Source organism: Cibotium barometz, chromosome 44, assembly GCF_041138505.1.
Source record: "Cibotium barometz isolate CiBa-2024 chromosome 44, ASM4113850v1, whole genome shotgun sequence".
NCBI classification, from domain to species: Eukaryota; Viridiplantae; Streptophyta; class Polypodiopsida; order Cyatheales; family Cibotiaceae; genus Cibotium; species Cibotium barometz.
Genome location: NC_141089.1, coordinates 17,232,433 through 17,304,521, shown reverse-complemented (window position 1 = coordinate 17,304,521; position 72,089 = coordinate 17,232,433). Strand labels below are relative to the sequence as shown.

The following is a 72,089-nucleotide window of genomic DNA, read 5'->3' as shown; positions in this document are numbered from 1 at the left end:
GCGCTCGTTATATATACTAGTGGGCAACCCATGCTTTGCACGTCTTTTAAGACTCCAAATTCAAATTCTACCCAAACCTCCTCCTCTCCTTCCCGAACCTCCAAATTCTTGCCTCGTGGCAACTTTGTGAAACTCTTCCTTAAGATAATATAGAGATATATAATATATATCACCACCAATGCTCAAATTTAAAAAAAAAGGTTCAAAAAGGCAAGTTCTAAGCCTAAAATTTTTCAATTTTTAAAAAAGTTTTCTTGAATTGATGGGAGAAGGAAAAAGAGCTACGATATCACACAATGTTAGGAAAAAAACATCCATTAGTGTAATTTTCACGGCTTAATTGAACAGCTGCTACTAGCCTTGAATTTAAAGATTCATTTATTTGAAAATTTAGTTATAAAACTATGTTATACAATCCACAGTGACTCCTTAATAACTTAATGCTTAAAGTCTAGGTATGTTGTGCCTACCTTGATGTTGGGAATATCCCACCAATGCAAGAGATTTCTTATGAGGTTAGGCACGTTATGTTTACATCAATGTAGACATAAACCACCTATTTTTGGGTGGTTTAAGTCTATGCCAATGCAAATATAAATAGCCTAGGTTTATGCATTCAAAATGGTTCAGTGCTTTCTCACTTTGGACGTGTTATTTATATCCTACAACATTCCAAGAGGGAAGCTCCTCAAGCAAGCATGCTACACTGCACTTGCCAATACATGTCCACAAGAGCACTGACCAACACAATCTCAGATATACATAGCATGGTTCTGGCATGCCCTAAGCGAGAGAGAGAGAGAGAGAGAGAGAGAGAGAGAGAGAGAGAGAGAGAGAGAGAGAGAGAGAGAGAGAGAGAGAGAGAGAGAGAGAGAGAGAGAGAGAGACCTAAAATTAGCTATTGCAGTAATTTTTTAATGCCTGTAATGCCAAAGATTTTTTTAAATGGTATTTAATAAATGCAAGAGTTTATGCAAGCAATAGAAGCAAAAGAACATAGCTTAAAAGGTATGATGAAGCTAATCCATTATACTTATGAGATAAATGCAAAAGGGTATTTAATAAATGCAAGAGTTTATGCAAGCAATAGAAGCAAAAGAACATAGTTTAAAAGGTATGATGAAGCTAATCCATTATACTTATGATGTTATGTATTTTTCCTTACAATGTTAGGGTGTCAAAATGTGTTGATGGCATCACCACCCTTCATTATACTAAGAGGATAGAAAAGGAGTTAACATATAGAATGTCACCTAAAACGATCTTGAACAACTAAGATCAAATAGTTGGGATGTTAATATCGGTAACACTTAGAGAAAAGTGTCTAGATATTACTACTAAGGTTCACACCACTTGGACTATTTGCTTTGATTGTTTTGTTTAATATCTTGTTATTGTGCACTACATTAATGATCCTTTTGCCTTATGTGGCAAGGGAAATGATCATTTGGGTGAACTAGTACTATCATATATCACATCTAGAGATTTGGCACTCGATTTTTATCAAGGTCTATTTGCTCAATTTTGTGTTGTGAAGGCCACACCATTAGAAAATATTTGCACTACGTATGGCTCTCTCTTGCTCAGTATCACAATCAATATTTATGTGGCCTTGTTTCAACGTATTTATGATGTTGAAGTGCAACAATGTGCTCTCTTTTTTTCTATTACTCCATCTGGCTCTATCTCTCACTCATTATTGATATGATCCATTATCAATCTAATTCTCTATAAGAGGCCTTTTTCCATGCATCGCTTGATTTTTTGGTTTGCTTAAAAAAAATTTGCCCAAATTATGGTAGAACTTGCTATTAGTCATTTATGTAGATTACTTGATTATCACTGGTGTGATAGTGACGCCAACATACATGCTATCAAGAGGCTTTTAAAGAAGAATTTTGGGATGAAGGATTTTGTTGAGCTATGGTATTTCTTGGGCATAGAGGTGGTGAGATCACCTCATGGAATTTGGTTATTTATAGAGTTAGTATGGCTTAGACATGTTATCCAAGTATGGCCTATTTCAGTGCCATTGGAGTTAGATGATTGGCCATAAGTTACACAAATAGATTAGGCATCCAATAGCTTGGTAATAAGTGGTTATGTCGAATGGTTCATTGGCATCCTCCTATAGACTAAGCTTTACACCAAGTTCCATTGGTGTAGAGACAGGTCTATAACTTTACATATTGAACCTTTTGAGAAGTGCCTTGATGTACTTTGACTGCTTAATGGCTATACCATCATCTTACTGTATAAACTGTAAACCCAAGTAGTAGTACAAAAGATCAAGATTTGACATCTCAAAATTTGAGACAAAGTCAACTTTTTGAATGCTATGATAAAATTATCATTGGTGCATGGTCACTAGCATGTCATTCCACATAGAGAACAAGAAAATTATGCTTGTCTTTTTTCACATATAAGGTGCATTTCATAGGACTGTTTTGAAATCCCTTTCCAATCGAATATGTATAAATCTTCTAGTACCAATCTTTGGGAGATTGTTTCAAACCATATAATTTAGCTTTATTATGCCTACATACCTGATGTTCTTGATTAGGTTAGGTAAATCCAGCTAGCTGACTCACATAAACTTCTTATTGCAAGTCACCATTCAAGAATGCTATTTGAATGTCCAATTATTGGTACACTTTCCATCCATGATGGGCTACAAAGTAATAACAAATAGGATAGTGGTCATGCATTTGCTAAGAAGAAGTGGTTTGAGTAGCGGATCTAGTTCTACTCTACAAAGGAGCATTTAATTTTCTATCCAACAAGGTGTTTCTAACCATTCTAGGCATAATGCTAAATTCATTGATTTGATGATCTTCTTTCAGCATTTATTGCATCTTCTAGCTGATCTAAAGTTGGTGCATAAATTCCTTGAGTATTCCCTAATTGTAATAAACAAGGATCAATAGGACAAAATATGCTTGAGAATTAGCAAAAATTGGCACACATAATAGCCCATCAAACATGTCTAGAGAATTGCCATAGACATGCTTATTGAATTCCATTATTGGATAGATAAAATCCTCTGCCAAAATGACATTTCTATTAATAATAATCTTCTTTCTAAGAGGATTGTAGAGATGATAACCTTTGCTTTTAGCACCATAACTAATAAAGATGCATTTCACTGCCTTATCAAGCTTAGTTTGGCATTGTGGCACATGTGCATATGCTAAACAATAAAAAACACACGTGTTCCTTGGGCTTTTTTATTAAACCAAGCCTCATAAGGAGTGATAGTCTTCAAAGCTTTAGTGGGGAAATAGTTTAGTACATAGGTTGCATATAGAACTATTTCCATCCAAAGCTGGTGTGGAAGTTGTTGACCTTTAATGATACATCTAACCATGAGTCATGTTTTGTCTCTCAGTAACACCATTTTGATGTGGTGTATAAGGTGTTATACTGATGCTTAATGCCTTTTTGTGCCAAAAAATTTGTTGAATGCATTAGTTATATATTCCCCCCCTCTGTAAATGGTGGAGAGTTTTAAATTTTAAGCTAGTTTCATTTTCAACCATACTAACAAAGTGTTAAAAATGAGAAAATACCATTTTCGACAAAGTGTTTAACTAAACTTCTTTGAGAAGTTATGTATTCAGAAGCACCACTATCAAGAAACCAAATGTCAGAGATAGTCACATTCAAAAATGCATCCTAATCAAGATTATAACTATAAAAAGTCTTGATAAACAATGATATTAGTAAAGTCCTTTTTCTTAGAACTCTGATTATCTAAGGCAAAATTGTTGAAACCCTTGTTAGATTCCTTTTTCTTCATTTTTTTATTTTGAATTTTGAAGCAAATTTTAATTGCATGGTCGGGCTTTTTGCAATACCCGACAAGTCACCTTCTTTAGCTATTCAAAATTACTCTTAGCCTTAGAAAATTTATTGGAATTAGTCTTCTGCTGAAATTGCTTACCCTTATCCTTGGCTGTTAGAGCTTGATCACTGTTAGAACTCTCGAAAAACATTCCTTCTCTAGACTGTTCCTACTACAAGTAAGCTAACAAGCTCTTAATAGGTAAGAGGGGTTACATTACCTCTGAAAGAAAGACGTAGGGAAGTATTGAAGCCCTAATAAGATTGAAGTAAGGAGTTAAGAGTGATGGTTATCATATCCTTTTCATGAATGACCATCAATATTGAGAAGTTTCTCTCTCAAGTCCTATAATTTTATTAAATGTTCATTCATATGGACCCCTTTTCTTGCATATTTTCATTATCAAGATGCCTTCTGAGAAACGCAACTTGTGCATCATTGTTAGCTTGGTGGATAATTTCTAGAGTGTTCCAAGTAAGCATGGATGTTTTACAAGATGCCTTCTGAGAAACGCAACTTGTGCATCATTGTTAGCTTGGTGGATAATTTCTAGAGTGTTCCAAGTAAGCATGGATGTTTTACAAGAGTGAATGTGTCAAAGAACAATAGACCTTTTAATTGATAAGGTAATCAATGCCAAAGCTTAAGCATCATGTGAATCCAATCTTCTTTGGTTAGTGATGATAATTTGAGAAGCTTAATGTTGGATTTGTTGCCCCTGACCACTTTGACGAGGAGCAGGAGAAATTGTGCCAAGGCGGGCCTAACATAACTTCATAAGCCCTTTGCAACAAAGGCATTTCTAACCATAAAACTTCATAGGCAATAATTTGACCCATTTAATTTATCCTCTTTGGAAAGAATACCAAACAATCATTTGACAAAGAAAGCTTGGACAAATGTCAGTAGTAGTAGCTCCTGCTGTGAAATTTGCCAAGTTGTGGAAGCTACTAGAAATTATCAGTTGGATCACTAATTGGAGTCTCCGATTGGATGCTAAGAGGTTTGAGAGATAAAGACTCTAGGATTGGACTCTTGGATCACCAAGTAGAGAAGGTGAAATCAAACAATTATAGAAATGGACGATTGGAGAAGTACAAATCATTGATGAGACGATTGGAAAACAATGATTGAATGATTAGAAAATATTGATTGGGTTATTGGAAAACACTAATTAGATGATTGTAAATCCATCAATCGAGCAATTAGAAAACATCAATTGGACGATTATAAAGACACTAATCAAGCTATTGGAAAACTACATTGGAAATCCACAATCGTGTGATTGAAAATGTGAAATCCATTGATTAAAAAAATGTACAATTAGGTGATTGGACAATTGGGCAATTGGGCAATTGGGCAATTGGATCTATCGATAATAAATGTGCAATTTGGCAATTGGTCTTGACAACTAGAAAAGTTCAATTGATCAATTACATGTGAGAGTGATTAGACTATCCCAACAATTGCACTATCCAAACAATATAAAAAACTATCGATTGAAGACAAGATCGGATTGCACCAGAAGCATAAAATTTTCAAAAGCTGCCTAGCATGATTAGATAAACTAGATAGTTGCTGTTTGTGACAATGTGCACACGATTGGAGAGACTGGAATGATTACTCAGTATAGCAATTGGAGAGACTGGAATGATTAAACCAATTATTATACCACCTGTAAGAATCTACTAGTTGTGTGTGAAGCTCTTAAGCCTTTGATCATATGACTGTGTTGGTAAGCTAGCACCTGCACTCGATTTGATGGATTGTAGTTGGCTATAGTGAAAGCTCCATACATAGAGGACCACCTGTATGAAGAGCTCTAGAAGGCACCCACATTGATTGAAACCAGCCTACTACAATGTGACCTATTTGCACACAAGGTGCTCCACATAGTAATTAAAAACTTCAAGCAAAAAATTGAATGAAAGCATGTGATCTCTACACTATCTCTATAGAAATTTATAAGAGATCAACAAACTACGGAAAGTATCTAGACCTGAATTTTGCAACCACTTTTTAATTTGTGTAAAGTGTTCAATCCTCTTCCCATACAACATAAAAATCATCAAAGAATGCCTTCACAAAGTGACCAATAAAAGCCTTAAAAACCATGTTTATGAACCATTGAAATGTAGCAAGAGCATTACATAAACCAAAAGGCATAAAAACCATCAAGGAATGCCTTCACAAAGTGACCAATAAAAGGCTAAAAAGCCATGTTTATGAAACATTGAAATGTAGCAGGAGCATTACATAAACCAAAAGGCATCACACAACAATGTAGTAAAGGTTATCTTTAGCTGATCTTTCTATATAATGTGTATTTGATTATTCCCACTATACCTATCTCTAAGAATTTGATCACTGAAAGGAATAGGGTAATGATGCTTCTTAGTAACAAGATTCAACTTTTTAAAATCCACACATACCCTCAACTTCCATTCTTCTTTATTGATATTACAATAGGAGAAACTCAATCAGACTCTTCACATGAAAAACAAACCCAGCTTGAAGAAGCTTACCAATTTCTTGCTTTACCACAAGTGAGAAGTTAGGGTTCATGCGGTATGGTTGTTGCCATACTGGTTGTTCCCCATCCATTAGATCCACTTGTTGGTGTTCCACCATTGTGACTTGTTTGAGATGCTTGTAGTAGTCAACTACAAGCATTGTGACTTGTTTGAGATGCTTGTAGTAATCAACTACAAAAAGATGAGTATAATGATGAAAAAGAGAGAAGAAATTTTCCCTTTCATGATCATGTCTCCTACCCGAATGAGTCAAAGTCATTCTTGGATCTCTACATCCAATAGACAAAGGCCCCACCTTTGAAATCACCTCAAGTGCATGCAAGTCCATCTTCATGTCTTCATCCATCTCCATGTCCAAGTCACTTCCACTTATATAGTCTCAAGTGCCCCACCTTTGGAATCACAAGTGCATGCAAGTCCACTTTGTGAAACAACACTAATAGGTAAGATAAATATTTTTTCCCTATGGAAATTCTTACCAATGGTCATGTATGCTTCACTCCAATATTCCCTTGTATGAACCTTTTCAATCAAGTCCTTTTAAAGAAGTTGATATTCCCATGATATAAATCACCACATTATTCATAGCACCTTTAGGTTTCACACTTTCCTTGCTTGCCATCCCTAAGTTAACATTAGATTTATGAGTATTTTAAAGCCCCAATGTTTCTATTTAACCTTCAGAAATGGCATTAACTACAAAACCACTATCAACAAGAACATTCTCTACATATAAACCATTACATACCACATTAACCTATCCATTTTTGTCTCCACTAGCTGAGCTAGTACATCCCTCTTTCTTCTTCTAGCATTGATGCCACTTCTCAACTCCCTCCTCAAAGAAGGAGGCAATGTAATAAGTTGTCCATAAGCGATGTTTTCTTTTTTGCAACCCCATATCTTCCATAATGGAATGAGGCCCTTGACCCTTGTGGAAGATATGGGATTGCTTTCTTCCACAATGGAATAAGGTCCTTGACCCTTGGAGAGACTAAATTTAGAAACTACTAATTGCCTTCTTCTTCTTCAAACTTTGCTGCTTTGACCCTTTTCCTTCATGTGCCGCTTTCAAGAGGCTTTTTCTATTCTACATCCTTATCCTTCCTGGGTCTCTTTGCTTGAGAACACACATCAACAATATCTTTACCCTTATCTTCAACAACATAGTCTTCCTTAGTGGCATCATTTAAATTTATAGGATTGGAGGAAGAAGAAACTCTCTTAGAACAATATCTTGATAGTGGCCTTTCTCTTAGTACCCATAGCATGTAATGCATGAAAGATCAAGAGGCCCATGATTTCTTACCATGTTTCTTGCATTTTCTTATCCTAGGGGAGGCCTTCTTTCATGAGCTTATAAAAGGTTAATCCATTCTTTCTATGAGTTGAGACCCCACTGCATCAAGTGGATTGGAATTAGCCCTGCTTTGTTGTTGTTTATTAAAGGTGACTACTTTAAGAGCATTAGAATAAGGTGTAACCGGGGATGGTCACCGAGGGAGATTTTCTTGGCTGTCCTCTCTCTCTACTTGAACAATCTCTATTTAACTATTGCCACCACCATCTCTGCCCACCACCCTCCCACCCTCTTCCCTGCCCCTCTCTCTCTTCCCTCCCCTTTCACTCTCCCACCCTTCCTCTCTCACTCTCTCTATCCTTGTCTCTCTTTGTTGCTAACACTCTCTCTCTCTCTCTTCTATTGCCACCATCCATTTCTCTCCCTCCCTTTCACTCTCCCACCCTCCTTCTCTATCCTTCTCTTACCTCCTATCCTCCTTCCCTCTCTCGCTCTCTATATCCTCCTCTCCCTCTCTATCCTTCTCTTACCTCTTATGCCCCTTCCCTCTCTCGCTCTCTATATCCCCCCCCCCTCTCTCTCTCTATCCATCTCTTGGACAAGAGGTAAGCAACACTAACCATAGAGGTTGCCATTGAGCATCACTTTTGGTTACAAAAAATCATCTTATATCCCTTCCAATCTGCGTTGTACATCGCACATTTACCAGGGTGTCTAAGGAGAAGGCAAAGCACTCGGCACATGAGCTATAAAGGTTGCCACTTGATACATAGTACTGATGACAATAATAGAGCCATTGTCATCTAAGATGGTCTCACAAATCTGAAGTAATGCATGCTCCTCTCCATCTACGTGGCATTAGAATGACATACATAAAAAACATAAGCATGACATACATGCAACATATGCACAACAACACATAAGGTCTTAATGAAGGGAAAATCATCTCATCACTCACATGTGCAAAGATTCCATGGTGGTACAATGTCATCAGGGTAGCCACAAACAGAACCTCTGTGGGCAACCTCAATACAATCACACATTGTGCTTATATTGACACCTTTAATAGTAAAGGTCATGTCTCCCACGTTGGCCTTCTACAACATATCAAAGACATGTTTTAGCTCCGGTGGACATTGCTAGTTTAGAAGTGCATGGCCTATCTACAAAGGATCCCTAACACATGCCATCATCTTTGTGATGTCCTACCGCCACACCATGTTAGGTAGAGTTATACATCAATTGTCATTACAGGATATAAAAGACACACCTTTACAATCTTTTCACATGTGGTCACAATTGATTATTACACCTGTTAATGCCAAGGCTTCTATAGCTGTAGAGGAACTAGCACTTTGATGCTCACTCAAAGCACCGAGGATTACTGTCATGGTACGACGAGACCCTCCTACAAAGCGTACATTTTGTAAGTGCATGCTCACCACATAAATACTTTACATTATCATTACCAATGAGTAAAATCATACCTGGCAAATTCATTTGGATTGGAATCAGGTCACCCAGGCTAGGTGGATTAATTGGTCGCAATGGTGCATTTGGCGCTTTATCTCTTGCCAAGCTTATTTGAATCTTAATCTATGTTAGTATCTAAACAATATAACAATAATACCAATGAACGGCAAGTAAAAGAGTGCCCTACTTGTGTTGTTGCATGACCAACTTCTTTGACTTTTGGGGTTTCCTCGATCTTGTGAGTGCTATCATCAGAATCACTTTCGTCATATTTTGATGGAAAGGTATCAAAGTCGTCCTCTTCCTATAGTGACTTTCCTTTTCCCTTTCCCTTCATTGCATCCTTTTTGGTACTTTTTTCCCTTCATCATCATCATCCTCTTCATCTTCATCATCCCCTTCATCTTTCATAAGACCTTTGCCCTTACTTCTCTTGAACATGTGATTTGTCATGTAGACTTCTAGGCTTCACAATAGAATTCACGATTTGAAAAGATATAAGAAACAATATTTAAAATAAAGTGAAATATCTAATTGTATAGTTCATACCATGGTTGATTGCTTCGCTTTACAAGCTCGAGTATACATCTCCTTCTCGTTCTTGGGAAATTTTCCACCCGAAAAGTCAAGGAACAATGGGCATCTCTTGTATATCCCTACATCCCAAAGGTCTCGAAGTTTCTGCTGCGTATACATAATGCTCTCATATTTTAGATTACGCCAATCTTTTAAGATTGCAGGCACATCTGCAATAGATCTCTCCACATGGCACTTACAAATCCATCTACACATGATTATTTTCGTTCAATTTACAAATATAAGAGTACAACTAAGTAGTAAGTACGCTTTGTAGAATGTTACGCACCTGAATATAGTACGCTTGGTAGCTTTGACGACAACAAGGTTTGAAGCTAACACACCTTGTTTCTTTAGGGATTCCACCATTTCCTCGAACAACTTCCCAAAATACAAACTCTTAAGATCGGCGAGGTCCTCAGGAACTCTTACCTTGTTCTTTTCTGATATTTCTGCAAGGATGGCTACACCCTACACTCCAATCTCATGCCACGTGACTTTTCTTTGAAGCCAATCCCAAAATAAACTTGCATTTGTTGTGTTGCCCCCATTAAAATTGTTATTCAAACAAAATAGAGTACTTTGTAAATATCAAGAAGATAGGGAAAGCAATTATTACATACTTTTAGGGATTTGTGAATCCTTCAGTCTCTGCAAATCGCCATCAATCAAAATATCCAAAATCTGTGCTTTGTGGTCATTTAGCAACAAGCTAGCTGCCTATCCTCTATTAAACAATCTGGTTTCTCATCCCAATTAACTTGCACGTCGTCTTTGCAACACAACACCAAAATTAAACCGCAACATTAAAACCATAAAATGTTGTTGCCTACTAAATAGATAGAGGAAAGAGTGTAGGATTTCTTACTCAAAGAAACCTTTCCCATGTGTAGGGTTTGCAATCACCGCTAGCCGCCTTGTAGAATGCCTCCACTTTCTTTCATCTTTATAAAATGCCATTCTCAATTTCTCTTCAAACTCATGTGCAAGTAAACTATCTACTAGAGGGGGTCAATATCTTGGGTGGCTGCGAGGTACTCATCCTATTATTCATGAATTACAAATTGTGAATAATATACAAATGTTAATCATATATTGCAAGTGTCTAAAGATTGAAGGTTTACCTGGAATACTATTTTTAGGAAAGTTCTGAAAGCTTGTAGTTATACCAAGATGGGCGGCCCTTGTTTTCTGTGTCGAGGCATGCTTGTCCATCCATGCCTTGTCATCTCTCTAGTGTACTTCATAATTGTTTCTTTATTTTCCAACCCAAGTGCCCTAATGAGGCACACTTTGTCCACAAGGGAAGAAGAAACATAGCCCACTTCATTCATCCTATGACAACAAAATTTAAGGTTATGATGAAAGATTAAAACATAGTACGGTGAATATTCCTAATTCAAAGAGGCTTAAAATATATATTCTCTTACCTATTTAAGCGAGCTATCACTGTGAGAACCTTCCCCTCGCTATCCTCATTGATGAAAGATTAAAACATAGTACGGTGAATATTCCTAATTCAAAGAGTCTTAAAATATATATTCTCTTACCTATTTAAGCGAGCTATCACTGTGAGAACCTTCCCCTCGCTATCCTCATTGATGAAAGATTAAAACATAGTACGGTGAATATTCCTAATTCAAAGAGTCTTAAAATATATATTCTCTTACCTATTTAAGCGAGCTATCACTGTGAGAACCTTCCCCTCTCTATCCTCATTGAATTCAATAAGGATAGCATCAACACAAGGATGTCTTAATGCGACATTCTTGAATGCTACAATTGGATAATGCAAATCTAATTAGTCCCAAAACCATTTTATAAAACAAAAGACCGCATTCAAAAAAGTAGGCAATTTAAGTGTTGCAAAAGGAACAATGTTAGGAAGCAAATGATGTAGGACAATGGTCAACAAGGTATAGAAGTGGCATATCAGATATAGTAGCCAAGAGAATAGATTCGGCAATTTCAACCACAGCTATGGTCTTTGAGCACTTGGTCATTAAGGTTAGGCAGATGGAAGTGTTTGTCTATGGAAAAGAATCCATCATGCACGTGTTTCGATTTTCAAATCAGGGTAAGTATTGGATGACCATATTGTGTATGAAAGCACCTTTATTTTGTATATTTATGTTTCTTTGAGTTAGATGCGAACCATAATATATTTATACATCAATCCACTCTAAAAACAGAGGACCTAATGAGAATGTTCAGCAGCAGTAGGAGAACAATGTGAAAAGGACTTAGTATTGTTAATGACATTGTACTATAGTTTTGAAAAGATCCTTTATGTTACAATAATAAAATGTCCTTTTTCTCAATTCTCTACGATTTACTTTTCATTTTTTTGATGTTTTAGCAAGACAATTAATATGATTATATGTTAATGGCTTGAATATGTTCATTCCATTCATCTACTTTTTTAAATAAAGGGGATAGCCATGCATCTACTTTTCTAAATTTAGGAAAAAGTCATGCATCTACTTTTCTAAATTTAGTGGATAATCATGCAAAGTAACTTTTTACTTTTTTCTTTATGTATCTATAGACCCCTACCTCTTACTCTAATCATAACTTCCAAATCTTGTTGCCTCCCTCTCTCTCTCTTGTTGCCTCTCTCTCCCTCTCATGATTTGGAAGGCAACAAGAGGTAGAGGGAGGAAACAACCCTCACCACCATCAACTAACCTTTATTCATCTCTAATGGCTTCTTCTAATGGCCCTAACTATACACTGAAGGAAACCCTAGAAAGGGTTACAAAGATTTATGCAACAAAATGGGCGGAGATGCGATAGAACATCTCAGAATCACAGGAGAAGCCTGCAATCTTTGGACGAAAATGCTAGCCCATGAACCTATTGATTCTGGAGCTTTGTATGTGTGGAACATGAAGATTGGAAGCGCTATCGGCACTTGGCGAAGTTACGGGTATATTGCCGAAGAGACAGAGGAGCCCCTACGGGAGAAGTTAAAGAATAGAGTAGCCCAAAAAATTGTATAGGTGTAGAATCCATAGGTAGTTATGGTATATTATCAATTTTAAACAATGTTAGATTGCAGTAGCCCTTATGAGTATGTAGTTGCAAACGTAATAACCTTTTTTGGAATAAAGTGGTCTCACTTTTAGATCGCCTTGTCTTTTGTATTAATTCCTTGGCAAATTTTTGGTTTGTTGTTGTTTTAATTAATTATGTCAAATTCTTGATTTATTGTATGTTTTGAATAACAGTTATGATAGAAGAGTTGTATTTAGAAGGTGTATTAGAAGGTGTATAAGAATGAACTTGGTTTTATCTGTAATTAAAAGCAGTATTTTCGATCCTAAGGATGTAATGTTGTCATGTTCTTATCTCTCTCACTCCCTCTTCCTTTTAAATAATTAGGACATGATCTCAATCATAATAAAAAAATTATTGACCTTAATAAATTTACATTCTTCACTGCTTCTTACGCATTCTTACGCAAGGCATAGTAGATCTCTTGCCTAGAATGAAATTATATTGTATGTATAATTCTTTAAATTGTTCGCCTTGTTAATTGTACTCACATGCAATTATATGCCATCATATGCCATCATATGTAAAGGCTTCAAATGATATAAAAGCACATGCAAAGGCATGCAATGACATATAACACTATGCCAATGACATGCAACACTATGCAAAGGGCATGGAGTACCATGCAATGACATGCACATGTGATAACATCCATATTGCCATGAAATTCAATGTAATGGCACATACAAGCATTGAAATTTAATAAAGGCATGCAATGACATGCAACACTATGCAAATGACATGCAACGTATGCAAAGGGCATGGAGTACCATGCAATGACATGCAACGTATGCAAAGGGCATGGAGTACCATGCAATGACATGCACATGTAATAACATCCAAATGCAATGCCATGCTATGCAATGCAATATATTGTAATGGCACATACCTGCATTGACATGCAATTGGATAATAAAGAGCATTGACATGCAATTGGATAATAAAGAGCAGCCCATGTCATGCAAACACAAAAATACAAATGTAGAAAATAAACTCACATGCAATGCTATGCAAATGCATGTGAAGATGAGGGAGATAGAGAGAAATGAGGTGGAAGAAGAGATTATGTACAGGGAGTGTGGGACAAGGAGAGAGAGGGAGAGAGGGAGGGTGAGAGAGTGAAAGGAAGGGAGGGAGAGGGAAATGAAGGAGAGAGAGAGGGGGGGAGGATAGAGAGAGCTACCAAAGAGAGCAACGGATAGAGAGAGTTAGGAAAGATAAGGATAGAGAGAGTGAGATAGGGAGGATATAGAGAATGAGAAAAGAGAAGGTTAGAGAGAGCGACAAGGGGAGGATATAGAGAATGAGAAAAGAGAAGGTTAGAGAGAGCGACAAGGGGAGGATAGAGAGAGTTAGCAAAGAGAGAAGGATAGAGAGAGTTTGCAAAGAGAGACAAGGATAGAGAGAGTGAGAGAGGCAGGGTGGGAGAGTGAAAGGAAGGGAAGAGAGAGGGAGAGGGAAGAGGGTGGGAGAAGGAGAGAGAGAGGGTGGTGTGGGTTGGGCGGTGGTGGGACAAGGAGAGAGAGAGAGGGAATAGAGTGGAGAGGAGAGGGAGGGTGGGAGAAGGAGAGGGAGGGAGGGTGGGAGAGTGAAATGGAGAGAAGAGAGAGGGGGAGGAAAGAGGGTGGGAGAAGGAGAGAGAGGGTGATATGGGCTGGGTGGTGGTGGGACAAGGAGAGAGAGAGAGAGAGAGAGAGGGTGGAGAGGAGAGAGAGGGAGGGTGGTAGAGTGAAAGGGAGGGAGAGAAAGGATAGGGAGAGAGGGTGGGAGAAGGAGAGAGAGGGAGTGTGAGAGTGAGAGGGAGGGAGGGAGAGAGTGAAAGGGAGGGAGGGAGAAGAGAGGGAGGGTGAGTGGGAGAAGAGAGGGAGGGTGAGTGGGAGAAGAATTTGGTGGCCACTCTTGCTTCAAACATCTTGCTTCAAACATCTTGCTTCAAACAAGAGTAGAACCCTCAATACCTCAAGCCAAAGGAAAGCTTACAAGCTCCATGTAAGCTAAATTTCTTACTTTTGAATTTTAAATCTATGGTTTTCTTAATTTTTATGATTTGCAAAATGTTTGAATTAAATTCTAATGCTATGCCTTTAATGAAAAGGCCACCCCTTCTCTTCTTTACATTCCAGCCTTTCTTAATCCTAGAAAGATTGATTAAAAGATTAATTAAGCTCTTTTTATTGTTTACTCTCTTAATTTTTGAAAATGGTAATTGAAGGAGAGAGAGAGGGGGGGGGGAGGATACAAAGAGATACCAAAGAGAGCAAAGGATAGAGAGAGTTAGGAAAGAGAACAATAGATAAGATTTTTTTATTTCCTATAAGATTCATATACAAGGCAGGGGAGGGTTAGAGGTTGAATGGGAATATTTGGATGAAACATTGAGACATGAAATGGGTTTTATCTCCTCTTCGAATAAGATTGAGAGTAATATTAGTTGCTATGATTTAGCCTTTGTAGGTCTGTTAAATCTCCCATACCAATTTGGAAGAAGTTCGCTTCAATTAGTGATAATAATGAAGAATCCACAATCAATGACTTTGAGGTTAAGATCTTCTCCTTATCCCTTGAATTTGATGAGGTCTCAGCAAATGAAACTAAAATATGTACACTCTCACCAATCTAAATGTTAGGGCTCCTCATGACCTTGTTGGGTGCACAATTCTTGAAGTACAATGAGAAGAGAGGAACAAGACTCAATTAGGCACATGCTAGAAGAGGTAATGAGGATACATAATAAGAAAGCACAAACATAAGCATGAATTCCTTCAGATATATATGTAGACAAGCTTGCTAAATTAGTATATCACCTTTAAGACCCAAGAAGACTAGAACACACATCAAGTAGGAAAATAAGCTACAAGAGTGAGGGTAGCTCTAACATCTAGGGAAACTCTATGCCTTAATAACTCTAATTTTCTACAAGTGAGAAAGAGGCCTCCTTATATAGGAGATTTCTCATTCTCTTCTCAAGGATTAGATTAAGAGATAGAAGAAGCATTTAACTTTGGATTGCCTAACCACAGATATCACTATCACTTTTCCTTCTTAGCTACTTTTGACATGTATCTTCTTGATTTCTTAATACATAGATTTGTTGACTTGGAAGATAAGCTCAACCCCACCTTGATCCCACATAAAGTCCCCTCTATCACCCATAGCAATGTATTTATAAATAGTATTTACAATAAATAATCCACTCATTCTCACACCCAATACAAACTCCCAATAAAAAATATTACATAGAAACCCTTCACACAAAATGTTACATAAGAACTCTTGGAATCCTTCATGTGAAACCAACTAGTTGGAGAGTTGAATCATCTTAAAGCCATTAAAGATGAGCCACTAAGCTATCCCAAGCCACTAGCTTCTTGTACAAACTTCCCAAGTTGCCTTCCCAAGTTGCCATCAAAACGCTGCAAGAAGGTATTCACATAAGCTTAGCTTCTTATGTAAACCCCTTCTGGGTTAAGCATTATTTATTGGCATACCAAATGCCAGGTCCCACATTGATAGTCACCACACACACATTATAATAACAAAGAAGCCTCAACAAAAGGAAAATTTGGACACGATTGCCCACAAGGTTCTCTAGGCCAGACTATGGTGGCCTACACTCTTTGAAAAGGTAGCTAACTTTGTCAAATGTTGTGATGAATGCCAAAGGTTTTCCATGGTCCAAGAGAAGGATCGTGTGTCCCAATTTGGAGCAACCATTTAAAAAATAAGTATAGACTTTGTGGGTCTTATTAGCTCAGTCTCACTAAGAGAACCCATGCATGCTTCATAATAAGGTATAGACTTTGTGGGTCATATTAGCTCAGTTTCACTATGGGAACCCATGCCTACTTCATAATAGCTACAACCTTTATGAAATGAGTTGAGGCCAAAGCCATGCATGTTGACGTGAGATCTATCACCAAGTTCCTCTACGAGAATGTGATTACTCATTCTGGTTGCCCACTAGAAATAGTGAGCAATCACAGTACACATTTAATAAACAAAGTAATGGATTTCTTAAAGAGTTCCTTGTGGTCCATACAAAGTCGATACGTTACTATTCACAAGTGAAAGATAAGCCAAAAGCACAAACAAGACATTGTGCAATATCAAAGACGAGGTAGTGGCATCCAAGATTTCATCATGGATGGGCAAAAGATTCTCTGCCTTCACTCATTGCACCTACATGATAGGTTATAAACATTAAACCTATGTTGTATATACGTAACATAATACCCCCACTCAAGTGTACACTCACTTCTAAAATATGCATGCACGTAAAGAACCTCTTCCCGGTTAAAACTTTGTCACCCTTAATATCCTCTGCCCCCTCCCCCCTTTTTTTAATGCCCCCTTTAAAAAATCACCTCCCCGTATTTTTTAATGCCCCCAAGAAAAAAGAACCTCCCCATATTTTTTATTTTGTAAGTTAACCAAAAACAATAATAATATTTTTTTTAAAGAGAGGGTTGTGTAGCCACATGGTTGGCATTGCCTGTGCCATGCCCTAGCCACACAAAGGCTTTTCCATGGCCACAACAAAGGCAATATGGCCCACCTCAGGCTGCCCGTCCTCCTCTTCGATGACACACCATGTTTTGGTCGCTATAATTATTTTGCCCGCCCATCCACCAACACATATGTCACCCGCTCCACAGTGCAGGCCCATATCACCAGACTTTTCAAGTGGAAACATTTAAACTAGGCTCACGTGGGCAGCTGTGAAAGACTCTAAATCCCTTCATAGTCCACACCCATCCTCTCTTAACCTAACCCACCCACCCATTCTGAGGTACGCTTAATGCGCAAGGCCATTCCAACCTCACATATATGACCGGCACTAACCCAGCACCCACTACCCACATTGTGACCATTCTTCTTAGGTAGCCCCAACCATTCATTGAGTTTTGTTTTCTGCCGCATAAGCAATGATTGATGAAGCTACATCCACATCATCCCCAGTGTGTAAAGAACCTAGAAAGTGGCCTTCGAATCTTCCTTATCCATTCACCAAAATGGTAGTCACCATTATGGACCATTATGGGCAATTCTCGACCCTGAGATGCTTCACGCCCAAGTCAAAACCCCACTCAAAAATCACTTTAGGATCGCCTATCCATCAGCCATAGGGTCATGCCGTTTTCCAACTATCCAAAGTAGCCACTTACCTCAACAAGAAGGTCGACCTCATGACCTTTCGGAGCCAAGCATCATGGGGCTCAGATCTCCCTCCACCCTGCACTTCATTAAGTCCTACCACAACATGAACAATTCATAGGAGGTGGAGATTCCAGATAAGTCACATCGCCACATCCCTCTCATTATTAAGAACCTCACTAACAGAGTCCTACATCTCTCACTCACCTCATTAAAATTCCATAGCAAGAGGGGAGCCATGGCTGAGGTTGATTAACACACCTAATCACCAAACATGTGGTCTCAATTCCACTGGGGCTGAATTTGAAGACATCATAGTCCCCGAATCGGTGCCCCTAGTCTGTGTGCTCACTTTCCTCACTCACTAGAAAGCTAGAGACCATTATAACAGGGTGTCTCTCACCATCCCAACCAAGCTGCTTTCAGGTCAGTGACAACAACATTGCAAATGAGGCACATAGGACAAATCATGTGCAAATTGGGCCAAGTCTTGCAAATGTGGCCAATACATCAAATCATTTGGGGGGAGTAAATGCGCAAGCAATGCCCGCTATATGACAAATGATATGTCACAAATGATGATGATGATGAGAAGCATGATGGAAAGCATGATGCAACCTCTTATGGAAAGCATGATGCAACCACTTGTGCAAGAGATTAAGGGCATGTGTGATGAGATGAAGATAAAGAATGAAAACAAGGGTGGGCCATCTCACAAAGTTCGACAAGCTCATGTTGAAGACAAAGAGAATTATCACCCAAGTTTTCATTCTACTCATGGTGCTATGTGCAACCCAATGTTTCCATGCACACCCAATGAAGCCAAAGGCTAAGTTCATGCATCTCCAAATGAAGGTTCAAGATCCCAAGGAGTGATGGTCACGTTCCATTCAAAGAGAATACTCATCGAGGCGGTGCTTCAAGACCTCATGTTGAGGAAGATTTCTTTGGTGAGTTTAGGATTATAATCATTATGTGGATGGACCTATGTGTAGGCGTGGTGACAATCATGGGAATGGACATGAATTCAAGGGTGTAAAGGATAAGATTGTCCTCTCAAAGTTTAGTGGTGAAGGCACTAATAGTGATGTCTTTGAGGAGTGGGTTAACAAATTGGATCTCTATTTTGAGATGAACCCTCGAAGTGAGAAAGCTATGGTTTACTTTGCCACTTTACACTTGGAAGTATATACTCATACATGGTGGAGGTATCCCCAATCATAAGGTTATGAGGCCACAAGTTGGGATGCCTTCAAAGAAGATATGAGAGACACATTCACTTCCAAGATGCACAAGGACAAAATGGTTTGTGAATGAGACGATCTACAACAAAGATACTTGAGTGTGAAGGAGTATACACGTAAGTTTCTCAAACTTATGCCTCATGTTGAAGGGTTTAGTGAGGAGTTCAAAATAGTCAAGTTTATCAAGGGCTTAAAGAATGCGATTAGAACATATGTGAAGGCACAAAGACCAACAACTCTCAAAGATGCAATGATCTTGGCTGAGGTATATGAAGAAAAGTATACAAACACATGGGTGGATTGGCAAATGCTTTCACAAAGCCACCTCTTACCACTCCCAGTGTATCCAAATTTCCTACCGTCTATGGTAGTGGAGTGCTTTCAAAAGTGGGAATACTTCTCAAAAGCCTTCACAAGCGGGTACAAAGCCAACTAATGATGGGGTCACCAAGACCAAATTTGTGAAGGAGGACCACATTAATGAGATGAGGGACAAAAACCTATGCTACAAATGTGGTGGGAAGTATAGCAAGGAACATTGGAAGGAGTGCAAAGCCTGCCATGTCAAGATTAATATGGTTTATTCAAAAGCGGTGGATGACACTAATGACAAAGAATTGGATCCATTTGAGGAGCCATGCAAGTTTGTGGATGTCGACTATTCTTTAGAACTCGATAGGGAGTTTCATTTTGACCCCAGTGGTTCTCTTGGTGATCTTCATGACTGTGTTGATGACTTACCTCATACTTTGGGTGCTACAAATACATATGAACACAATGCTTCTCTTTGTTCCATATATCCAATGAATCTTATTCCGGTTGCAAAGGGGCACATACATTGAGATTCAAGGCTACATCGAGATTCAAGGCTAAGGTCAAGGGAAGAGATGCATTTGTATTGGTGGTGGATAACGGTATCACACATAGTTTTGTGAACTACAAATCATTGGGAAATCTGAAATTATATCCGGATGCATTGGCAAATGAAGAGAAAAGTTGAAGTAGCAAACGGGGATAGCATGGATTGCATAATGATTTGTAGAAATGTGGAATTGATGCTCTCAAAAGAGTACATTGCAAAGATGAATTGGTGCTCGATATGGGGCCGATTGATATGGTTTTGGGGTGTGATTGGATATCAATTCTTGGAACCTCCATGAATTTTCAAAACAAGGCTTTCAGAGGTTTATGCATGGAAGGAGACCATTACATTGCGTGGTTTTGGCATCTCAAAGTTAACCTTGATCAATAGCACACAACTCAAGAGGGAATTGAAGAAGAGTGGCTATATGTATGTTTTACAGCTTTGTAAGGATGAGGAAAATGAAAAAGAGAGAAAAGTTACACATGAGGGCATGAAGAAGTTACTTAAAGAGTATGAAGATGTGTTTCATATTCCCAAGTGCTTGCCACCAATGAGGGAGGTTGATTATGCCATTGAGTTCGAGCCAAATGCAAGGCCGGTCTCAACAAACCTCCATATAGGTTGTCAAAAGTGGAGAAAGATGAAGTGGCAAAGCATGTTAAAGAGTTCATTGATATTGGTTGGGTGGAATCGAGTCAATCACCATTTTCATCACCTGTTTTATTTGTAAAGAAGAAGGATGGGACTTTTTAGAATGTGCATAGATTATCGGGATGTTATCAAAATCACCATCAAGAATAGGTACCCAAGAATTGATGATCTTTTGGATAAATTGAAGGGTGCCAAGTTCTTCACCAAGATTGACTTACGGTCTGGTTACCACCAAATAAGAATAAAAAGTGGGGATGAGCACAAGAAGGCATTTCATACCAAAATAGGTCTCTATCATTTCATGGTGATGCCGTTTGGCTTATGTAATACACTAGCCACTTTTCAAGCATTAATTAGCAAAGTGCTATAGCCATTCCTCTTCAATTTTGTATTGGTGTTTGTCGATGACATATTGGTGTATAGCAAGAGTGAAGAGGAGCACTTGGTTCATGTGAAGAAGGTATTTGATGCATTGAGAGCCAACCAATTGTGTGCTAAAGAAACCAAGTGTACATTCATGGCAAAAGAGGTGGAATACCTTGGTCACATTGTGAGCATTGATGGCATAAAGGTGGACCCCAAGAAGGTGGAATGTGTGAAGAATTGGCCTACTCCCACCAATCTAACTCAAGTGAGGGGATTCTTAGGTCTCTCATCATTCTATCATTGGCTCATTGAGAAGTATGCACATATAGTGGCTCCTGACGGATAAGTTGAAGAAAGAGGCTTTTTTTGGGATGTAAAGCCACAAAAGAGTTTTGATGAGCTGAAAAGAATTCTTACTTTGGCACCTATCTTGGTATGCACGGATTTCTCCAAGCCTTTCACTATTAGAGCAGATGCATATGGAAGAGGCATTGGTGTGGTGTTGTATAAAGACCATGGGGTCATTGCTTATGAAAGCCGCAAACTTGATGACAAAGAGATGGAGATGCATGTGTATGACCAAGAGATGATTGCTATTTTGCATGAAATCAAGAAATGGCGTCAATGTCTTTATGGAAGTAAGTTTTATGTGTGAAGTGACCATAGGGTTCTTTAATTCTTCCTATCATACCAGTGCTAAGACGCTGCTCCTTCTTCTTTGCTTCTTCCTCTTCGGCATCTCTTCCTTAGCCTCCGTTGAGAAATGGAAATCCCTCTTAATAGAGAGACTCTGGCGAGCAAGTCGCTTAGAAAGGGACACCAGACTAAGAACACCTGCTTTCTCCTATTCATCTGCCTCCACATCCTGGTCTTCTAAATGGGTTTCCTCATCACTATGATCGTTTACAAAGTAAAGGAGGTAACTTGATTCTCCCAGCTCTACACTTGGAAACCCTTGATCTTCTCTCTGTCCTCTCACAAGTTGTGGCTCATCTATCCTTGCCATAACCTCTGCAGGGTCGTCAATAGTGAAGTCAATAGATCTTTTCTTTGTGCTCATCAACAGCTTTGCAGACTTCATCTGCATGTCCGCCTATCGACAACACTAAACTCAGGACCCAGAGAGAGAGAGAGAGAGAGAGAGAGAGAGAGAGAGAGAGAGAGAGAGATGGAAAGCTCAATCCCTCTACTTCGATGCCAGTGAGTGAGAGCATGAGGGAGAAGGGAAGAGTAGGGGAGAGGAAGAAGAGAACATGCATCAACATCATCACTAAGCATGTATGCAACGATAAAGAAGAAGAGGAAGTATACAAGAAACTTCAATCACAAGAGCAAGAAAACTCAAACTCAATTGTGATAATGGGATTATGTCTTTTCTCATTAGTCAAATTGTCTTATATACAAGACTCATATGTATAATGCTCGATTGCCCAAGTAATGTCTGGGGCCCTAATAAGCTAGTCTAGGCTAATTCCGCTAATTCTCTAGTCTAAATATACATTACCGACGTGTTTCGACTATCTTCCAGCATTACACAAGTTGTAAGCTCGGAGATTTTCCACAATCATTTTACATGAAGCACATTGTGTGGTACAAAAAATATGGCTCGAAGGTATTACCGCAATGTGGTTAACAAATGCTATCACACATGATTGAAGTTTGAGATGTGACAGAAAAAGTGCAACAGAGGAAGTTGGAGCTAAGTTGAGCTCCTCTCAACCTCTACTATAGTGCTATTCCTCTCTCTTGAGTAAGAAGGGAAGAGGAAGAAGGATATAAGAGGAAGGAGAACATACACACTCTCAAGAGGCTAACACATCCCACTCACATACATAAAAGCAAGTAAGCTTGCTAAACAACAAAACACAGAGAGCGGAGACTCGTACAATGGGGGTTTCTTATTCCTCATTATTGCCAAATATCTTATATACATGGCCTTGGTTTTTACATTTTGTAGGATGTTGAGGATACCATTTTTCAATCAAGACTATTTAAATATGATTTTGCCAGCTTTCCTTACATAAACTTATTAAGCACGACTTCTTATTGCTACATTATCATGAAGCACACTTGCATAGGAACAAAAATAGAATTGTAGAGGCATCTCGTGGGTCTTATTAACCAAAAGGGTTGGGTAAATTTAAATATTAAATTATTATTGGTGATAACTTGAGTATCAAAAAATACTAAGATTTATAAAATTATAATGTTCAAAAGATTTGGAAAATATTAAAAAATAGATAATATATTGTTATTACCCAACTTAAATTAAAGAAAATGCAATAAAAAATAGACAATATATTGTTACTACCCAACTAAATTAAAGAAAATACAACGATAACATTACTGCAAGGGAAAATCACAACATAATAAAATTCACAAAATTACAACGTTAAATAAATTAAGAGAATGCTAAAAAATTAGACAAATGTACATACAAAAATTATTTACTGCCAAAATTCATAACAGACAAAAACGTAGATGACATAAAGTTTTTTTTGTATTGAAACAGTTGGTATAGGGGATTTTTTCTGTGGAGTTTTAAGCATGACGACAGAGAAGGGCATTGCGATTCTAACTACGGTTTTTTTTTTTGGTGCACTCCCTTTTGTGCTACACAGCAATGCTGAGAGTCTCATGAATAGAAAAAGGTATCTCTACTGGGTTCAATCTTTGATGGCAAAGGAGGCGTGGGCGTAGAGGGTGTTGGGGCCGTAGAGCAGGGCCCCAGTCTCGGAAGGATGGCGCCACAATCAGCCCCATTAATGCAGCTACGCCTGCACTCTCGAACCTAAAACTGGTAGTGCTGTGTGCTCCTCTTGAACCTCCTCCGCCGCCTCCTTTATACGTGTAGATATGGCATCGAACCTCGTCAAATGTGGCTTCCATGCAGTCGTTCGCGTGGCAAAGTGTGGATCGTAAGTGGATTTGCCAAGATTTGTTTCTAAAACAAAAATAGGCCTTCCAAACTTTGATAACTTTTCAAAGGTCGATTTTCGATTTTCGATTTTCGTAAGGTTAAACAAACCAATGTTTTCGTAAAGTTAAACAAAGCAACATTTTTCTCATTTTTCTCAGGATTCATTCTTGCCCAAGCTAAGACATTCCAATAACCTTTTTTTTCGGTTTGGTTCAGTTGTTAATTTTTGATAAAAAAAGTTGTGGGTGCTTATTACAGATATTATCAAAACATAATATATATTTTAAATAAAATAAACATTGATTGTGTGTTAATTTGTAAATTTTTATGGTAATGTTATAATTATATAAAAATATACACAAATATAAAATTTAATACTACTATTATTAATTTACGCACATACTATATGGAAAAGAAGAGAAAAGACTTGTAATCTTACAGGCATGGGGGGAAGGGAGAAGCATGGGCCGTCACCTCTCTCATCAACTGTTTCACTCCATTCTTCTCTTCCCAAGACTGTGCTGCGTGCAGCGGAGCTTTACTTGCCTGAGGTATCTGTTTGAAGAATCTCAAAACGCACACACACACGTATCTGTTTGTTTTGAACCATTTCAACACACACACACACACACACACACACACATACACACACGTAATAGTTCGTTTTGAACCATCTCGTAACACACACACACACACACACACACACACACGCCTCCCCTCCTCCTTCGTATCTCTCTCTATGTCTGATCAAAAGGCTCAACGTGACCCTTCAAAAAAATTGTTTTACAAAGGCCATTGCATTTGTTAAGGTAAAAATAAAGAACTTTGCTCAAAGCAGGTTAGAAGGGCAATATCAGCACACCATATTTTTTTCTGTTCTAATTTCTTCTCAATCTGATGCCGTGTATGCATTCACCGTATATGTATGTATGCATGCATGCATACAGATATAAATACACACAAACATACTGCGGCATTGCCGCAAGGAGGTAAACCTACAGTTTTGATCAAGGACAAACTAGGGCCAGCAAGAGAGATAATGACAACCTAGAATTATACTTCCTAAATTTTGTTTTTGTGTTCAGAGAAAATTGCCTTGAGCTGGAAACCCTTTCCCGTTAATCAGATGGTAGACGTACAGCGTGCGGATAATCCTTGATGAGGTATCCCAATTGCGCATAACTTCACTGGTCACGATGATAGAAGCATAAGACGTATGGTACCATTGAATGGTAAAAGAAAAAAAGGTTTACTAATTAACCATAATGAGAAGCAATTAGTAGACATTCCTTGGTAGTGTAATCATGACTCTCAAATTAATGACTCATGTGCAGTGGGGCGGGTCGTTCTCTTGTTGACCTGCCTAAAGTGTAGATTCTATCCACAGCAGTTAACTTACCGCTAACCATTGTAAATCTGTCACACATATGTGGAGAAGCGGTAGATGGTACTAGAGGAGAGGTCCATTAGGCTGGGTGAGAAAAGGCCATGAGATTTTTGGATTGGGAAGAGAATGGCCTTGGCCAAGGAGGATCAGATTTAGTTGCCGTTGAGGGGGAGGAAAATGCCTATGAACACATCTCCCCAACCCCACCACCATTCCTTACTCCCCAACCTTTTGTACTTTTTATTCTCATATCCGATCAAGTAAGTATACTCCCCTTGCTGGGGGGGGGGGGGGGGGGGGGGGGGGGGGGGGGAACCTAGTGCTGTGTTGCTTGACTGAAAGGAAGCCCGAGCATCCTCAAAACTCTAGGCGGTGGACTCAAGATCAGGAGGATGAATTTGTTGTAGAATTACAAGACTAGGAGAATCGGGACTCGAAAGCGCATTCTGTGCTTGTGCGGACCATCACTGAGGAGGTCTAACCGGCAGTGCAAACTCTCACCAGTGCTCATCAAGTATGGTCAAAATTGGAAGATCTCTTTGCACGAGATTCATCGATGAGGGTAGTTACCTTGCAGGGAAAGCTCTACGGCTTGTTATTTCCTGAAAATAATTCCATGCAGTCTTTTCTCATGAAGCCCCAGGTTATCCATGACCAATTATTGGCTATGGGTGCTGCATTGTCCTCTTCTTAGTTGGCTGCTCTTATCCTCACCAAGCTTTCTCCGGACTATGATGTGATTTCTCAATCTTTGCGGTGCCAGGTCACATCCACTCAGTTGGATTTTGATGATCTTAGCTCCCTGCTTTTGGAGGAGGAGTTTGTTCTCATCTCACAGGATAAATTGAAGGTGCCAGTCAATAGTTTTGACCAGGCACTTTCCTCAGTTCAGAAGAAAGGTCGGAGTCGCTACTTTACTTGTGGAAAAAGAGGCCATTTGTCCAAAGATTGTTTGTCCAAGAAGAAGAACAAGACCAAGGGTAAGGCTTCATCTCAGAGAAAAGGCAAAGACACGACACAAGATAGTGATACAGATTCTAGTACCACTTCTAGGGCTCCCAGGGCGCTTTCGGCTCAAAAGACCCCAGATGGTGTGCTTCTCTAGTACACATGCAGTTTCCTCTCATGTGCTTCTAACCAGAAGAGGCTTGTGGGCGGGAGAGGGGGCTGATTACAGCTCCACCTACTGGTGCATGGGGACCGTAATTCGGAGTTCCAAGCATTAGACATTTGGTAGGACATGGTTATCTTTGGTACAGCAGAGATTATAAACTGGATCTGTTCCAAGTTCATTGTTCGAGGCTTTTGGGACGTGACTTGTTCCGTTCACTGTTGGGGATTATGGGCGTGGCGTGTCTAGTAGCTTATCATCTATTTTTTGAGTTCAGTGCACACTTGTGTAGAAATTCGTGGCCAAGCAAAGTTCCTTGTTGTTCGTGGTGGTATCTTGTTTCGAGGAAACAGGTTGGTGGATGCTCTCTCCGAGGTGATTCTAGTATTCGCGGTGCTAGAGGGTCCATGGTTGCATGTTCATCGAATTATCTTTTTCCGACTCTTGCACACTATGAGCTGCGGAGGGGGTGTTAGAATTTGTGCCTCTCAGTGTTTTGGGGATCTATCATTTATTTGGTATTTTATCTATTTTCTCCTATTTATTTTGTCCAGCACCAGTTGGCCAGCCCTAGAGGCAGTCGGCCAGGTCCCTACTGCACTATATAAGGAGTTCCCAATTATTCACTCATTCATCCATTTCCCTTGCACATAGTTCAACACTCAGTTGCTAGCCATTGCCATTGTAAAGCTTTACTGCTGTCATAAAAGGTGATCTTGTCCAACTCTCTCAATCTCCTTTGCACTCTCTCATATGTTTAGTGTTTATGCTTTCGCATGTGCTATCTCCTTCAGATCTCTCTTGGTTACTCCATTCAGAGGTTTAAAATCAAAACCCTGCTTTCAACAATTTATCCGCTTCCTCTCTCAACACTTGTTGTACAATCTCCAATCTTCTCAACCTTTGTACAATTGGCTTAGCCTCTGGCTTCAGCTGGATCTAATGCTACACTGCAGACACTCCCCTAACCTGTGTATAAGAGGAAATGAAAAGGTATGGAAATTTATGCAACATACTTATATACTCCTTTCTCTTAGCCTTAGTTAGATCCTTAGCCATCATCTTTTGTAACATTTTCTCTCCACCTGGCTGTACTTCAACTTCAGGCTTCAACTTCTCCCCTTCCTCTGTATATAACTGTACAGACGTACACATAAGGTCAGAATCAGGCTCCAGCAACTGGACCTCTTCCCCATCATCCTCTAAATTGACCTCCTTTGTTTCTAAATCCTCTGTAGAGCTGGTCTCTTCATCTTCTTCTCCTAATGTACTACTCTCTAAAATTAACTCCCTTCCTTTAGCCATATTATATCAGACTTGTCTTCTCATAGGTTGGTCCAACCCCAAAATTAGGTGTCCTCTCCACTAGTCCTACCCTGCCCTCATGGCAATCAGCCATGGCCTTCCAAGAATCAATGGATATGCTTCAGACTTTGCTGGCATCACATGCACATCTAATTTTGCTTCCAATCCCAAAACATTTACTTGCAGCTTCTTTACAATTCCCAAACATCTGACTTTTGCACCATTTGCCATTCTGACTCTAAATTCTGATGAAGCTCCAACCTTCAGTCTTAAAGCGTCTATTGTTTGCTTGGTCATTACCTAGACTTGTGCACCACCATCAATATATACTTTGGGGATTTCTGTGCTTGTTTACCCAAGCATCCATATCTGGCAAATAATCCTTGTCTCCCTTCACCTGCACTTTATTAATCTGACCTTCCTTCTTCTCTTTTTTGGGGTGTCTTGTGTTGACTAACTTGCTCCATGTCCTTTTGAGTTTGGGGCACAATTGCAATAGCTGGGGCCATGTCAGATTAGGACCCTTCTGCTGAAGGTCCTTCATCAAATCATACTCTTCGATCTAGGGCGATGTGGAAGATCATGACTACGGCTTTGGGGGTAGGAGGGAAGGGGGGGTGGGGGAAGGCTTTTCTACTTTGCTCAAATTGTAGGTGTTGAAAAGTCTTCTACTTTGCTGCAAAGGGCTAGATTTGCACTCTTGATGAGGACTGAAGAAGCTACTGCTGATGGGTTGTGGGCTGAAGAGGAGAATGGTGAATAATAGGCGAGCTTAACACTCGGGTAGTAAAGGGGGCAGGGTAAAGGAGGGTTTGTTGGCATTATCATCTCCAGATTGGGCATATATGTGCATATTTCATGCTTTATCTGGCCAGATTTATGAGGCCATGCATTCATCTTATTTTAGATTGATCGAGAACGTATGTTACTCGAGCACCAACGGGAAAAGGAGGCCATACACTTGAGGTATTAGCAGCTCTCCTCAGTCTCCCCAGTCATAGGTGTCACCAGCCAGCAGTCCGCAGTAGCATCAACCACCGTCATTCGCAGTCAACCAAACTTCAGTAAGTATGATGGTAAGTGTGATCATTCATTAGTTAATCAATTTATTCATCAGTTTAATGCTCATTTTCCATTAGCTAGGATCACAGACTCCCAAGATAAAGTCCATTTAGCGGCTCCCTATCTCACTGGTGAGGCAGTCACTTGGTGGCAGCATTGGTCTAGTATTCATACAGACCAGGCAATGTTGGGGTAAAGGCGTTATGCCCACCCTTATAGTGTGCACAAGCCCATAAGTTATAGTACATAGTACACTTAGTACTTTTAATGTACTAAGTGCACTATGTGTACTAGTGCAATATACATGTGTGATAGGGGAGTCACACACTCATGCCTCATGAGTTGACTTATCCCCACAACTCTCTCTCTCTCTCTCTCTCTCCCTTGTTCTTCTCTGTGTATGTCTCCCACATGTACTCTAACCCTAATTCATCTCTCCCACACAACTGGTATCAGAGCTAGAAGGAGGTTTGCCCAGCCAAGCAGGTGTCAGAAGCTGCCATGATAGGCAGCGCAGCATAGCAACGCACACCACAGGGCAGCCACTTCTCCGTTGAACCAGTTGCATCAGCCGGGTGTGTAAAACCATCAGGCGGGTGTGTACACGCAGGCGGAGCAGGCTGCGTACCAGAACCAGGCATGCTACCACAGCCGAACGTAAGCCAAGGCGTCAATACAACCGGCGCCACACAACTGGTATAGCACGGCGAAACCAGACGTCGAGCGAGGAGCGAAGAAGCTCTGGCAGGCGGCGCTCAAGTTAAGTGACGTGGAGCGAAGGTGAAGTCGTCGGCTGGCTACTTGAGTCGGCGGCAGCTAGGCGAAGGCAAGCGAGCGAAGAGGCGGAGATGGCGAAGGCGCATAGCCAGGCGAACACGTGTGTAGCGTCGAGCGTGGAGCGAGCGCTAAGCGAAGAAGCAGGCGGACACGTAAAAGCAGTCTCGCGTAGGAGCTTCATGCAAACGATGCCTTCTTCGCTGGGAGCAGCACCGAGTTGAGGTGAAGAGGCGATCTCAACAGCAGTGGAGAGCGCCGTATTGTGAAGCTGCCTCAAGAAGCTCACCCTGAAGCAAGACAGCATACGCGCATGGATTTCCAGCGCACAGCAGAGAAGAGCCAACACCCTGGAGCATGGATTCACAAGCTGTAGCAGTGTAATCACCTCCTTCTGCAAACAACAGAGCGTTAAATTTCTGCAGAGCAGCACCAAAAATCATCAACCCCATTTTCTTGTAAATTGAAGAAAAATCAGAAATTACAAGGTATTTTCCTCAAAATTTTTTTTGGGATTTGCAATTGAGCAAGTACAATCATCAATTGAGCAGGTACAGGTGTCCAATTGCTCAATTTTTGAGCAAAATTGGCAAAATTGGGTGACATTGGTCACAATCAGGATCAATTTGCAGGAAATTGGATGTCGAAATTTGGGGCTTTTGATGTAATTGTGCAATTAAGCACTCATACATGCTGCATGATGTGAGAAATCGCACATTTGGGCAAAATTGCAGCAAATCGCAGCAAATTGCAGTGCAAATCAAGGGGCTTTTGTGCCGATTTGGTTGATTTGCATGTAGGCAATCGCGTTTGATGCTGTGGATAATGTGTTGATGCCTTACAAGCACTCAATGTGCCTGTAAATCAAGGGGCTTTCATGTATTTGATGTATATGTGGCCAGGGGGAAGCATCGTGAACACTCTGGATGCCTTCATGTGCTTCAATGTACCATGTATGATCAGAAATTGATCTTAAATCAAGGGGCTTTTCAAGTTTATATGCTTGTTGAGCTTGGCAAAGCAGCAGGCAAAACATTTATGCCTTGAATCCTCAGAAATCAGCTTGCAGTCAAGGGGCTTTTGCCCAATTTCTGTTCAGGACTGTTGTATGCAGTGTTCGGGACTGTAAAAGTCTGATTTTCACTCATTTGGACAGCCAGGAGAGCATTTATTGCTATTGTACCTGCTGGTACAGATTTGGCACAGCTTTGTGCAAGTTTTGGAATGGCTGTACACTGTTTTGAGTGACCAAAAGGCTCAATTTCAGCTGCTGTACTTGCCGGTACAGGTTTGGTACATCATTGGTGAGCACTTGGTACTGCTGTACAGTACTTTGGAAGGGCAACAGAGCACATTTAAGGTGCTGTCCAAAATCTGCAGCAACCAGATTTTGGTGATTTCATCACATAAAGTGGGAGAAAAGTTGCATTCTTGCTTCCGCAGTGGGAGATAAAGTTTGGGAGAAAAAACTGTGAGCACTTTGTGTGCTTTTGGTGCAGTGTTTGCACATTTTGCAGGGAGTCAGGCATTGACAGGTTGCATATTGCTATGGCAACCACAGGTGAGAGCTCTTCATTGCTTCACATCAAGAAGCTTGAAGGCTCGCATAATTATGATATTTGGCAAACCCAGTGCTACAATGTGTTGCTCCAGAAAAAGCAGCACAAGCCTATCAAAGAAAGGGGTGTAATGCCCGCTTCTCTTACTGCTGAAGAGTGGGAAGATATGGATGAGCTGGCAAGATCTACTATCATGTTGTCTGTGTCAGACTCATTACTTTTCAGCATTCGTGAAGAGAAGACAGCTTGGGGAATGTGGCAGAGATTGCAGGACTTGTATGCCCAACAAAGTGCCTCAAGCAAAGTGTATTGGTTGAAGAAACTCATAGGTCTTCAGATGAAGGAAGGGGCGTCTATGACAGCCCATCTAAATGAGTTTAATGGTATTGTCAGCCAGGTCATTAATCAAAAGTTGGCAATGGACGATGAGTTCAAAGCCACTTTTCTGTTATGCACTTTGCCAGAGAGTTGGGACACATTCAGGACAGCCACTAGCAATTCGCATGCTATGCTGTCATATGCAGATGTTGAGGGTGCTCTTCTTCAAGAAGAGATGAACAGGAAAAACAACTCTGTTGGAAAGTCCAATGCAATGAATGCACGTGGGAGATCCCAACAAAGGGGAAAAAGCCAAGAAAGGGGAAGGAGCAAGTCTCGCTCCAAAAAGGATTTGGAATGCCATTATTGTGGCAAGAAGGGACACATCAAAAAGCAATGCTACAAATGGAAAAATGATCAAAAGGAAAAGGGAAAAGGCAAAGACAAAGAGAAAGATGAAGCCAAAGATGTAAAGCCAAAGGGCAAAAGTGGAGTCAAGATTGAAGAAATCAATGTGTCACATGCAGGTGGCAGTGAGGATGTGTCACATGCAGGTGGCAGTGAGGATGAGGTCCTATTTACTTCTTCACTTGATGCCCATTCACTTCTTACAGGTGGTCATGGTATGCACTCATGGATCATTGATTCATGTGCCTCCTTTCATGTCACAGGTTGCAGAGACTTGTTTGTCAGGTATACTGCTGGCAATGAAGGAGTGGTTTATTTGGGTGATAACCATGCATGCAAGATTCTTGGCAGAGGTGATGTGAGGCTTGTGTTTTCAGATGGCTCACAGCTTATGCTCCATGATGTCAGGCATGTGCCTGAGATCAAGAAGAACCTGCTTTCTACTGGACAGCTTGATGATGCTGATTATGTTACCACATTTGGTCGTGGAAAGTGGAAAATTAGTAAGGGCTCACTGGTTGTTGCCAGAGGCTCTAAGGTGGACACTCTTTATTTCATGCATGCAGGTGTTTGTCACCATGCTAATGTAAATGCAACCGAGCTGCCGGAAATCTCTATGTGGCATAGCCGGTTGGGACACATGAGTGTCAAAGGAATGGAGCAATTGTCTCGTTTGGGTTACTTGCCTTATCTAAAGTTTTCAAGTTTTCAGTTTTGTGAGCATTGTATATATGGCAGGCAACACCAGTGCCCCCACAAGAAAGCTCTTGGACAGAAAGATGCTCAGTTAGAGCTTGTGCATACAGATGTATGTGAGATGCCTCAGCTTTCTTTGGGAGGGGCAAAATACTTTGTGTCTTTTATTGATGATGCCACACGTAAGGTGTGGGTCTATCCTCTTCGTTTGAAGAGTGATACATTCTCAGTGTTTGAGAAGTTTGTTGCTCTTGTTGAGAATCAAACTGGCAAAACACTGAAGGCTTTGCGTTCTGACAATGGTGGAGAGTATATGTCCAAACAGTTTCAGGACTTTTGTGATGCTAAAGGCATCAAGAGGGAGCTCTCTACTCCTTATGATCCTCCACAAAACGGGACAACAGAGAGGATGTACAGGACCATACAGGAGAAGGTCCGTTCTATGTTGTCACATGCTGCATTACCTCATGGTTTTTGGGCTGAAGCTGTTATGACAGCCGTTCACCTTATAAACAGGTCACCTAACACGAGGCTTGGTGGGAAAGTGCCAGAAGAAGTATGGACAGGGAAGCCTCCGTCATACAAGCACTTGAGAGTGTTTGGTTGCGTTGCGTACGTGCACATACGCAGGGAAATGCGCACCAAACTTGATCCTAAGTCTCACAAATGCATATTCCTAGGATATGGTGACAGAGGTGAAATGGGGTATAGACTTTGGGATCCCGTGAATAGAAAGATCATACGCAGCAATGATGTCATTTTTGATGAAACATGCATGTATAAGGAGCCTGCAAGGCAACAGGAGCCTGGCAGAGTCATCTTTGATGATGATGGACATCATGGACAACAACAAAGGGCTGTAAATCAGCCATTACAGCAGGAAAACCAGCCCTTAAATGGTGCTGAAAATGGTCCAAATGGACAGCCAGACATGGTAGAAGATATCCCTATGGATATACCACAGTTAGAGGATATACCGAGCATGATTTTTCAGCCTTATGGCATGGAACAGGAGCCACCAATGGGTGATATGCAGGCTGGACAGCAACCTGCAAATGATGGTCATTGGGTACGGAGGTCCACAAGACCCTCCAGAGCCCCTGACAGGTTTGTTCCAGGGGTTGACTACTTGATGCTTACTGACTGTGGGGAGCCCTCATGTTATAAGGAGGCCTTACAGAGGGCAGACAAAGCTCTATGGGAGCGTGCCATGAAGTCAGAGATGGATTCTCTGCACAAAAATGGAACATGGAAGTTGGTGCATTTGCCTGTAGGCAAGAAGGTTTTGCCATGCAAGTGGGTATACAGGCTCAAAGTTGCACCAGATGCAAAGCCAAGATACAAAGCCAGGTTAGTGGCTAAGGTCTTTAAGCAGGAATATGGTGTGGACTTTGATGAGATCTTCTCTCCAGTGGTCAAAATGACCACACTTAGAGCTGTATTAGCTTTGGTTGCTCATGATGATCTGGACTTGATTCAGATGGATGTGAAGACTGCTTTTCTTCACGGTGATCTCCATGAGGAGATATATATGCAGCAGCCAGAGGGTTATGCAGTGAGTGGAAAAGAGAAGCTTGTATGCAAGCTGAAAAAGAGTCTTTATGGGCTCAAACAGGCACCAAGAGAATGGTATCATAAATTTGATACATTCATGAAATCCCAGAAATTCAGGAGAAGTGACATAGATCACTGCTTGTACACCAAGAAAGCTTTGGATGGCAGTCTATTGATCCTCATCTTGTATGTTGATGATATGTTGATTGCCGGGAAATCTCGTAAGGAGATGGATACCTTGAAGCAGAGGCTGCATCAAACCTTTGATATGAAGGATTTGGGTGATGCAAATCACATCTTGGGTATGCGGATACTTCGGGACAGAAATCAGCATGTGTTGTATTTGTCTCAGAAGGAATACATTGGCAAAGTCTTGCAGAGGTTCAATATGGACGGGGGGAAGAAGACTAGTACTCCTTTGCCTCCATATGTGAACTCAGTGCTATGGACAGCCCACAGTCAGATAGAGACAGGGCTGATATGGCCAAGATTCCGTATGCTTCAGCTTGTGGCAGTCTCATGTATGCCATGGTTGCTACTAGGCCGGACATTGCATTTGCAGTGGGAGTGGTTTCTAGATACATGGCCAACCCTGGCAAGAAGCATTGGGAAGCAGTGAAAGGTGTCATGAGATACCTGAAGGGCACACAGGATATGTGCATTTGTTTTGGCAAACAGGATGCATTAGTGCATGGTTACACGGATTCGGATTATGCCGGTCATCCAGATAACCGGAAGTCTACTACCGGTTATGTGTTTACATTCACAGGAGGTGCTGTGTCATGGATATCCAGGATGCAGAAGTGCACTGCCTTATCTACTACAGAGGCCGAGTATATTGCAGCCACAGAGGCTTGCAAGGAGGCATTATGGCTATCTCGGTTAGTGGTTGATTTGGGTTATACAGGGGATATTCCATTGTTGCATTGTGACAGTCAGAGTGCCATCCAGTTGGCAAAGAACCCTGTCTTTCATGCAAAGACGAAGCATGTGGATGTGAAGTATCACTTCATCAGAGAGGTGATAGAGAACAAGCAAATTCAGCTTGTTAAGATTCATACGGATGACAACCCGGCTGATCTGTTGACGAAGAGTTTGCCTCCGGAGCGGTTTGCTCATTGCAGACACTTGATGGGCGATGAGGCCAGTTTTAGCCTTGATATGGCCTTGCATATTATCATGTACATGCTGATTTTTCTTTTCCTTTACTTAAGGGCACTTTGCCTTTAAGTGGGAGGTTGTTGGGGTAAAGGCGTTGTGCCCACCCTTATAGTGTGTACGAGCCCATAAGTTATAGTACATAGTACACTTAGTACTTTTAATGTACTAAGTGCACTATGTGTACTAGTGCAATATACATGTGTGATAGGGGAGTCACACACTCATGCCTCATGAGTTGACTTATCCCCACAACTCTCTCTCTCTCTCTCTCTCTCTCTCTCTCTCTCTCCCTTGTTCTTCTCTGTGTATGTCTCCCACATGTACTCTAACCCTAATTCATCTCTCCCACACAGGCCACACGTGTCATAGCCTTTGATTGGGACATCTTTGTCCATGACCTGAAGACCAGATTTCTCCCGTCCCAGTGCATAACCGGTGTGAAAGATGAGTTCTATGGACTCAAACCAGAACGGATCCCCAGTGCTTCAGTTTTCCGGAAAGGTTATTACTTTAGCACAGCAGTTAGGGCTATCTGCGCAGGCTAAGATGGAGCAATTCATTCGTGGATTGGACTAACATTTGGTTCACAGTTCGTAACTTTGAACCAAGTACATATGACCGGGCTCTGACTCTCGCTCAGAATGAAGAAATGAAGATGAACGGAGGCAAGCCCAAGCAGTCATCACAGTCCAGTACCAAACCCCAATAGGGGAAGGGTAATTCGTCTTCTAAAGACACTAAGACAGACAACAGTCCTAGCTCTAGTTCAGGGGGTAAGGAATCCAAGCCTAAGAAAACCCCTGAGGAAAAGGCTCAAGTAGGCATTACTGGAGGTTATCTTCCTCCAGAGGAGCAAAGACAGTATCAGTCAGAAAACCGATGTTTTTTCTGTCATACCATTGGGCATGGTAAGAAGGATTGTCCAAAAAGGCAAGTGGAGCAAGCCTTCAAAGAGCCTTCTGCCACAGTTGCCGCAGTATCCCGCGCTCCTCCAGACTCGCCTGCTACCAATGCGGTCCAGATCTTACCTTCTATGTATTCCATGCCATCCATGGTACTTGATGCTAAGCAGGAGGGTGAGGCAACAACCACATAGAAAAGCCGAGCTTATGGCTCTGCCAAGGGCCGATAGTTCAGCATCCTTTTTGACATGGGCAGGTCTGAGGACGCCATCTCTCCCCAGTTGGCTACCAACATGAGCTGTACCGTAGTGCCCTATCATTTGGAGGTAGACGGGTTTACACCTGGTCTTCGCACCCACATATCTCAACAGGCACAACAATTTTCTTTTCAAGTTCAAAAGGCCTCATTCCAGCGAGATTTCATTGTCTCTCCTCTTTTGGGATGTGACATGATCTTAGGAATCCAGTGGTTTCGTCAAAATGAACCTATTCCCAATTGGGGTCAGGACACCTTTATTATCTCTAAAGGTTTTCCTGAGCCTTTCATGATTCGGGGGGATAGGAGCATTCTTGGCATTCCTATGATTTCTCATCTCTAGGCCCAACGAGCTATGTGCAAGGGAGCAGAAGGAGCATTGATTTATGCTCAAACAACTTCTATCTCATCGATAACTGCTGTCTCATCATCTTCAGTCCCTAGCAGAACCTCCTAGCAAGTTTCCCTCTTGTCTTTCCAAGACTTTCATGAGCAAGCTAGAACAGCAGTCAGTTCGCAAACATTTGAAACCTGTTCCTTATGGACGCATTTTCACAGTCATTACAGACCACCAAGCACTTAAGTGGCTCTCGACGATGCCAAGTGCCCAGTGGAGTGCTCAGCACACTAGACAGGGTCAGCTCTTCCACCAGGTTGGAGGAATGATCAAGTACATCCTTGGTCAGCATAACCCAGTAGTAGCTGATGTTCTTAGTAGAAAGACCAGCATCCCGACCAGTCAAGAGTCTACCTTCTTAACATCTTTGGAAAAGACTTAGCAAGCATAGAAGATCAGTATGTCAATTCCGCAGAGTTTGGTACTCAACCCAGTTTGGCCCTGAATTTTGAGCCTAGCTATTATTCAGTTCACAGACAGCCCAGTAAGTTTAGACGAGATATCCACTTCAAGAAAGGGGATAGGGTCTATCAGTGCATCATGAAACATAGATTGAAACAAGTGGGCAAACATTGTCCCAAGCTTTCATTCCGTAGCTTTGGCCCTTTTCCAATAGTCAAAAAGTTAAGTGATGTCTCCATGAAGTTAAAATTGCCTATCAGTTGGACAATGCATGATGTTTTCCATGATTCTTGGCTAAAACCATACGTTGGTCTAGAAGTGTTTGATGTTTCAGATGAACAGCAGCCAGATGTGGTAGACGAAGCAGAAGTTATTGAGCCCGAGCAGATCCTTCTTCATCGATGGAAGCATGGTTCCGGTCGACGGATACGTCAATTCTATACAAAATTCCGAGATCGAGGTACCCACGAAGCCGTATGGCTAGACGAGGAGTTCTTCCAGGAGTACTCCCAGTTGTTGGCGGATTACTTGGAAGCCATGAACCTGCCCCAAGCTAAGTAGGAGGGAATGGCACATGCACTATGCACTGAGTGCATGGTGACAAACTGGCTCATCATCAGCAGTGCAACAGTTGTACATTATTAGAACCCAGTAGGATGATATTTGTCGTATGCCGTGACCCCATTGTATATCCTCAGTCCAGGATAAGTCAGGCACGAGCTATGTAGGTCATTCCTCAGCCTTAGCGGGTCAGTCAGTCAGTCAAGTCCCTTAACCCACTTGGAGAGAATCATTCATGCATGTAGAGTTAGTAGAAGCCTTAGGGTTTGCATCAGAAAGCACTCTGCATCCTACATAATATGCATTCATATGCCTGTGCATCATTTAGAACATCCCAAAAGCCTTAGGGAATTTACTAGGATTTATTTGGTATTTTTTCCATATTTTATGGTATGTATTTAGCATTTAATGTCATTTATAAACATAAAGTTTATTAAATTATGACCAGCCAACTTGACCAACCCCTATCTAGTATAAATAGGCTTGCATAGGGCTTAGTTCTTCATTCAGTCCTCAGAATGGAGGTGCCTCATATCCTCAGCCCCAGGAGCATCCCCGCCAACAGCCATAGTCTCATCCAGCCCTTGGAGCTTCTGCGTTTGCTTCTCGAGCCCTTGAGAACCTGGGTTTTTGCTTCAGTCAGCTCTAGCAGTCCAACGCAGTAGTACAGCAGTCCTTGTACCTCAATGTAGCAGTTCAGTAGATCATTCATCAGTTCAATAGGCCCTACAACCATCAGGCGCAGCCATTCAGTACTTCCACAGGCCCCAAATCAGCAAACACCTCTGTGTTTTCTGCATATATCACAGCCGGCCTGTGTACAGTTCACTACAGCTCTGCGTTTTCAGTCCTACAGCAGTCCTACAGCAGTATACATCCTTCTATGCATCATCCACACATGCTCCAGTCATCTGGCGAAGGTAACATATCATTCATAAGCATTTACAGCATAGTTACATAGCGTAGAACAGTCCACCGCAGTCCTTTCTCAGCCTCAGGTGTGCAGCCCTTCCTCATGCCCTTGGGAAGAGTGCATAGGCTCGAGATCAGTTCATCGAGGTGTTTCTACAACGGTGTACAGTTCAGCCAGGCTTCCAATCCTCCGAGATCTTGTGTTTGGCTTATCTACAGTCCACAGTCATTCTCTCTAAAGTAATAAAGCAAATACTATCTCGTTATCGGGATAGGGGGCCCTTCAGTGGGTATTTGGAACCCAATTTGGTGTACAGTTCTCATATATCTCTCTCTCATCTCTTTAAAGTTTGAAGTATTAAAGTGGATTGCTAAACTCACGAAATCAGGATACAGAAGACGGTGTGAGCATTTGTGTGAGAGGATCTTCCAATACAAAGACTTCCACTGAGTATTACACAGGCCCTGGACAAAATAAATAAGAGAAAATAGATAAAATACCAAATAAATGGTAGATTCCCAAAACACTGAGATGCACAAATTCGAACAAGATCATTACCCATTGCCTTTCCCATATGAGATCCTGGATAGTGTGGCTAGCCATGAAAGATATAGTGTATGTGATGGATATTTAGGATACTTTCAGATCTCAATTGCTCCAAGGACCAGAAGAAAACCACCTTTATTACCCCTTGGGGGTGTTTTGCTTACAGGGTTATGCCCTTTGGGCTAACAAATGTCCGTGCAACCTTTCAAAGGTTTATGATACTAGTGTTTGAGGCTTGAGCCCTATCTGGGGTCCTTCATTAGAGTGTTTATTGATGATTTTTGTATCTACAGTAGCAGATGGATCCACTGTGAGAAGTTGAGGTTGGCTTTGAAGAGACTGGATGATCTAGGTGGGCAGCTTAATCCAGATAAATGTCATTTGGCTCAAGCCAAAGCGACTCTTCTTCGTCATGTGGTTTAAGAGAATGGAATTGAAGCAGATCCTGAAAAGGTGAAAGCTTTGCTTTTATTGGAAGCTCCTCAAGATGTGAAGCAGTTGCCAACTTTTACCCACAAGGTAAGATATCTTGCTAGGTTCATCTTTCTTTTGTCTCAAGCTTTCTATCCATTACAACAGGCATCCCAAAGGGATCCCTTCAGTTGGCAAGACAAGGAGGAAGAGGCCTTTATGCAGGTGAAGGAGATCTTGAGTACTTTGCCAGTAGTCATGCCTCTTGATTGGAGCAGAAAATTTTTTGTGAACCCTAGTGTGGGTGAGGAGTAGCTGTCATGTGCATGAAATGCCATGGACATTCTCTGGAGCTAGTCTAGAAGGGGCAGCCAGAAAAAGACCAGAGTTTAGGAGCATGCTACAGTTTTGGGCCAAGGATGGAGCACAAGGTGCAGAAGAGGCAGTATTGGACTTGGAGAGGAACTTGGGTGCTGTCGGCTGAGACAAGAGACTGTCGGCTGTACCAGTTCAGAGGCGGGCTGCAGGCACATCATGACAAAGCAAGAAGACTAGTCGGACAGCGTTTAAAGGCATTTAAAGCACAGTAGGCTGGCCGACCAGCATTTGGCCAGTTTTCCAAGTATTCAAGAGCCTATAAATAGCAAGGATGCTCCTCATTGTAATCATTCACTCCCATAAGGAGTGGGTCCTTAGGGTCCCTAGACTAGGACTGTTTTGGTGATGTTCACTTTTTCAAGAAGGCAGCCAAGGGCTGTAGATTGTAGGTACCTTTTTGTACCATATGAAATATACTGATTTTCCAGCCATCTCTCTCTCTCTCTCTGCTCTCCCTTTATGTTTGCGTTTTGCATCAGCATGTTTCCAGTAGTGTTTAGGGCTGAAAGAATACTCCCAGAGCTTCCGCGTGTTAGAGCAGCTCTGTTGCAGCAAGGGAAGCAACACTCTTATATGAGGCGTGTATATTTTGTCAGCAGAACAAAGACACAAGGGGAGAGGACATATTCTGAGGCAAAGCAGGTGATGGTAGCTGTAGTGTTTGCTTTGAGGAAATTTAGGTCCTATTTACTCCCAAAGCCATTTACTATTGTTACCCATTATTCTTTGCTTCCTCATCTGATCAAGTTAGACATTGCTTTCTAAGAGATTGTCCAAGTGGTTGATTGAACTAAAGGAGTTCCAGTTTACTTGCATGGTGGAGGACAACACTAGTTGATATTCTGACATATAGGCAAAATCCAGTGGTGTTGAAGGAAGAGATAGTAGCAAAGAAGAAGGTGCCCAGAAGGAAGGACCCTGAAACAGGGCTATCAGATGCTTTCACACTGTTCTTTGATGGGGATTTCAAGAGAAGCTCGGGAGTGGCTAGTGGAGGTATAGTCTTGTTGAATCCAGAGGGTAAAGAGGTTTTTCAAGAAGGGATTAAACTGGAGGTGTAGACCAGTAATGAGGCTGAGTATGCTACCTTGGAAAGTAGATTGAGTAGTGTATCAAGAGGGGAATCAGAAGACTGATTATCAAAGGAGATAGGTTGTTGGTCATTAGGCAGTTGCAAGCTATTTGGAAAGCTAAAAACCCTAAGTTGAAAGAATGGAATTATTAGATAAGGAGAATGTTGCATAGATTTCAAGAAGTGCAGATACAACATGTCAAGAGAGAGGAGAATCAAGCTGCAGATGCATTAGCAAAAGAGGGGTTGGGCAAGGATCTGGAAGTGCATGCCGTCACTGTAGCCCATCCCAGCTATATTGGAAGAGAGTTTACAGACAATTGAAATTTTTTTACACACAGGTCTTACACCTGCAGATTTGTCCAAAAGACAGGAATATGGTTTTATAAGGAAAGCTTTACAGTACACTCTTTTGAATGATCAACTGTATATGAAAGGCAAGGATTTGATTTTTAGGAGAGTTCCAAACAAGGAGGAGATCTTTGCCATTATGGCCTTTGGAGGGCATTTTGCCATGAAGCTGACACTAAGAAAGATTTTGACAGTTGGTTATGTATGGCCTAGTCTGAGAAGAGATGTGTATCATTGGTGCAGGAGTTGTGAGCCTTGTCAGAAACTAGGCAGAAAGGTTTTACATTATGAATTGAGGAAGAGTATTGTATCATATGGGGCTTTTGAAAAGTGGGGATTGGATGCATTGGTTCTCTGCCCACTACTTCTAGGAGTAAGACCTATATTTTGATTGGAGTAGACTATCTGACCAGATGGGCTGAAGCTAGATGTGTGAATAATGTAACTGCTAAAGAGGTGACCAAATTTGTATTTGAAGACATATGTGCTAGATTTGGCATTCCATTGGAGCTGTTGATAGACCACGGGCCTGGATTCAGAGGAGAGGTTGTATAGGAGCTCATGCAGAAGTTACATATCACTCATAGGTACTCTACTCCTTACTATCCACAATGCAATGGGTTGGTAAAAAGATTCAACGGAGAGTTATGCACTATGCTGACTAAGTGTCTGGAGGAGCATCCCATGTAATGGGACTTGCATGTTTCTTCAGCTCTGTGGGCTTACAGGACAGCTGTCAAATCAGCTACTGAGTTTTCACCATATCATCTTGTTTTTGGAAAAGAGGCTATGATGCCCATTGAAGTTGAGATTCCCAGTTTACAGTTTCTTCTGAAGCATCAAGATAGTGGTTTAGATGTGTATAAAGAGAGGTTGTTGGATTTGTAAGAGTTACAATTAGCTATAGAAGAAGCCTTGGACCATTATATTCAGTTAAGCAATAAGAGAGCTGAGCATTTCAATGATATTGTCAAAGACAAAGGTATCAAAGAAGGAGATCTGGTGCTCAGATATAACAATAAGTTGGACAACACCTTTCAGACCAAGTTCTAGATTAAGTGGGAGGGTCCTTTCAAAGTTGTACATATATATGAAAATGGTACTTATCAGCTAGTTGACTTGGATGATCAGTTACATTCCAAAAGAGTCAATGGTTACAGGTTGAAACTATATTGGTGTAGAATTATGACAATTCAGAGATGTTGGATACAAGCCTCCCTGTTGATGCAGATGTTTCAGCTGATGCAATAGATTCATGTTGGGATTTGGATGTACTTTTCTTTGAAGACTGTTTTGGTGAGCCAGCAGCATATGGTCGAGCATGAATGCTCTAACCATGGGGGGTTGGGCAAACTATGATAGGTTTTTTGGTGCCCAAGGAAATGCCCAATAGATATGTCCACCCCAACCCCAGGGATAAGAAACAAATTGTCGAGCATGTGTAGACACCTTAGGAATAAGGGGTTGCTGCGTGGAACCTGCTAATGGAATTAGCCGTTGTCACCCCAGCCAAAAGAAGAAAAGAACACTTGTATGCAGTAGAGGAGAGGAGATTGCGAAGAGAAGGGCAAGAGTTGTAGAAAGTGGTGGAGAGAAGATTGGAATTGGAGACATTTGGTAGTAGAAAGAGGAGATTCGAGAAGTGAGTAGAAAAGAGAATCGTGAAGAAGCTAAGAGATGCTTGGGTGAAGGAGTTCTGGGGATGCTCGGTGTGATTTTTTGTTTTGAGAAGGAGACGATGCGGGTTTTGTTTGAGTGGACTTGAGTTTGCCCAGAGCAGAGGTTGCATCGGTGATAGAGGGTCTTGTAGGAGGTGGGTTCCCTAGGACCTCTGAGGTTGCAACTCTGTTGAACTCGAAGTCTTATTCAATGATTCTCTGTGATATTTGTTAGTGGAAGTCTGCAGACTGTATCTGCAGCTCTAGTTTTTGTTTCTGGTTCTTTGTGGAGTTGGAGATACAGGGTTTTGTTGTGATAATCGTGTGGAAGTCCCTTGGTTTTGTGGTGCTTCTCTCTTTTCTGTTCAATCCCTAAATTTCAGGGTGTTGAGATTTTCTCAGTTGTATATATATATATAGGGAGTTTGATTGCGTTGGGTTGATGAAATGTTATATTCTGGTTTTAGCTGTGCTATTTTGATAGAGTTTGTTGAAAAGAAACAACTGTAAGTGAAGAGCTGACTTGTGTTGAGTCAGAACTGAGTCAGTTAGCTTGTGTTCGAGTCAGTAGGTATTGACAGAGGCAACTTGTTCAGCTGTGTCAGGATAGGTCAGCTCAGGTTGTTGAAGTATTGGTCTGGTCTTGTTTAACACTGGTGAGGTTTGGGCTGACAATCAAAGCTAGTCTGAAGTCACTCTGACAGGTTGGGCATTACAAGTGGTCTAGGTGTCAATTGAGGAATGTGTCGAGTCATAAGAATCTCAACTAGGATTAGCTGACGGTGAGTAGGAGTTAGCCGTGGGTGTTCAGGAGCTATTTTGGTCTCTTTGTGTTGAAGGGGAAAGTTTTGAGTCAGGTCTGACAGTCAGCTATCAGCAATCAAGCAGAGGTGAAGGAAAAGGTATCATTGACCCGCTAAGGCTGAGGAATGACCTACGTAGCTTATGCCTGACTTATCCTGGACTTAGGATGTACAATGGGGTCACAGTGTACGACAAATATCATCCTATTGGGTTCTAATAATGTACAAATGTTGCACTGCTGATGATGAGCTAGTTTGTCACCATGCACTGAGTGCAGAGTCCATGTGACATTCCCTCCTGCTTAGCTTGGCGGCAGGTTCATGGCTTCCAAGTAGTCCGCCAACAACTGGGGGTACTCCTGGAAGAACAACTCGTCTAGCCTTACAGCTTCGTGGGTATCTCGATCTCGGAATTTCGTATAGAACTGACGTATCCGTCGATCGAAATCATGCTTCCATAGATAAAGAAGGATCTGCTCGGGCTCAATAACTTATGCTTTGTCTACCACGTCTGGCTGCTGTTCATGTGAATCATCAAACACTTCTGGACCAACATATGGTTTTAGCCAAGAAACATGGAAAACATCATGCATTGTCCAACTGGTAGGCAACTTTAACTTCATGGAGACATCACTTAACTTCTTAACTATTGGAAAAGGGTCAAAACTACGGAATGAAAACTTGGGACAACGTTTGCTCACTTGTTTCAATCTATGTTTCATGATACACAAATAGACCCAATCCCCTTCCTTGAAGTGGACATCTCGTCTAGACTTATTTGCCTATCTGCTATATGCTTCTTGAGCTTTGGTCAAGCGGTCCTTGACTGACTCAATGATCTCAAAATATGCTTCCGTGGTTTTATTAGCCTCTAAAGATGGAGACACCATTCTCGTCAAAAGAGAAGAAAAATGGTGACCAAAGGCTGCTTCATATGGAGTCCGTCCGACACTGGATGAATGAGTGTTGTTCAAGATAGCTTGGACCAATGGAAGATAATGTTCCCATTTGGACTGCTGGTCATGACAGTATGACTTGAGAACATCAAAGGCCAACTGGTTATAAATTTCTGTTTGGCCATCTGTCTGCGGATGGAATGCACTAGACAACTGCAACCTAGCTCCGAAGTTTTCAAATAATGCCCTCCAAAAATGCGAGGTAAACTTGGAATCTCTATCTGATGTTATGGTGCTAGGCAAACCACAAACTGGATACCAATGCTTGAGAAACAGACGGGCTACGTCCTCGGCTGTGGCCGTATGCTTGCATGGGATGAGCATGCAGAATTTACTAAAGCGATCCACAATGGTAAAACACTGAGTGTTACGGGATCCGGTGGATGCTGGTAGAGGCCCTACAAAGTCCATAGATATGTCGATGAAATGTCCGTCTCGGGGATAGGCAAAGATTAAAGTAAACTTGCCTTCTTTGTATGGGGAACCTTGACTTTTTGACAAATCTTATAGGCTTGTACATGTGCGTAGACATCATGGGTCAATAAAAGGACCGTTCTAATTTCTGGAGGGTACTATTGATACCCCTATGTCCTCCAACTAAGGAGTCATGGGCATCGTGGAGAAGAGCGGAACGCTTTTCCCGAGTAGCACAGAGACGGTTCTTGTAGAACAACCAACCGTTCTGTACTGAATAGTGACCAGGCTCAAAATCGAGGGCCAAACTGTACTGAGTACCAAACTCAGGGGAGTCGACATATTGGTCTTTCATACTATCTAAGTCCTTCCCCGTGATTTCGAGAATGGTAGATTCTTGGACTGCCTAGATGCTGGACTTTCAACTAAGAGCATCTGCTACTGGGTTATGCTTACCAGGGATGTATTCAATCATACCTCCAAACTGTTGGAAGATTTGACTCCACCTGGCCTGTCGATCACTCCAGTGGGCACTTGGCATAGTCTGAAGCCACTTAAGTGCTTGGTGGTCTGTTTTCACTGTGAAAGCTTGTCCATAAATAAAAGGCTTCCAATGCTTGAGCGCTGTGATCACACCCAAAAGCTCTTTATCATATACCGAATAATTCTTTTCGGCGACATCCAACTTTCTATTGTAATATGCCACGGGTCTATTGTCTTGCTGGAGGACTACACCTATGGCTACATTGCTGGCATTGGTGATGCTAACTTTAATATAGGTGCTTCTGAGGCAGCTTTCTGGAGTGCACGGAATGCATCAAGCGCCTTGCTTGTATAACTGAGACTTTCTGCTTGCGAGTCTTCACCCCCTTGAGCAAGTCGGTAAGAGGTGCTGCAAGGTTGGAAAACTGATGGACATGGGTACTATAGGCCTGACAAAGATCTACGAATGAGCGGATTTCTTGGGCGGTCTTAGGAATGTCCCAATCTAAGATCTCCTGAACCTTTGATGGATGCAGTCTAATTCCATCGGAACCGATGATGTAGTCCAAATACTGAACTTCCTTAACACCAAAGATAGACTTTTTGGCGTTTATGTAGAGCTAATTATCTCGCAAAAGTTGCAAGACTTTCTCCACATCTTTCTCATGGTGCTCCGCAGTGGCTGAGAAGACTAGTATGTCATCAAGGAATATGAAAACACACTTCCCAATGTGGATTGCGAAAATCCTAGACATTGAAACCGATCTCGTCAAGTGGGAATAAACTCCGTTGGACACCCACGCGTGTAATAGCACAACTTAAATATCACAATTTGAATGGACAACTTAATAACAACTGAAAACTGAAATGAAATGAAATGTTGATCAATGGACACCAGCACTGGGGCCGGAACAGGCCGACCCCCCCCTCAATATATGATATATTATTGGATAACCTTACCGGAAAACTGAAGCTCTAGGGATCCGTTCTGTCTGAGTCCATAGAACTCATCTTTCAGACCGGTCATTTACTGGGGCGGGAGAAATCTGGTCTTCAGGTCATGGACAAAGATGTCCCAGTCAAAGGCTGTGACACTTGTGGCCTGGTCTGTATGAATACTAGACCAATGCTGCCACCAAGTGACTGCCTCACCAGTGAGATGGGGAGCCGCTAAGTGGACTTTATCTTGTGGGTCTGTGATCCTAGCTAATGGAAAATGAGCATTAAAATGATGAATAAATTGATTAACTGATGAATGATCACACTTACCATCATACTTACTGAAGTTTGGTTGACTGCGAATGACAGTGGTGGATGCTGCTGCGGACTACAGGCTGGTGATACCTATGACTGGGGAGACTGAGGAGAGCTGCTAATACCTCAAGTGTATGGCCTCCTTTTCCCGTTGGTGCTCGAGTAACATACGTTCTCGATCAAGCTCACGTTGGTGTTCCCGAGCGGCGAGTTCAGCCTGACATCGGTCTTCGTCGATCCTGCGTTGGGCTTCCTCATAGTCTCGTCTTTCTGCTTTTTCTTCTTTCCTTCGGGCCTCATCCTCTCTCCTTTGTTGTTCCATCTGAAAGAAGAGGGAGATGTAGTCGGGTGCTGCTTGAGGCGAAGGAGGACGTGCTGCTGCGGCCTCCAAGAGTTGGAGACGCTCCATGAGCAGCTGGTTCTGAGCTCTCAAAAGAGCTATGGTGTCTGCTGTAGGCGGAAAAACATGGTGTCCTGCGGGGGAGACGTCTTCCGGCTGATGAGTACTCTCTTCTGTAGACATGATGCTGAAGTCGGTGGTTGTGCCGGAACGCAATCTAACCATCCAAGGATGCCCCCACGCTAGGATACGGTGTGTGTGGACAATCTGAATCTGATACCAATGTGATGTGTAGCGGAAGTCTTTGTATTGGAAGATCCTGTCACACAAATGCTCACACCGTCTTTTGTATCCTGAGTTTCGTGAGTTTAGCAATGCATTTTAATACTTCAAACTTTAAAGAGATGAGAGAGAGATATATGAGAACTGTACACCAGATTGGGTCCCAAATTACCCACTGAAGGGCCCCCTATCTCGATAACGAGATAGTATTTGCTTTATTACTTTAGAGAGAATGACTGTGGACTGTAGATAAGCCAAACGCAAGATCTCGGAGGATCGGAAGCGTGGCTGAACTGTACACGGCTGTAGAAACACCTCAATGAACTGATCTCGAGCCTATGCACTCTTCCCAAGGGCATGAGGAAGGGCTGCACACCTGAGGCTGAGAAAGGACTGCGGTGGGTTGTTCTAAGTTATGTGACTATGTTGTAAATGCTTATGAATGATATGTTACCTTCACCAGATGACTGTAGCATGTATGGACTGTTCTAAGCTATGTGACTATGTTGTAAATGCTTATGAATGATATGTTACCTTCACCAGATGACTGTAGCATGTATGGATGATGCACAGAAGGCGGAGGCACTGCTGTAGGGCTGAATACTGTTGTAGAACTGATGCTGGACTGAAACGCAGACTGTATGACTGCTGTGGAACTGTAAACGCTGGGCTGGACTGAACTGAACTGCAGGCGTCTGTGAATGATTAAAATCCCATGCTGCTCATGCTCTATAGCCATCTTTCAGGCCAAACTTTGTGTCAAATCCCCATAGGATCTCCTCGTAGAACGCTCTTGGTACAAGACTCGAAACCTGCAAACAAACCAAACAAACATGACGGGGGTGCAGGCCTGACCCACCTCCCAACCTTGACAGCCGTGGGCAAGCCGACAAGTCTTGGCTGTCCCCACCGAGCCACAAGCTGAGCTAACTAGATGGACGTACCGACCAGTCTCTACCTCGTGACGTCCCATACCGCCAGGAAGCTACCCTTGCGGGCCTCGAGACTGTTGCCAGCCTCGGCTGCATGAAGCAGGTGCACGTCTGCACTAGATCCAGGCTCCTGACCATAGAGCTCTCACAAAGACACGCGAGACTCTATATCTCTAATGACTAACCTTGGCCACCCTTTTATAGGCTCTTGGCCGGTCATCGGGCATCCACACTTGGGCGCCCGCCCGTCCATACTTGGGTGTCCGCTCGTTAGTCTATCTCGTCAATCAGCTTGCCTAGCTCCAAGCTTCCCCAACCTCGAAGGTAGTCTTGTGTGCGTGTAGCACACGGTAGATACACACTGTGCACATGACATACTCCCCTTCCTCTAAGAGCTCACTCCTGAGCTCACTAAAAAGCCAGGGTAATCTCTCTGAAGAGTAGTCAATGTCTCCCATGTAGTGTCCTCCTCAATACGATCCTTCCACTTGATCTTGTATTCCGTGATAAGCGTATTACGCAATCTTCTTTCACGAAATCCAAGAATCTTTTCAGGTTCGTGTGGAACAAACGTCATGTCCTCGACATCTATGATTTCTTGAGGAGTAACTAAGTGGTCTGTTCCACCCAGTACTTCCTTAAGTCTACTGACATGAAATACAGAATGAACTTTCACATGAGAAGGCAAATCCAATTCATATGCAACTGAACCAATCCGTCGTGTAATACGAAATGGTCCACAGTATCTAGGGGATAATTTCGGAGATCGACCTGTCCGTAAAGTCTCGGAATCTTTTGGAACTCGCAAATACACCATCGTGCCTTCAGAGAACTCTCTGGGTGAACGATGTCTATTAGAATAAAATCTGTCTCGGTCTTGAGCACTTCTAATAGATTCCTTCGCAACTTGTAACATTTCTTGAATATCTTGCAAAAAATTATGTGCTGCATCATGCTGAAGTCCTGAGAATCCCACTGTAACAGGTGATCTAGGTTGAAAACCATACATAAGCATGAAAGGACTAAAACCTGTACTCGTATGCTTAGTACTGTTATATGCAAATTCTAACATAGGACGATAATCCTCCCATGACCTCTGCCTTTTGAATACATATGCTCGAAGCATATCCTCTAAAATCTGATTCACTCTTTCAGTCTAGCCATCAGATTGAGGATAATCTGAGGAACTCAAATTGAAAGTTGTTTCCAACTTCTCAAAAACAAGTTTCTAAAATCTGATTCACTCTTTCAGTCTGGCCATCAGATTGAGGATGATCTGAGGAACTCAAATTGAAAGTTGTTTCCAACTTCTCAAAAACAAGTTTCTAAAAATCACTCGTAAACTTAGAGTCCCTATCACTGACTATGTCCTGCGGTAACCTGTACAATCTAAACAATTGCTCGATAAACTGCCTTGCTAATTGGGTAGCTGTAATGGTCTTCCGGGTTGGTAAAAATCTAGCCATTTTTGTCAAGCGATCTACCACAACCCAAATAGAGTCGTGGCCTTGATGTGTTCTTGGCAATCCGGTAATAAAATCCATTTTTAAACCCTTTTACTAAGGTTTAGCAAAAAAAACGAAAGCAAGGACAAACAAGGCGTGGTGTTTAAAAAAAACAAAAACAAAGGCTAAATTTATCCAAAAAAACCCTCCAGCCGGTGACTTTGCTTTTCGTGAATTCCTGAGTACCTTAGCGCCGCCTTCATGCCACCCGTCGAGTGCCCACGTGTGCCACCTGCAGTGATTCTGGGCACGACTGGTATGCCCGATCGCCTACCTGGCGCTATCGCCTGCGCGCACATCTTGCGCCCGACTACCTGCGTGCGTGTATCTGCGCGTGTACCTGGCCGCCTGCACATCACATGGGCGCCTGTCCAGCCTACGCCTGGCTACACATACAATCCGACTGCCTGCATATACGGCCTACTTGCGCTTGTCCACCGGACTGCACAAGGCTAGTCACCTGCCTGTGTGTACAGCCATAAAGGCTGTGACTAGGCACAGCTTTCTCTTCGCACATAAGGCTGCGCCACATAACACCTAGACGTCACTTCTCTCTCTCTCTCTCTCTCTTACAAACAGTCGACAGGCTTTTTCGTTTTCTCTCTCTCGTAACTGTTCATACAGTTACAAAACACATCTTTCCTCTTCTTTGCAAAGCAAACAACCCATACTAGACCACAACCTTCTTCACGGGTTCCTACGATGAAAAAGCAACATGCTGAAATTGAAAAAACAGCAGTATGCACAGAAAAAACAGCAAGCTTCTCGAACTCATACCTTTTCTTCGACCTCTTTTTCTCTACCTACCGACTTGCTCGTTCATGAGGCTTGCTCTGATACCACTGTCAAATCCCCATAGGATCTCCTCGTAGAATGCTCCTGGTACAAGACTTGAAACCTGCAAACAAACCAAACAAACATGACGTGGGTGCATGCCTGACTCACCTCCCAACCTTGAGAGCCGTGGGCAAGCCCACAAGTCTTGGCTGTCCCCACCGAGCCACGAGCTGAGCTAACTAAATGGGCGTACCGACCAGCCTCTACCTCGTGACGTCCCATGCCGCCAAAAAGCTACCCTTGCGGGCCTCGAGTTTGCTGCCGGCCTCGGCTGCATGAAGCAGGTGCACGTCTGCACACTAGATCCAGGCTCTTGACCATAGAGCTCTCACGAAGACACGCGAGACTATATATCTCTAATGACTAACCTTGGCCACCCTTTTATAGGCTCTTGGCCGGTCATCGGGCGTCCACACTTGGGCGCCCGCCCGTCCATACTTGGGTGCCCGCCCGTTAGTCTATCCCTAACTCAGCTCGTCAATCAGCCTACAAGCTTCCCCAACCTCGAACCTAGTCTTGTGTGCGTGTAGCACACGGTAGATACACACTGTGCACATGACACTTTGCTAGTGAATGCATCAGCTTTCTCTATGGAAAATCCCCGTTCACACCTTGGCTTTGCACAGTGTGTGAAACACTGGTCAAGACTGGTGAAGGGACCAAATGGCGACAAAATGACTTGTGCATGCTTATAGGGTGTCAGATGTCTAGTCGCCATTTTGAAACCCTGTTGGCTTGTAGAGGATCACAACCACCACTCTTTTGGCTGACTGCTATCAATGCTGGCTGATTGCCATGTGGCATTTGTGCTGGCTGCCTGACTGTGCTTTGCTGTACGCCTGCCACATTTTCCCTAAAGACACGCAAGTTTGTCACATAGGGTCTCCAACAACACAGGAAATAATTTACATATGAAGATAGGACTCATAAAGTATAATTCTGCGTGCCAAACTCATATAATTTACAGACCATTTATGGAGCTTCTAGCTTCTACATAATTCTTTGCTCTAGGTATCGATTTGCTTTGCTCTCTCTTAAATTATGATCTATCGCGAGTTTCTCCTCTATTTTTCTCAACCTTTTTTATCCTTTCTATTTGCATCTACTATATAATGTTAAAGACGTGCGGTTTTCTTGCCATTTCTGTTGTGCAGATATCATCTGTTTCTGTTGCATGCAATTGTGTTAAGTTCCCAATTGTGCATGCTTTCATAAATTGGTTTTTTGGCTACTAACTGTTGTACTATAAATCTTTTGTAGTTGTAATATTTTGTTCGATATATTAGTCATTGCAAAATGCATTTTTAGGCTCATAAGCCATATGTTTGCGTCAAAAGAAGCTGACAATGAGATCTCATAAGGATCAGTATTGCTGACTGATTACAGCTTCTGTTCTGGCAGAGGGACTGTGGTTGATGTTTCTGGTAGCTTTTCAGAAATATGCAAAGGAGGACAACCTGATGACTCACGTCAAAGCTCAAGTTGCCTAATTGAACAAGAAAGCCATGATCCAATTACTTTCTTTTGTTGTCTTCTACAAGAGTGCATCGTTAATAAAGATTGGAGAGCTGGGAGGAGAGTACATGCTCTCATCATTTTAAGTGGATTGGAAACATGTAATTTCTTGGGAAGCCACCTGATACGCATGTTTGCGTCATGTGCAAGCCTAGCAGAAGCCAATCAAGTGTTTAGCAAACTCTCAAGGCCTGATAACTACACATGGAATTCCATCATTTCTGCACACATGAAGCTTGGACAAGCTAAGCAGGCCATCAAATTATACTGTCAACTGTGTCCGTCAAGTATGGAACTGGACGGACATATTTTTGTTGCAGTTCTGAAAGCGTGTGCCATTACGAAAGCCTTGGCAGAGGGCATGGTTATTCATGGCCATGTCTTTGAAGGCAGTTTTGAGTCTGATGTTTTTGTTGTAAATTCACTTGTAAGTATGTATGCACAATGTGGCAGCCTTGAGGATGCACGTAAAGTTTTTGACGAGTATTCGAGGCTAGAACTAGTGACTTGGAGCGTAATGATTGGTGAATACACCAAGCAAGGGCATGGTCATGAGGCTTTCCAACTTTACCTTCAAATGCAACAGCGAGGCATCAAGCCAGACAATGTGATTTTTTCCATTGTGTTCAATGCATGTTCCAGTGTGGTAGATATTGAGCAATGCAAGTTGGTTCATGGTCATTATATTGAAAGTGGCTTGGAGTCTGATACCTACATTGAGAACACCCTACTTGATATGTATGCTAAACGTGGCAGTCTTGAAGATGCACATGCAGTGTTCATAATTTCTCGGCATCGAGACGTGGTGACGTGGAGTGGGATGATTTCAGGGTATGCCCAGTATGGGTGTTTTTATGAGGCTCTCCAGCTTTTCCAGAAGATGCAAGAAAAGGGTGTGGAACCTAACCATTTTACATTTGCATGCGCATTGAAAGCATGTTCCAACTTGGGAGACCTCAGTCATGGCAAGGTGATTCATGCCCACATTATTCATAGTGGTTTTGATTTTGATATGTTCATCAAGAGCACAATCATTGACATGTATGCAAAGTGTGGGAGCCTTGAAGATGCCCATGGAGTCTTTGACAAGATGTCTAGGCGAGGTGTGGTAGAATGGAGTGCAATGATGTCTGGCTATGCCTTGCACAGGCATGGCCAAGAGGCTCTCCAACTTAATCAGCTAATGCAAGAAGAGGGCATGCATTTGGACAAAATCACTCTAATCAACATGATAAAAGCATGTACCAGTGCATCCGCCCTCAATAATGCAAAGCTAATTCATGCCCAAATAGCTGAAAGTCGTTTTGAATGTGATAGGTTTATTGTGGCTTCCTTGATTGATATGTACGCTAAGTGTGGCACCCTTGAAGATGCTCGTACGGTGTTTAACCAAATGCCAGATAAAGATGTGGTGATTTGGGGTGCCATGATGACAGGATATGCAGATGCCGAAATGGGTCACGAAGTCCTTCACCTTTTCGAAAATTTGCAAAAAGATTGGATCGAACCAAATTGTATTGCTGTGGTTTGTGTTTTGAAAGCTTGCTCTTTGCTAGCAACACTGGATCAGGGCAAGCTGATTCATTTGTGTGTCATGGAAAGCGGTTGTGAGTCAAATGTGTTTGTTGGAAGCTCTCTAATTGACATGTATTCTAAGTGTGGGAGTCTTGGGGATGCATGCAGAGTGTTCGAAAGATTGCCCAGGCAAAATGTCGTGACGTGGACGGCCATGATTGGAGGATGCGCTCATCATAACAAATACAAGTTGGCCCTCCAATATTTTGAGGACATGCAACAAGAAGGTTTGAAACCAGATGGGCAAACATTTACATGCCTTCTTACTGCATGCAACCATGTGGGCTTAGATGAAGACGGTCGTCTTCATTTAATTTCTATGGAAGGCAAACATGGGGTTGCTCCAACAGTTGATCATTATAATTGCGTAGCAGACATCCTTGGGCGTGTAGGCCGTGTGAACGAGGCCACAGACCTACTGCAAACCAAAACACATACTGACAACATTGTGGGGTGGATGTCTCTGCTTAGCCATTGCAGAACTTATGGGAAGGTAGAGGAAGGAAGACAATGTTTTGATCATGTGATGGGAACTGATCCTAAACATGCAGCTGGGTATGTGCTTATGTCAAAGATCTATGCATCTGCTGGTATGTGGAAGGATGCTGAAAAGCTATTGAAGTTAAAAGAGTCTGTAAATGCATGGAAGAAGCCAGGGGAAGCGTACATAGAGCTTAACAACAATGTGCACAGTTTTTTTGTAGGGGAGAAAATCCATCCCCAGATACATGAGATTTATGGCAAGCTAGAGAAGTTGTATGTGCAAATGCAAGAGGGAGGATACATGCCTTGAAGGTCTGTGCAGGATGTCTGCCTTTACACTTGGCAAAGACTTGCAACGAGAGAACAATTTGATAGTATGGCTCATCCCCAAGCATGCAATTGTATGGCCTTAGTTGAGCTCTTCCAAGAAGCATGAAGGCTGTTGAGGTGATGATGCTCATCTTGGAGCTGGCAATCCTGTGCAACCATTGTTGTATTACCACCATAGCCGTCAGCCACTCCAATTAGTCAAGTTTTGATTGATGAACCTGCAGAAAAGCTGGGGTATTAAGTGGAGTTAGAGCCAAATCCACTATTTGTGGAAGTCTCAAAATTATTGCCCTATTTATTATTGGGACCATTAAGGAATTCCGAGATTGGTATTCCAGCCAGTAGTTCAGCCCGGAGGTAGGGATACCAATTAAGTACCACGCAGAGCTGCTCTCCAGTGTCATCATTGCCGAGGACCTCACAGAGTTACTAAGTGTTCTAAAAGAAATTCAGCAAGCTCACAGACAACATTAGCCTCGATGGCTGCTACTTGTAACAATTGTGGTGTGGGACATTTGTTTAGAGATTATCCGATGAGAGTGCCCACTGTGAGTTTCATAGACCCAGCAACTACCATCAATATGCTTAGTGTCCAGAAAGAAAAAGTGACTGCTATACCATTGCATGCTCTTACAGATTGAGCAAGAACCATCCACAATGGTGAAATTGCTTAAGTTATTGAGAAGAAGAGTGAAGAAGGTAGGTAGCGGAGATGATAAGAGTCCTTGTCCAAAGCAGCTCTGATGAAGAAGCACATTACTTTGCAGTTGATTTTGGATGCTGCCATTGTAGATGTGAACCAAGACATTCCTAACCTAATTGATTTTGGATGCTGCCATTGTAGATGTGAATCAAGGCATTCCTAACCTAATTGATGGAGTGCTTTGTAGGGAGACATTCACCACAGCTGCTATAGTTTACTGCTATATTGGGAGACATTTCTCGTGATCCATTATGGGTTTACAACAATGCCCAATGTTCTTGTGCAATAAAGTGGTAATCATCTTAAAGTGTGGCAATGAGTCAGCCTTGGATCGACCCACATGACACTTGCTCTTTGCCTCTACAAGTGCACGAGTGAAAAAATAGAAGGTATATACCAAGGATGACCATATCGTATCCATGCCCGCTTGACAACCTTTAATAATTGGAAGCTTGCACTTAGTGTAGGTAGGGAGTCGTATTAGGGAACTTTTGAGTGTGGTTAGTAATGCTCTTACCAAGATTGTCTTACTTTTTCATCCCCGCTTATTTTTTTCTTGAGGCTTGCTTTAGCATCCTTTGGCTTCTCAATCTGCTCCTTCATCTTGTTTAGCTCTTTCTATTTTGGCATACAAATAATAATGGATCTCCAGATTGGGCTCTGACCTAATCATTAGCTTCCTCCAATTATGCCAAATTCTTGTGCACAATAGTCCTATTGTTTTTCAACTCCAGATTTTTATGAATGCCTCTCCATTTGCTTGAGAGCCTTTAAGATCTCCTTGATGAAGGAACCACGTTTAAATTCGTGGCTGCGGTACAATGCTTCTCATTTCATATTGTCATTATTGAAGCCCTTAAGCACATTTGTGGTATGTACTGGAGTCACCATTTTATCTGTTCTTGAAATGTAGCTTGTTTGGCAAGTTAATCAAGCATTTTTAGAGCATGCCTACTTGATGTTTTTGAACTTCTTCACTTTGGACGGAATTTGCAAGTTATTCATATTTGTCTTGTAGGGTAGGTGATTTCAAATCATTTTCGAATGTCTAATCAAAAGGTCGTGGGTTCGAGCCCTGATCCCGTAGGGTTGTGTGTGTGAGTGGTGTAGCTTCTAGCTTGGCTATATCCCCTCGAAAGGGGGTTTTGAAAAACATATGATTTTCCTGTGTGTTTTTGTTGAGCTCCACTATGCTCTCCTGTAGTTTTTTCTCTTTGATTGTCTCCTCCGCTACCTCAACACGATGCATCGATCAGCTGTTAATGTAAAGTATTCCAAATTTTTTGGAAAATCCTCCAATGATGCAGATGCTCACATCCTGATGCTACACTGCCTGGTGTGTTAATGTACCTGGCTTGGTTGATTAACTCAAAAAGGTGGCCTTTGTTCCCACACTCCAAGAGAGTGCCACTCTTTGGGTTGCTCAGTATGAGTATGCCCATTTCCCCACCTATGATGCTATCTGGGGTAATTGCTTCTACTTGAGTCCTTGGAGTCTCATCTTCAAGTTTTAGGTCTACAAGCATTATATTGGGCGAACCGTTTATGCAACATGAGATGTTCATCAAACTTTGCATCAGATAAGCTAGTAAACTTGAATCTATATGGCGTGAAAGTCCCATCTTTCTCCTCCATGAAGGAGACAACCTCTCCATCTTGGATCATGTGTGCTTATTTTTGTGGGTGACATGAGTTCCATCCATAATTTTTTGCATCCTCTTTCTTAATTTGGTATTTCTAGTTAGGAGAGAACTCCCAAGGCTTTGATTTTGGGAGATTATTATATGTAGGGACATGTTTATCCATGCCCTTCCAATCAAGAATGGACACAAAATGGTCACATTGACGTAGTTGGCACCTATCAAACATTAAGAGGTGGTGACTTTAGAGGACTAATTATGTCCTAGTTGGCACCTACCGTACATTACCATAGGACTAACTGGGACCTCGTTGCATTGCCACCTGCCACACAAAAGCAGAAGATGACCACATAGGACTGGCCATGGTCTATGAAGGCTATAGAGATCTCAGTGCTAGCTCATCCACACACTCAATCATATTCATATAGGCTTCCTTCTAGCATAGAACATCGGTCTTAGCCCTTCTAGTCGGGCCATCATACTAACAATTTCCATGTAAACTCGATGCATTTTTTGGAACTTTTCATGTGCCAATGATCCAATAAACATGGTGATAAGATGGCTGGCAAACATGAGTTCATGAGACATACAACTATGTTGTGTAAATAGTTTTAGTGGGCCTTCCATGTGTCAATCAATAAGTGCTTAAATCAAGGTGAGCAAAATACCTTGTAAGAAAGGTGCCTATTTTCCCATGACTTGAGTGGCTCACAACTAGAGTTGGTAGGAAAAGAGTGGTGGGCTTGAGCTGCTTGGCGGTTCAAGTGCCTTCTTTTAAACTAGAGCATGCACCTAGGTGCCTATTTGGTGCCATGCAGTATACTTGAAACAATAGCTTTTGAGTTGTTTGTTTTTTCAGTAGAGAGCAAGGAATTAGGGCCATATTATGTTGCAAGACAAAGCAAGGTCTCGAATTGGCTTCAAATAACATTGCCATTGAAATTGGCCTACTACACTTTAACAAATTCATAAATTTTGAATGTAAAGGATTCTTTAAGCTCAAAGCTCCCTACTACAAGAACATGCACAAAGGTATTGTACGTGTCAAAATACGCAGCGGAGATGATAACAAAATCTGAGACCACAAGAGCAAGTAGAGTGCAGAAAATAGATAGCACAAGAGAAGGAGACAGATAGGCGTGTAACTCTTCTCTATACACAAGATCCCGCAATGAAAAGATGATACAATGGTGACAAGGGGGCTAAGGGCCATTTTATATGGCCCCCCAACAGCGTGCTCTGTAAGGCAACCGACAGGACCACAAAACCCAGAGTCATCCGCAACCATGAGCTCAACTGCCTCATCAGGGAGCTCCCGTCCAATCTGGTGTCCATCAACCAGATCAATGAACCATTTTGCTTCTGAAAAGAGGCATCACACTGCTCACAAGGATCAACACCTGTTTTACGGTGCAAAACCAAGTCCTGGAAACCTGCTGAAGACCACGCAAGGCCTACTGAAACCTGTCAACCACCCCCTCTGAATCCGGAACCACAAAGCTTGGAGAAACCACCTCCTTGTGCAAGTAATCAACTACCACCTGCCTGGCTTTCCGAAAGGTCCCCGTGGAAAGAACATCCTCATCTATAGGAGTTTCTTTGTCTGTCTCGAGTATTACGAGACATTAGAGCATAAGTCACTTGTTCAGTTTCCTCTGACTGACGAACACAAGAACTACCAACATCAGTACTGGAAAGTTCCTGCCAACTGTTGCCATCAACTGGCAAGCTATCCACCATTTGGTCCTGGAAAGCCTGCACCTATAGCGTATCCACACTTAAGTGGCCATTACCACACTGCCACTTATCACAAACCTGAGGACCTGGGAGAGAGAGTGCTGAAAGCTTGTGAACTCCATTCTCCACTCCGCCTTCCCAAACTACCTGGCTTGTTGCTTTGTCCCGGAGAGAAACAAAATGCTCATCAAACTCCACCCGTATGCCAGTCTTGCAAACCTGATGCTGCACTGACAACAGATGAAAACCAAGTGACGGAACATACAACACCTGGGAGGAATGCTTCCCCCCTCTGCCCCATCGGGAACTATCTCCATCCTGCCCTCACTGTGAAATGGGATAGTGGATGCATCCCCAAGTAGGAATGTGACCAGAATACTTGCAGAGATCCTGTAAATCTGAACGGGAAGGAGTCATGTGCCTGGAAGCACCACTGTCTAAAATTCAATCCCGAGTATCCATTGCGGAGAATCCTCCAATCTCCTCCCTACCTGAAGAAAATGAAACATCGGTGTCCATCACCTCCAGGTGCACAAAAGCCGGAGTCTTCATGATTGCTACTGAGGAATCTTCACCCTTCTTGGTCTTCCGCTTGGGACACTGCCTCCAATAGTGGCCTTTCTCGCCACAATCATTACAGGTCCTCTCTACCTTTAGTTTCTTGCGGTCAGTAATGGACTTCTTCTCAGAAGACTTCTCCGACGAAGCCTTCCCTTTGCCCGTGTTACGGCCTTTCGACCATTGGCCAGTTAAGGCCTCCAAACCTCCACCCTAAGGAGGGTTCGTGAATCGTTCCTCCTGATCCAAGACCATGGGCACAAGCTCCTCCCACGTGATGGTGCTGAGCCTGCCCCCACTGGTAATCAAAGACGAGTAAAACGCTGAGTACTGAGAGGGCAAATGTGACAGCAATGTTATGGCCATGTCCTCTTACGATATCTCCTTCTTCCCAGCCTGAAGAAGAACTTCCTGCTGAAGAGCTTGCAGCTTGTTAATATGCTCCCGCATCGTCGACTTCCAAGGAAATCCTCTTCATGGGCGATACCTTGTTGTAAAGAGAGGCCGAATGCTACCATATACCTCTAACCAGCATCATATGCTTTACATGATTGATTACCTGTGGTGTGCAATTGAGAAAGATAAACGAACAGACCCTGGCGTTGACACGATCTCACATCTGTGTCTGAGCCTCCCGGTCCTTTCGGATCGACGGTAACTCCCCTTCCTCTACTTCCGGCCGCGGAACCCCAACAATGACGAAATCAGCGAGGTCGTAAGACTCCAGAACAGATTCCATCATAACCTTCCATATGCCGTAGTTGTTCCCGTCCAACTGACAGTCCAGTGGGAACGTGGGGAGTGTCGGGATCTTCACATGCCTCTCGGCCATCTCAAACAGATCTGCCAACTGACAGTCTAGTGGGAATGTGGGGAGTGTCGGGATCTTCACATGCCTCTCGGCCATCTCAAACAGATCTGCCATTGCGGGGATGTACTCTGAAAAAGGGTGGGTGGGTGGAAACAAAGAAGAACTTACACCTGCACAAGTGGCTGTCCAGCTAATCAGCCTGCCGTCCTCTTCCCGAACAGTCCACCAAAATGAGCAACACAGCAGTCCCCCTCTTGCTCACACAAATCCCAAGAACTATCTAGAGCTTAGGCTCTGATACCATGTCAAAATACGCAGTGGATGATCACAAAATCTGAGACCACAAGAGCAAGTAGAGTGCAGAAAATAGACAACACAAGAGAGGAGAGAGATAGGCATGTAACTCTTCTAAGATCCCGCAATGAAAAGATGATACAATGGTGACAAGGGGGCTGGGGGCCATTTTATATGGCCCCCCAAAAGTAGTCGGCAACAGTAGTCGGACTACTGTAGGGTAGTTGATAGGACCACAAAACCCCACGACTGCTGAAATGCACAGTCGGCCAGCAGCACAGCAGGGGGGGTCGGCCAGCATCAAGAAGGTCCACGACCTGTGCAGAGGAGTCGGCTACCTCCAGTGTCTCCACAGATGCAGTCGGCTAGGTTCAAGGTCCTCCTGCCCACTACAAGACTGCCTCCCATGCCACATAAAAATAGGGAAAAATGGGGGGAAAATACAAGGAGTGAGGAAAAATGATAAGACACCTACAAAGGGCGGGCACACCCACAATAGAGGCCCTGGTGTATATGTATAGACAGGAGATGACTTCTAACAGTACCCACACGAATAGCATGCTAATGGAGAGAAGATTAGTGAAACTTACTTGTCTCATGGGGATGCTAGATGATGCCCGTTTAGAGGTTCCCAAGAGAGGCCCTCCAACCACTTGTAGCTAGTTGATGTAGACCGCTCCATCGTCTCACTCCATGTTTTAGAGTTAGCTTGCATTGGACATATCCCCTCACATCATAGTTTCACTCTCCTTCCCTCAACACACACACAAGCAGGAGGATAGCAAGAGAAGTCTTGAGCTTCCAATCCCCTCACATTTTAGTTGCCATAGAGTAGGGATAGGTAACCAAAGCACACACACTCTCTCTCACCTACGCACAAGAGCAAGAGGATAGCAAGAGAAGGCAAGAGCTCTCAAATTTAGACAAGGAAAGTGTCCTTTTCCATTAGTTGTGTTGACATATATAAAACTTACTAAAAGCTCGAGTAGGGTGGCCAGCCTTGATCTTGTATGTCCTAGGCTAACTAATGTACATTCCTTTGATGCCGGCATTGCACTTAGCTCGGTCATCCCCCTTGTTTACATCGTGTTGAGCACAATTGAGTAGGAAAACTTCATAAAATAATTTACAAAGTGACCAAATTGAATACGCATGTTGATGCTGAGTAGCTCCGACTTCGTTAAAAAATGTGTCACTAGAACTTGTCGAAGCCGTTTGCCTTATTAACCATTAAGTGGTTAGTGCTTGCCCCCTAGCCAGACATTATTATAAAGTACCAAAATCGTTATTACTTACAGCTTAAGTACTTTGTACACAACTTTGGCAATGAAAGTCATCTATCTTGTTAACCTAGAAATTGGTTAATGGATTGGTGGTTAATAAGGATAAGAATGGACACTGAATTCTTTCTAAAATGCATTATGATTAAGTCACAATTCCTTCTAAGTAGGGTTGAATGGTACGCATTATCACTTTTTAATAAGCTTGTTTCCATAGATAGATGATACCTAATAATGTTGACAATGCATCCAAATTGGGTCCTCTCTTCTTTATTAGCTCTTTATTACCTCCTATGCTTGTGTTTTACCTTTCGATTCTTTAATGTTTCATCTCTCTCTCTCTCTCTCTCTCTCTCTCTCTCTCTCTCTCTCTCTCTCTCTCTCTCTCTCTCTCCCTCCCCACACACACACATGCACACAAATGGGTCCTTTATAATTTGGTGGATTTTTGACCAACCAAATCAAGAGATATCCAAAATATTTTTGATAACAATATCAATATTGTGCTTAAATTCCATTCAATGCTTTTGGTGCTGTCATATGGACCATTTACCCCGTTAGCTTGGCTATTTAAAAGACTAAGTGTATTTATTTAGTTTTGTAAAAGCCAAAAATCATGTGGTTAGTATATTATATTGTGTAAAATGAACAAAAAATAAAAGAAAATATTGAAGTAGAATTATATTATATCAAGTCAACTATATAAAAGGGTTATGTTAATAATAATGAATAATGAAAATTGATATCAATATAAAAGGGTTATATTACTAATCTACTACAATGTGTAATATGTATACTCATTACATATCAAGAATGCTAATATGTTTCATAATCAAATTGTATAAAGCTAATATAATATAAACACTTTTTATTTATAGCAATTATAAATAGTAATTTGCTTATACATTTATTTAAAAAAATTGTAATATACATTAATAATATGCTATATTATTTACTATCATAACATAATCAATTTAATACATAATTAGACATAAATAATATTATTTTATTATTGTTATATACTATGATGTGTATTTAAATTTAGAAACATACAGTAATAAATATTAATAATAAAGCTATTTTGAATTTTATATTTTATATTGCTAACTACTTTGGTTAATACAGTTTTGCATGCTTATCCTATCGTAAAGTATTTTGTCATCTTACCCATTCGAACAAGAACCTATCCTTTGTAAGATGACATTAAAACATGTAAAGTGGCTTTAATGTCAAATAGGAGAAGTCAAAGGACTTCGTGTATATACTCGATTAAGATAAGTAATAGTGGTTAAACTATTTTTAAGTTTTTGCCGGCCTAGTGTGAAAACTAGTCACTTGTATATAGGGTAACTTTGACAATAAGCCATAAACCTACAATTCCTTGTAATAGAATACTTGTGAGAGAATATTGAGCTCTCTTTTTCATTGGTGGCGAAAGTCGACATGAGAATCTATGGCCTCAATATATCAAAGCTAATGGTCTTCATTCCCTTGTCCAAGAAGTCCTCTTTTGTCAAATCACAATGATTACCTATCCCAGGGCTACTTACAAGGTAGCATTTCTTGAGTCCCAATCAAATTATGGCCGTCCATTCTCGTCCAAGAAGTACTACAGGGATGATATAAAACTTCCCTTCCAAGGGGTTATTCCCAATGTGAAACATAGTACTGAAAGCTCCTACGCATGTGGTTTGGAATGAGCTCACTCCTTCCACCTGCACTTTTGTGGGAGTCAATGATGGCTGTTGTATCTCACACTGTCTCATGAGACATTATTAGGTTATGGCTAGCTCTCCCATGTTTTATTTGAGACCAATTTCTATGGTCATGCAAAACCATAGTCTGCACATTTCACCTCCTAGTCCTCCTCTTCTAGGTCAATTACTTGGGAGATGCTCCATAAGGTAAATCATCTTGGCTTACATGCCAACACAAGACAACATGGCAGATTTATTCATGAAGGCTTTCTCATGAGAAAGGTTTGAAGCTTTTCACAAAGCTTTGAACTTACTTCCCTTTGGGGATTATTTTGGGCTCCCTATCATAGTCCAAAGAGCCTAGCACATCTTTGTACTTCAATTCTGGGGTTTTTCCTTTGTCCTTGGTCCATTCGGATTCTCTAAATTGACTACTATGCCTTGCGCACTTGTGCCTGCCATTATAGCTTATGGAGGCTTGGATGCATCCAGATATGGAAAAAATTGCATGAGGTTGATTACTAAAGGTTGGGTTGAAGTGGATCCCACGGGCTTGTGTTTTCGGGCTTGTGTTTTTTGGAGTTCCTACTAGTAGATGACATTGTCACACTGGACACTCTGCCTTTTAATGACCAATTGCTTTATAGTAATAATAGCATTATTGGAAAGGTGCTGCACCACCACACCTCATCCATAAGGATGAGCTTTCGGTATGCCTATAGTGGCATGGTTGACTAGTGCTATATGTTGGATTGGGACTACAACCTAGGTTTGCTCCACTTGGCATTGCAGACAAGCCTCTGTAACATGAGTGGTGGTCTGACATATAGCACAATAGGAAATAAGCTTGCATTCCTTCTTGTTGGTGTGACCTTGATTTAAACACTTTGTGCACCAGACATCTGATCACAATCCTAGTGTAGCCCCCTTGCCCTTGCACCCTGAAGCTTATGTCACTAGTCGTTCTTCAATTATCTCTAGCTGTGTACTTTTCTTCTTCCAATTCTTGTGCTTGGATTCTGAATCCAACTCCGCATTCCATTCATCATCTGAAGTGTCATCCTCTTGCTGACGTCTTGTTGTTTGCTGAGGAATCTACTTGTCACTTTTTCTTTCCCTTCTTTAAAGTCAAGCTTTCTCCTAAAAACTATGATCTTTAACTAGCTTCCACTAGTCCATCAAATCCGTTGATGGTGAGATCAACAGATGCTATAACACGCTTCAACTTCTTCTACAAACCCTGAACAAACCATCCTCCCAACAAGTGCCTCAGTTGGTCAATCCACTAGGTCCATGGTGACTTCACAGAGTGCAAAATTTAGCCGCATAATCTTCTACTTGTAAGATTTTTTGCTCCACGTGGCATAGTTTCTTCATCTCTTATGAGGATGTCTTATCCTTCCAGAATCGGTGCCAAAATGCATCATGCAATTCCTTGTATGTTGGAATGCATAGGGGCCATACTGTATATGCCAATTGTTTGCCTACCTTTCAAAAGTGCCGCTGGACTGGAAAAAGTGGCATGCCATTGGTTAATAAAGTGTTCTCAAAATTTTCCACGTGTGTATGTAGATCCTCTTTCTTCTTACCATATGAAACTTTGGATATTTGAGAAATACCCATTGAGCCATGATGGGTATTGCAACGGTGGAGGTAATGATGCACCTGGAAGACCGAGTGGGTCGAGAACTACTCCCCAAGAGACGCTGGAGTCGCAGCCTTTGGATGATGTGTCAAGGATAGATCCACACCTAATTCGACAAGTAGCAGTCCAAAAATCAACAAGTTTCGGTTCGCACTCGCAAACTGCCAAGCAATCTAACTGTTAGTAAAGATGGTAGTGGCTAAGGACTCATCAATACCCAAATCAAATAAGGTGTCTAAAACACTTAACTATAGCTTTAAATTCTCCTTGTACTTGGTTTCACAGCTAGAAGTGGCTACAATGGGTTGCTTCTTGCTGAGCCATGATATACATGAATCACCAAGGCGAAAGAAAAAACCACTCATGGACACTCATGTGTCATAACATCTAGCCCAGTCCAAGTCTGTAAATGCATGAAGTTGTGATTTACCCCTTGGAATAAAACAACCCAAAGTTCTTGGTGCCCTTTAGGTAACAAAACACCCATTTGACTATGACACTGCTCATCCGATTGCCCATGTTGGAGATGTGTCATTGTCATGCAGGATGGTAAGGTGAAGTACATTGTAGATTTACTTCATGTTTTGAACATTACAAATATTCTGGTTTTAGTTGGCCAGATGATTGAGTAGGGTTTGCATGTCCGGTTTAACCCTGATGGTGGCTGTTATGTAGAAGACTTTAAAGATAACTGCAGGTTGGTTGCAAAAGGCAACAAAGTGTGCAGAATGTTTACATTGAATGTAAATATGCCTGAAGTGAGTGTTGCAATGTTTACATTGAATTGTGGGGAGTTTGATCTATGTCACGATCAGTAGGCTAGATTTGAGTTACATTGTTGGCTTAGAGAGCCAGTTTATGCAACCACATCTTGACAGTGTGCGACTCATACTTCAGTATTTGAGGGCCACTCTTGATTATGCATTGTTTTATGTAATAGGTGTACCATTGGGAGCTATATGGGTACACAGATGCAGATTGGGCAGGTAGCATCTCAGAAAGGAGATCTACCAGTGGATTTATGTTTTCATTGGGGAGTGCTGCTGTGACATGGAGTAGCAAGAAGCAGCCCACAATTGCCTTGTCGAGTACAGAGGTGCTGCGGTGGTAGCATGTGAGGTAGCTTGGTTATGCAAGCTACTTGATTTGGGGTTGCATGTGGAGAGAAAGGTTGTCATATATTGTGACAATCTTAGTAGTGTACAATTGGCCGAGAACCCAATTTTCCATGCGTGGACGAAACACATTGAGGTACATTACCACTTTATCAACAGGGAGAGAGCCTTGGCAGGTGACATCTATGTCAGCACACATAGGATCAAGTCGCTGACGTCTTCACGAAGGCCTTAGGAGCTGAGAAGCTCCATAAATTTGAAGATATTGTTGGAGTTCATGAGCTGGAGTTGAGCTTGATGGGGAGTGTTGAGATGTCAAGCTCAACATGAGCTGACACTCACGAGGTGCCTGCATGACCATTCGACATTTACATCATTGGCGGGTTTGGTAGCTGGCACCGACATATCTTCGCCAGAGATTCTACACCAACTAGTCTACACCTATCCACTCCACTTAGCGTGTTCACATTATGGACTACTTATATATACTCTATTATGTGTGTTAGTCAATTTATCTTCTTTGTAGACCTCTTTTGTTGTGTGAAGAAGAAGAATTTTCAGCCTCTCACCTTGTGTGTTCTCTTCTAGGGTTTGTGTGAGTGTGTGTGCTTGCAAGAGGTCAAGCTCTCTTCTCCCCTGCATCTTTTCATTCTCCCTCTCCAACACGTGACCCTTCTCTAGGTCTATCTACCATGGATAATTTTTTGATCTCCCACTTTAAGCATCCATGCATGGGTGGAGGATACATATTGGTGGGCTCATTTGGAATTAGTAACTACTGCTTTTCTCTTAGTGGTATAGTGTATAAATAACCCTTTTCTTTTAAGTAAACGAAGTATTTGTATGTATTTACATGCACACAAATCACATCAATTTTCTTTTAGTTGTAGAAATAAACTAAGAATTAGATAAGATCCCATTCTACTCTTCAAAAAGAAGATATTCACATAACCTGATACTTGTAGACTAGTCTCTAAGCTGCCACATCTGGCTAAAATTAAGCTTCTTCAGTTCCTTCCCATCACCCTTTTTCTCCTTTGAATCTCCATGAGTCTCTAAAGGAAATAAGTGTTTCCTCTTATCAATCTTCACCTCTTCATAGTAGTTTTACAACAAACAATCTTTGGGGACCACAACACCACCAAGAACATCTTGGAAATACCCCTTTCGTCGACGAAAGGGGTCTATTGGCCATTCATTTTCATGAGAGCCCTTGGATGAATTATGGATTGGATCGGCCATCGTCGCCTCTCGAGCTCTGCGGCGCGCCGCCCTCGTGACTCGCGACCCACCCGCACGCCGCCCCCCTTTCTCGCACCCTCGTGTCTCGCTCTAGTCTAGGCTCTCATGAAAATAAATGGCCAATAGACCCCTTTCGTCCACGAAAGGGGTCTATTGGCCTTTAAATTTTCTTAAGGGCTCATGAAAATGAAAAGCCAAAATACCCCTTTCATCAACGAAAGGGGTATTTTGGCCTTTCATTTTCATGAGGAAAAAGGGGCCTTTAAATTTTCTTAAGAAAATGAAAGGCCAAAATACCCCTTTCGTCGACGAAAGGGGTATTTTGGCCTTTCATTTTCTTAAGAAAATTTGAGCAATTCATTTTCTTAAGAAGCCAAAATACCCCTTTCGTCCACGAAGTGTATTTTGGCCTTTCGTTTTCAATCTTCAAATTTTGGCCTCCCGCTCTCTCTCGCTATCTCGCTCTGCCTCCCGCTCTCTCTCGCTATCTCGCTCTGCCTCGCGCTCTCCCTTGCTCTCCCTCCCGCTCTGCCTCCCCTGCTCTCCCTCGCTCTGCCTCCCTCGTTCCCACTCTGCCTCCCGCTCCCTCCCTCCCGCTCTGCCTCCCTTGCCCTCTCTGCCTCCCGCTCTGCCTCCTCCCCCGCTCTCCCTCCCGCTCTCCCTCCCTCGCTCCCGCTCCCTCCCTCCCCCGCTCCCGCTCCCTCCCTCCCTCCCGCTTTGCCTTCCTCGCCCTCGCTCGCTCCCGCTCTCCCTCCCGCTCTCCCTCCCGCTCTGCCTCCCCCGCTTTCCCTCCCTCGCTCCCGCTCTACCTCCCGCTCTCCCTCCCTCGCTCCCGCTCTGCCTCCCTCGCCCTCGCTCTGCCTTTCTCCCTCCCTCCCTCCCGATCAGGCGTTCCCCTGGCCGTTCGGTGCATCATGAACTCCTCCCCATGTGCTTGGCGCGACGTCGAGAGGTGCTGACAGGAGGGGTTGTTGCATCTATGGGGACGGCATCGACCTGAAACACGTAGCGCTTGGGGTTACATGAAATCACAAACGGGTGTCATGGTCACACAAGTCTGAAGTCCGCACCACCACAAGCAGTGAAAGGTGTGCACACGTCGGAACTTGGCTATTGAAGCTAGATCATTAATTATGGATTCTTTCAATTTGTTTTGCATATCTTTATACGTGACCTCCAACAATGTGGTGCACATGGCATAATAGGATGGAATTATAGAGTTTTCACCATGATTGCAAGGATCTATGCCATGAAGGATAATGAAGAATATTAAATGATAACCTAGAGCAGCATAGTATGTTTGCAGCATCAACTTGGATATTTTGAAGTTCGATACATCTCAAGGCTTCTATGATTGTTGGTTGCCTATTTTGAGTAGTAGAAGAGACTCAGTAGGAGTTTTATTATCAAGATTCTTTGTGCTTTCCCCCAATATCTCCCTTATGATAGTAGGGAGGTTTTTAGTACGTATTTTTTGAATTAAAGATGTTTAAAATGCAAAAAAACATGTCTTTTCTAGTCACTCATTGCAAATTGGTTGACTAGATTATTATTGCACAGTGAACATATATACCAAGCTGTATAAACAAAATACACTGTGTGGTTTAAGGGCACATCACGTTGTTTTCCTATACACCACATGATATTGACATATGTACGCATAGTACTTGGAGATTTTTCGCTTCCCTTTTAGACACATGCACTATTATGAAAATAAGGCAAGGAGACGAGGAGGCCTTAGGAGACACAACACAGTATATTCGAGATATTGTACGCTTTTAAGGTTAATAACTTGTTCTTGTATGCTTAATAACTTTTTCTTGTATGCTGTTGTCCAGCTAGTCTCCTCAAGCCCCATCATCTCGTCAAGTGCAACTTCAATTAGCAGCATCACGATCAAGCTTCAGGTATTTTCTATTTTGAAGCCTCTTGGGGTTTCTTTGTATGCTATTGAAGTAATGCTGGGACTTAATTGACCTTGTAAGTCTATTCTATGCCATGCGATGACTTCTTTTTTTAAATGCATCTTTGTCACATTGGCAGGATGGTAAAATTAAGAACTTCTGAGAGGAGGGGGAGAGGTGGAAGAGGAGAACGAGGAGGCAAGAGAGGTGGAAGGACAAGTAGCAAGAGAAGTTTGCAAGTGGAAGGACAAGTAGTAAGAGAAGTTTGCAAGTGGAATCTACACCAAATTTAGAGATTCAAAAAGAGGTTGAAATTGAAGTTGAACAGGATAAGGAGATGGAAGACTTTGAAGACACTACTATAATTGTGGAGGAATCTTCTAAGAAGAGAAAGAAAGAGGATAAACAACTGGATGAGGAGTTTGAGCAAGAGTTTCCTGCTGCACTTGATATTGGCCAAGGGAAGGATGTTATTGAATCTCTTGCAATCAATCCTAGAAAGATTGCTCCCTTGATCCCATTATGTCGTTGTGTTGTAAACACAAGAGTGAGAGGCCTACAAACTGAGATGGATAGCCTAAAGCAAGCTCTAGAGGCAGAAAAATATATTCAACAGAAAGGAATGTTTATTTTATCTACAACACTTTCGGATGGTGTTTCACAAGAGGTGACAGATGAAATTGAACAATCATGGGATTCTTGTTGGAGGGATGTAAATGCAGAATTTGAGGCACATATTGTTGATGATGCTGATTGGTCATTTTTGTCTCGAAAGATGTTTTTTGTGTGGGAGGGGAATCACCGTACTGTTGCATGGATGTCTCTAATTGAGGAGAAATTCAAGACATCAAAGGCATGGCATATTCGAGTTTTAGCAAGTTTTATTACTCTAGAGAAAGAAACAGAAATGAAGCTAATAGCTGCTCTTCAAAGGTTCAATCTGTAAGTGCGAGTTCTTGCTTATATGCGTTACCTTTTTTCGAGCTTTTAAGGGTTTTGTGAACAATTCTTAATATGTTTGAAGCTATGTATTTTTTATTTTTCAGCCTTAATGAAACAGCAATTATTAAAACAAATCTCAAGGATTATTTGTACAACACGAAGACAATGTGTTCGTGTGATGAGAATGAGTACTTATCACTTTTTTCTGAGGAAGAAAAAAAGACACTTGAAAAGCATAGGGCAAATGAAAGTAGTAAAGGATCAAGTACTTGGTATCCTTTGACATCTCTGATGCTAGGGAGAATGGTATTTGCAGTAAGCTTCATATTTTAAATTAGAACTAACTAATTCATTGTACTCATTCATCTCTTTGGAATATATTTTAGCCACTATACAAGCAAGATTATGAGGCAAAGCTAAAGGAACTTCAGCCAAATTTGAGTGCTGCTGATATGGAGAAAGCACTTAAAAGTATTCGAAAGGATGTGAATCTCAAGTATAGTCGAAAAATGATCAAGGTATGGTTAATTTAATGATTCTTAACATAAAGTTGACTTTTTAAAGTGTTCAAGTGTTTTTTGAGATTGGTCATATGATGTTTGTTTACAAAATGATCAAGGTATGGGATATGCATGTATTGTATGATTAAAAAATACAGTTGAGTGTGACGATTGCATGTATTGTTTATATGTAGATTCTGTCTATTGTCAAACCAACAAATGGTGAAGATTGGTTTAATATCTTGTGGAGCCTCCCATTTGATGATAAATCATCCATTGTCACATTGGAAAAGTTGTATAACATCTCCATTGCGACACTTGATGGGTGTGATGTTTTGTTGGGTATGCCATAGTGCCATAGAGTACATGTGGTGGTGGATCTATACAACAGGAAGATTACTTTGACTCATAGAGGGAAAGAGCACATTTTGGATGTAAAGCTTAAAGGGGAATCTGTTCCTATTGTATCGGCTTTGACCATTTCATTAGTAATGAAAAAGCATATTTCCGTGTACTTGGTTTTTGTAAAGGATGCAAAAGATGATGAATCTCAATCTAATTTGTCTATGTTAGATAAAGACAGGACTGATTTCTTACATGAGTACCAAGATTGCTTTTCCAAGTCATTGCCAGAAGAACTTCCTCCAGAAAGGCCAGAAGATCATGCTATTGATCTTATTTTGGGTACCCCACCAAATAGACCGTCGTACCATGTTAGTGCACCCCAACAAGAGGAAATTATGAACCAGGTACAGGAGTTGTTGAAAAAGGGGTTTATTCAGCCAAGCTCGTCACCTTTTTGCTCACCTGTGCTCTTAGTGCAAAAGAAAGATGGTTCTTGGTGCATGTGTATAGATTACAGGGCGCTAAACAAGAACACCATCAAGAATCAATTCCCTATTCCGAGGATCGATGATATATTGGACTGCTTATAGGGCTCCACAGTATTTAGTCAGATAGACTTGAAAAGCAGGTATCATCAGATACGACCTGAGGATGTGCATAAGATAGCATTTCAAACCACCTTTGGGCTATATGAGTTCTTGGTCATGCCCTTTGGCTTGACAAATGCTCCCACCACCTTTAACAGGATGATGGATAGAATTTTTCGGCCTCATAGAGCGTTTGTGGGCACATTCTTTGATG

At 41.9% G+C, this 72,089-nt stretch overlaps 1 protein-coding gene across 1 annotated transcript; it reads left to right on the top strand.

Moving 5' to 3' along the window:
• The first annotated feature begins 24,064 nt into the window (after positions 1-24,064).
• LOC147613014 (pentatricopeptide repeat-containing protein At5g39350-like) lies at positions 24,065-56,452 on the top strand. The gene is made up of 3 exons (XM_086782315.1): positions 24,065-24,081; positions 24,426-24,535; positions 52,374-56,452. The coding sequence occupies exons 2-3, from the start codon at positions 24,447-24,449 to the stop codon at positions 54,853-54,855; spliced, it is 2,571 nt and encodes an 856-aa protein (XP_086638441.1). The 5' UTR covers positions 24,065-24,081; positions 24,426-24,446; the 3' UTR covers positions 54,856-56,452.
• The last annotated feature ends 15,637 nt before the right edge of the window (positions 56,453-72,089 follow it).

Excerpts from the sequence above, each read along its gene's own strand:
- LOC147613014 (XM_086782315.1), top strand. The coding sequence starts at position 24,447 with ATGGGCCGTCACCTCTCTCATCAACTGTTTCACTCCATTCTTCTCTTC. Across the intron at positions 24,536-52,373 it reads CGGAGCTTTACTTGCCTGAG|AGGGACTGTGGTTGATGTTT; the intron begins GTATCTGTTTGA and ends CTGTTCTGGCAG.